Source organism: Zeugodacus cucurbitae, chromosome X (genome assembly GCF_028554725.1).
Source record: "Zeugodacus cucurbitae isolate PBARC_wt_2022May chromosome X, idZeuCucr1.2, whole genome shotgun sequence".
NCBI classification, from domain to species: domain Eukaryota; kingdom Metazoa; phylum Arthropoda; class Insecta; order Diptera; family Tephritidae; genus Zeugodacus; species Zeugodacus cucurbitae.
Genome location: NC_071672.1, coordinates 28,918,175 through 28,990,263, shown reverse-complemented (window position 1 = coordinate 28,990,263; position 72,089 = coordinate 28,918,175). Strand labels below are relative to the sequence as shown.

The following is a 72,089-nucleotide window of genomic DNA, read 5'->3' as shown; positions in this document are numbered from 1 at the left end:
GACCAAAGATGCTTTCCATGAGCGCCTAGAACGTACCTATGAGCGCTGCCCCCGCCACGATGTCAAAATCGTGCTTGGCGATTTCAACGCTAGGGTGGGTAAAGAAGGTATCTTTGGCACAACAGTCGGAAAATTCAGCCTTCATGACGAAACATCACCAAACGGTCTGAGGCTGATCGATTTTGCCGGGGCCCGAAATATGGTCGTCTATAGTAATAGATTCCAGCATAAGAAAATCCATCAAGCTACTTGGCTGTCCCCGGATCGAATCACTCGCAACCAGATCGATCATGTTGTGATAGATGGCCGACATGTCTCCAGTGTTTTTGATGTGCGTACGCTTCGTGGTCCCAACATCGACTCGGATCGAATAGCAATTACCCGCTTGAAGAACAATAAGGCGGCGGGGGCCGATGGATTACCGGCCGAACTATTCAAATACGGCGGCGAAGAGCGGATAAGGTGCATGCATCAGCTTCTTTGCAGAATATGGTCGGAAGAAAGCATGCCTGACCCAATACACAAAAAGGGAGACCCCACAATTTGCGCCAATTACCGTGGTATAAGTCTCCTCAATATCGCATATAAGGTTTTGTCGAGCGTATTGTGTGAAAGACTAAAGCCCACCGTCAACGAACTGATTGGACCTTATCAGTGTGGCTTTAGACCTGGAAAATCGACAATGGACCAGATATTCACCATGCGCCAAATCTTGGAAAAGACCCGAGAGAGAAGAATCGATACTCACCATCTTTTCATCGATTTTAAAGCTGCCTTCGATAGCACGAAAAGGAGCTGCCTTTATGCCTCGATGTCTGAATTTGGTATCCCTGCAAAACTAATACGGCTATGTAAACTGACGTTGAGCAACACCAAAAGCTCCGTCAGGATCGGGAAGGACCTCTCCGAGCCGTTCGATACCAAACGAGGTTTCAGACAAGGTGACTCACTATCGTGCGACTTCTTTAACCTGATGCTGGAAAAAATTATAAGAGCTGCAGAGCTAAACAGAGAAGGTACAATCTTCTATAAGAGTGTACAGCTACTGGCGTACGCCGATGATATCGATATCATTGGAAAGAGCACCGGCGCCGTTAGTTCTGCTTATTCCAGACTGGATAAGGAAGCGAAGCGTATGGGTCTGGTGGTGAACGAGGACAAGACGAAATATCTCCTATCGTCAAACAAACAGTCAGCGCATTCGCGTCTTGGCTCCCACGTCACTGTTGACAGTCATAACTTTGAGGTTGTAGATGGTTTCGTCTACCTGGGAACCAGCATTAACAGTAATAACAATGTCAGCCTGGAAATCCAACGCAGAATCACTTTTGCTAACAGGTGCTAATATGGACTAAGTAGACAATTGAAAAGTAAAGTCCTCTCTCGACGAACAAAAACCAAACTCTACAAGTCTCTCATCATTCCCGTCCTACTTTACGGTGCAGAAGCGTGGACGATGTAAACATCCGATGAGACGGCACTAGGAGTTTTCGAGAGAAAGGTTTTGCGGAGATTTATGGTCTCTTAAACATTAGCAACGTCGAATACCGCTGACGATGGAACGATGAGCTGTATGTGTTATTCGACGACATAGACATAGTCCTGCGAATAAAAAGACAGTGGCTACGCTGGCTAGGTCATGTTGTTGGAATGGATGAAAGTGCTCCAGCTCTGAAAGTATTCAATGCAGTACCCGCTGGTGGAAGCCGAGGAAGAGGGAGACCTCCACTCCGATGGAAGGACCAGGTGGAGAGGGACCTGGTTTCGCTGGGTATAACCAATTGGCGCCAAACTGCCAGAAGGAGGGATACGTGGCGCGCTGTTTTGGACTTGGCTATAACCGCGTAAGCGGTGTCTACGCCAGTCAAGAAGAAGAATAAATATTTTTGACTACTGCGAGTCAGTTGTTCATTTGCTTATATCTCCATTCTCTCAGGAATAGATCAAATTTTATAACAACATAGCATTTTGTTACTGCGACAACAACAACAACAAGCAAAAGCTTTTTCTGTGAAACTTGTAAAAAAACGTCCGATGTGTAAATAATTTTGACTACCTCTGTATATATAAATGAATTGCTGTTTGTTAGTCTTTCTAAACCTTGAGAACGGCTGAACGGATTTTTCTTATCATGTTCTTAAAATGTTCGTGGAAATCTAGGGAAGGTTTAAATGGTAAGAACAATTTGAGAATAGCAGAACCGATTTGTCTAATTTTAGTCTTGAAGTACATGGGGGTTGAAAAAGTAAGTAAATAGGAAAATATTGCTAGAAATATAACACGACTCTACAAAAAAATTTGTTTCTTTGTCCTAAAGTCAAAACGGCGTTTTAACGGTATATTGATTAGTGACCTTAGTATTTAATGTATGCAATGTATAGGATTGTTTGCCCTTGAGACCGCAAATGATCCTAAACGAGTAATAGCTAAAAAACAAATTTGTTTGCCCTTGAAATTTCCAACGTTGCTGGATCGTATTCAAAAAGCGAGTTGGAACAGTTTCAAAGCAGTCGTTTCTGGATTATTAGGAAATAACAAAGCCGAAAACTACGAAGACCTAGTTGAAAACAAGTAAGGAAAGGCTAAGTTCGGGTGCAACCGAACATTTTATACTCTTGCAATTTATTGAAGAAATTTTATTAAGATAACACACAAATTTACCTATAAATTCGGCATAAAGTTTAATAGAATAACGAAAATCGTCCCATATAGTGTATGCGGGCTGTGGTATTTCCTGAACCGATTTCATTCATTTTCACCAGCTAGGTACACCATATCCAAAACTATACACTCACTTTATTGCGCAAAGATAGCTCACATAATAACCAATATATATATGCAGATAAAATCCCAACGAATTTTTGAAAAACCTATAATTAGGTATATGGGAGCTAGGAGATGGTATTATCAGAGTTTAATAAATTTTGGAACAGAGACACACTATTAGAAGAAACTAATTTCCTCTGAATTACATTAAATTATCAGAGAGATTTATTCATATTTTCGGTTAAAATTTACCCTTAGACGCGGAGTTCAACATGTTCGTAACAGGGGCCTTGAAAAGTTATAGTCCATTTTCAACAATTTTTTCTCAAGTCAAGCCAGAGATGATATACACTATTTGTGTAAAGTTTTATTCCGCTATCTTCATTGGTTCCTTATGTATACATTATAAAGTGAAGGAATCAGATGTAATTCAAACTTGAGTTATAAGGAAAGTAGTCGTGGTTGTGAACCGATTTCATTTCTCACATGTGTCATCAGGGTGTCAAGAAGGTATTATGTACCGAATTTCATTGAAATCTGTCGAGTAGTTCCTGAGATGTGGTTTTTGACCCATAAGTGGGCGATGCCACGACCATTTTTCATTTTGTAAAAAAATCTGAATGCTGCTTCCTTCTGCTATTTCTTATGTAAAATTTAGTGTTTCTGAGGTTTTTTCGTTAGCGAGTTAACCCACTTTTAGTAATTTTCAACCTAACCTTTGTATGGGAGGTGGGCGTGGTTATTATCCGATTTATCATTTTTGGACTGTATAAGGAAACGACTGCAGAAAGTTTGGTTTATATAGCTTTATTGGTTTGCGAGTTATATATAAAAAACCTATTTGAGGGCGGGGTCACGGCCACTTTTCCAAAAAAATTACATCCAAATGTGCCCCTCCTTAATACGATCCTATGTTCCAAATTTTATTTTTATAACGTTATTTATGGCTTAGTTATGACACATTATAGGTTTTTGGTTTTCGCCATTTTGTGAACGTGGCAATGGTCCGATTTTGCCATTTTCGAAAGCAACCTCCTCAGGGTGCCAAGGAATACGTGTTCCAAGTTTCGTTAAGATATCTCAATTTTTACTCAAGTTATCCGTTGCACGGACAGACGGACGGACGGACGGACAGACATTCGGATTTTGACTCGTCTCGTCACCCTGATCATTTTGATATATATAACCCTATATCTAACTCGTTTAGTTTTATGACATACAAACAACCGTTATGTGAACAAAACTTTAATAATCTCTTAGCAACTTTTGTTGCGAGAGTATAAAAATTAAAAGAATGTCATTAAAAGTACATATGCTGCATGCTCATTTAGATAAATTCAAAAACAACATGGGGCGTATTCAGAAGAGCAAGGAGAACGTTTTCACCAGGACATTATGAGCTTCGAACAACGTTATCAAGGCCAATACAATGAAAACATTATGGGAGACTATATTTGGGGTTTATTAAGAGACTAGCTGACTCCGCAATCGTTGCACTGCGTGAAATTATTTGTTTTGAAAACAAAGTCGAATTTGTATAGTGTTGGAAAACATTTATTTGCAATTTTTCTAAATTTTTTTCAATGTAACGCAGCTTAATAAACAACATTTTTTGTTTTCTGTTCCGGTGCGTAAATGTACAGAGAAGATGATTTTTCAACTCGTGAATGAAATTTATGCCACACACCTCCAGCGACTGTCTTTGAGACCTGTTGATTGTCATCTCAAATGCAAGTCTCATTGGAAACTGAATACGTTTGAACTGAAATGGCAAATCGTTGGAACTCAAAGAAATTCGTGGAATCAAGCATTCGATAGCTGCTTGAAGATTGCGAAGCATAATAAATGACAAAGCATTATAATGACAAAGAATTTAGAAATTTCACTGGATAATTCACAGCTTCGTCTTCATTTTCAACATGATCGATCGATGTGTATGAACACAAATATCCCGGAAGTTGACTTTAAGTCGTATAGATTAAGTCATCGACATCGGTATTTTTGACAGTTAAAAATCTGGGTGCACTCAACCAATCGTAGTTACCATAAATTTGGCTAATGTTCGGATTGATATCAAACCATTAGAAGTATTAACCGGAATTTGCCCAGTTCTTTGCAGATCTTCTGCGGTGCTATCCTGTTGCAGGAACACACGCATATTCATGGTCAATCATATGGTTTTCGCGTGCCGCCACAAGTACGATGGCTTGAGACATGCGTTCAATTCCTTCGCCGCTGTTGATTTCGAAATAATAGAATGTGTTTGTCAATAACAGTATCATTACGCCACCAAAGCGATGATTATTATTCCACAGATCTTTCATTGTTCTGTCAAGTATGTATGTGATTGGCGTTGCAACCGTTTAGCCGGTTATAGCCGAATCGACGATAGTGCGCCACCTCTCTCTCTCCTTCGCAGTTCGGCGCCAGTTGGAGATCCCAAGTGTAACCAGGTCGCTCTCCACCTGGTCCCTCCAACGGAGTGGAGGCTTTCCCCTTCCTCGGCTTCCTCCGGCGGGTACTACATCGAACACTTTCAGGGCTATAGTGTTTTCGTCCATTCAAACAACATGACCTAGCCAGCGTAGCCGCTGTCTTTTTATTCTCTGAACTATGTCAATGTCGTCGTATAACTCGTACAGCTCATCGTTCCATCATCTGCGGTATTCGCCGTTGCCAATGTTCTGAGGACCATAAATCTTACGCAAAATTTTCCTCTCGAAAACTCCTAGAGTAGAGTATTTCGTGGCTGTCTGTTGCGATTGCAGCTTTTCGACGTCGAACCTTCCTTGTGTTTGTTGACGGGCATTCTTTGCTGCACAGAGGCGGGTGCGTATCTTCGCTGCGACCAGATAATGGTCCGAGTCTATATTTGGTCCTCGGAGCGTACGCACGTCTAAAACACAGGCGACATGCCTTCCGTCTATCACAACGTGATCGATTTGGTTCCGCGTGTTTCGATCAGGAGACAGCCAAGTAGCTTGATGTATTTTCTTATGCTGGAATCTGGTACTACAGACGACCATATTTCGGGCCTCAGCGAAGTCGATCAGCCTCAGGCCATTTGGCGATGTTTCGTCATGGAGGCTGAATTTTCCGACTGTTGTGCCAAAGACACCTTCTTTACCCACCCTGGCGTTAAAATCGCCAAGCACGACTTTTACATCGTGGCGGGGGCAGCGCTCATAGGTGCGTTCTAGGCGCTCATAGAAAGCATTTTTGGTCACATCGTCCTTCTCTTCCGTTGGGGCGTGGGCGCAAATCAGCGATATGTTCAAGAACCTCGCTTTGATGCGGATTGTGGCTAGACGTTCATCCACCGGGGTGAATGCCAGGACTCTGCGACGGAGTCTCTCTCCCACTACAAATCCAACACCAAATTTGCGCTCCTTTATATGGCCGCTGTAGTAGATGTCACAAGGACCCACCTTCTTCCGTCATTGTCCCGTCCATCGCACTTCTTGGATGGCGGTGATGTCAGCCTTGAGTCGTATGAGGACATCAACCAGCTGGGCAGAGGCACCTTCCCAATTAAGGGTCCGGACATTCCAGGTGCATGCGCTTATATCATTATCCTTAAAACGTTTGCAGGGGTCGTCATCAAAAGGGGGGTGTCTCATCCGAGGCTTTCGTAGATTTTTCATTGGGGGGTGTTTTTATGTGGTGGGTCCCAAGCCCTACGCACAACCGCATAAGCGGGCTTCGCCTTCTCACTTTAGCTCGCCTTCAAACGGATGTCTGTTGGCTACCCAGAGGATACTTGGTCTAAAACCGGAAGTCGTGAGCTGCTTGAACCATGTGGAGAAGAATCGTTTCTGGCCACTCCCAAGTAAATGACAATCAAAAACTTTCCTCACTTGCGTGAACTTCTACACATGATCCCATCCTGTCAAGTGCTTCTAGAAAATTGCGCTCATTTCATATATGTTTCATAGATTTGCATGTTTAACTGAAGCTACAGTGTGGTATGTACCCTTCTTCCAACTTCAAGTAGCGTTGCTGCAATTCCAGTAGATGCGAGAGCCAACGTAATGCCATCGAATAGTTGCCAAAATCCCGTTTTTTACACATTTACCACTGTTTCTTCGCTCTTATTGGTCGTGATGCTATATAGCCTATAGCCTTCCTCGATAAATGGACTATCCTACACAAAAAGAATTATTCAATTCGAAGCAGTAGCTATGAACATAAAAAAAGTAAAAGTGTGCACTTTTAAGTTACTTTTTTTTTTTTGTAAGCTATTTTGATGGTAAAACTTAACTAAAAAGTTTCTTTAAGTGATTTCATTTTCAATTAAAAATTTAAACCACTTATTTTAAAATATATCGTTAAAACGGTGTCCTAAATAAAAAAGCAAACTTTTTCATGGCATATATTTTTTTCGTCTAATTAAGACCTAAAAGAGGGAAATTTACTGCTTTAAAGTTATGGTCAAATTTTGTGTTGACCCGTGTAGTATTAAGTGGATTTTATTTGAGCTGACAACATAATTAAAAAAATAAATCATAGTAAAAATAAGTGTTTTAATTCTTAATGTAAAAACCTGCAATTTTGAACAGGACAAATATATATATATAAATGAGCGTTTGTTTGTTAGTGACGCTAAGGCTCGAGAACGGCTGGACCATTCTTGATGAAATTTTCAGAGGTTGTTCATTGTGGAGCTGGGAAGGTTTTTTCCAAAAGAGTGCATATGAGGAATTGATGAAGGATGTCGATGATGGAAACAGTGGCCTGTGTTTTGTTGATGCGTCCGGGAAACGTTGGTGGAACTTTGGAAACGTTACTGATATCATTGATTTCGGCAACAATACGATCTCAAAATGGAATTGTGCACCGCAGAAGAACTGCTAAGACTTGGAAATTCCGGTTGATACTTCCAATGGTTTGATATCAATTCCACCTGCCATTTGCCAATTCACTTCAACGAAAGATGAACTCTTCACGAATGTTTATTCGAACATTGGCCAAAATTATCGTAACTACGGTAGGTTGAGCACGCGCAATTTTAGCTGCCAAAAATACCAATGTTGATGACTTAAACTATACGATTCAAGTCAAATTCCGAGAGAACAGAAAACAAAAATTTCTGTTTATCAACCTGCGTTACATTGAAAAATATTTAGAACAATCGCAAATAAATATTTTCAACACAATGTAAATTTCATTTGGTTCTCTTTTCAAAACAAATAATTTCGCGCAGCGCAACGTCTGCGGGGTCAACAAGTAGTTATATAAATTATAAAGACCATAATTGGTCTATACCTACCAGACCAACCTAACCTATATAAATTATAAAGTCAAAGAATCTGAATAAAATGAAAAGTGCGTTATATGGCTAGTAGACGTGGTTGTTTCCCGATATCCAAAATTTACAAAACGATACACCAATGTAGTTTGAAGCCCGAGATAAACTGTCCAACTGTTTTTTTATACTCTCGCAACAAAGTTGCTAAATAGAGTATTATAGTTTTGTTCACATAAAGGTTGGTTGTAAGTCCTAAAACTAAACGAGTTAGATATAGGGTGTTTGTGTATATCGAAATGATCAGGGTGACGAGTACAATTCAAACAACACACCGGATATCTTGATGAAACTTGGAAGACGAATTTCTTGGCACCATAAGAAGGTTAAGCTCAAAAGGGATGGGCGTAATCGGACCATTGTCACGCCCACAAAGTGGCGAAAACCGAAAACATATAAAGAGCTATAACGAGGCCATGAATTACGCTATTGAAGTAAAATTTGGTATGAAGGATCGCACTATGAGTATGGAATTTTTTTGGGTGGGCGTAGTCACGCCCCCTCCTAAGTTTTTTTTACATATCTCGTAAACTACTAAACTACTCGACCAATTTCAATGAAATTCGGTTCATAATATCTTCCTAGCTTCCCAATGATATGTTGTGAAAATAGTCCATATCAGTTCACAACCACTTCTACTTCCCATGTACCATGACTTTGAAGTCGGTCTGAATTTTAACTTTACAATATATAAATTTAGTACTAGTGAAGATATTGGAACAGAACTTTGGAAAAATACTGTATTTAAAGGGTGGCATCGCTCTTCTAAAAATCATAGAAATCGGTCCATAAGTTTTCAAGACCCTATATATCGAATATGAGGACCTCAGTACTTCTAACAAATTTTTTACCGAAATTATAGTTACGTCTCTCAGATATTTTGAAGAAATTTTGAGGGAATATTTTTCTTTTAATAATATGTCTCCGTGCCAACAATGAGTGAAATCGGGTCATAACTTCATCTATCTCCCATTTACTTAATATTAGGATTTTCAAACTTTCAATGGACTTTATACCATATACCATACGAGTATATGCCGAATATGTGAGTCCAATTGTTTGTTATATTAATAAATTAAAATAAATAAATTGCGAGAGTAGAAATGTTCGGTGACACCCGAACTTAGCCCTTCCTTGTTATATATATACCTGGATGAATGAAGAAACTATCTACTAAATAGTCCGAACAAAGCTTAAACATTTGTTTTGGATCGGTGAGCCCGTTCTTTAGTTATAAAATTACAACGAAAAATGCCTTTGCTTGTGAAACCTGGTTTATTTTTATTTTAAGTGGACGCGGGGTTAGGTTTATTTAAAAAAAATGAAAATGGTGAAAATCATGCAAATATTCCAACAAAAATCAATAAAAGCAAGTAAGGACGGGCCAAGCTAAGGGATGCCACGCTATAAATGCAGTATTTATACAAAGTTCTGTTCCGATATCTTCACTAGTGCTTACTTTATATACTGTACAGTAAACGATTCAGGTCGACTTCAAAGTTCTGGTATATAGGAAGTAGCGTGGTCGTAGCCGATTTGGCCTAGGTTAGGTTTGTAGACAGATCACTGCAAAAACAGAAGATATCACTTAGACAGCCTGGCGCTGTCCATTGTGGTACCAATAAAACTCCCAGTGGATCAAAGACCTTTAAGATTCATCATCCGTTACAAATTTATAAGACTGCTAATATCGATTCTAGCCAATTCGCTAGGATCTCCGAAAAAAGGCCTTCCGAAGTGTTTCAACCTCAGTCTGGCAAAAGCTGGACAATGAAGAAGGAAATGCTTAGATGATTCCACCGCGCGTTCCTCCTACAGCTTTGGCAACTTGCATCTGCCACGATCCCAAGTCTCACCGCATGGGTACCCATTGCACAATTTCCAGTAAGTACACCAATGATCGCGCTGAGATGGACCTTGCCCAGAGAAAGCAGTTGAAATAACCGCTTACGCTCCACAGCGGGCCAAAAAGACCTCGCCACTGCACAAGTACTGGTAGTTGACCAGCGTTTTACGAGCTCATGCGTAGTCTCCATGTCTTGCACAGGTTTACCATGGGCTACCAAAGCGCTCCCATTCCGACGTCAATGTAGCTAGGGTGCCCTCCCTTGCAAGCTTGTCCGCTATACAGTTACCAATGACCCCGATTTGGCTTATTTTCACAACATATCATTGGGATACAAGGAAAATATTACAAACTGAATTTCACTGAAATTGTTAAGTAGTTTCGGAGACATGGATTTTGACCCATAAGTGGGCGGAGCCACACCTATTTAAAATTTTGTATACCATTTTTTTTGTTCTGTACCTTCTTTATGATGAAATTTAAAGTTTCTGGTGTTTTCCTTGCTGAATTATAGAATTCTAAGTGGTTTTAAACATAACTTTTGTATGGGAGGTGAGCGTGGTTATAATCCGATTTACTCCATTTTTGGACTATATAAGGTAGTACCTAAAAGAAACGACTGTAGAGAGTTTGGTTGATATAGCTTTAGTGGTTTACATGATATGAACAAAAAACTATTTGGAGGCGGGGCAACGCCCAATTCCCCAAGAAATTACATCCGGATTCATCCAGCCCCTTCCTAGTGCGATCCTTTGTACGAAATTTTACTTTTATAGCTTTATTTATGACTTAGTTATGGCACTTTATATATTTTCGAATTTCGCCCTTTTTCAATACCAACCTCCTCAGACTGCTAAGGAATATGTGTACCAAATCTCATTAGGATATCTAAATTTTTACTAAAGTTATCGCTTGCACGGACAGACGGACGGACAGACATCCAGATTTCAACTCCACTCATCATGCTGATCGTTTATATATATATAACCCCATATCTATGTAACTCTTTTAGTTCTAGGTAACACAAACAACCATTATGTGAACAAAACTATAATATTCTCTTAGCAACTTTTGTTACGAAAGTATAATTAAACGTACTTTATTTCTATAGTAGAGTATAGTAGTAGTGTCCCAGTTACTGTTTGCTGTCATTTGTCCGTAGCTTTAATTTTAACACAGTTATGGGCAATAAAACAGAGATATTGAAATTCTTTAAATTCGATACTACTGAACTTTCGAATATTCTCATGATAGGGTATAAATGCTTCCATTTTATGTTTTAAAAATTAGATGTGATAAGCTCTATAACACTAAAAATGTCATAACGATATTCGAAAAGTTGTTCGTTTTATTATAATTTGATTGAAAGTTTTTGGTCAGGCTGAATTTTGAAAATTCGAATTTCATAAAAATTTTGATTTCAAATAAATCTATGTGAAAGCAGGCAAGTGTTGTGCGTGGAACAGGGTTTTTTCGTTTAGTTATAGCAAGTTATTTTTTTACTTATTACAATTTTGAGGGCGTTGCAATGGTCCCTCCCATTGCGTCAGGTAATACCCGTACGATCAACACATCTCATAATGTACCCAATTAATCGCTTGCATGGACAGACAGACATCTGAATTTCAACTCGTCACGTCATACTGATCATTTCAATATATGCATACATACTATATATGACTCTAGTCATTTCGTTTTATGTGTTACAAACAACCGTTAGATGAACAAAATTATTATATTATTAGGTTGATTTAACAATAATTATATTACTACTATTGTTTTCGAGCTAATTTTTTTGGGAGTTTTTTGGTTAAAATTCTGTAAAAAAAAACAAATTTTAATATTTTATCTTTCCCTAACTTCTTAACTAGTTTTATCCATTTACTAACGAAATATTTTTGGTTTATTGATTTTTGTTCAACCAATAATGAGTTATGGTGTCCGCGGTAAGTTCATTTTTTTAGACGTCAAGAGAGTTGCGGAATAAACGCCTGAGTTTTCGGAAATTTTATATAAAAATTTCGGAAAATACTCTTTAAATACATATCTTTGATATGCTGAATTGTTTAAAAGAGATGTATATTATTGAATATATTAAAAAATATGTAAAATAGCCTTCTTTTCAGTCACTGTAACCCACCTAATCGCTTAAAATATTTATTGATATACATACATATAATAAAATTTATTGATTTTCGTCTTCCTGATTTACATATGGTATACATACTTCGGTCTTCGGTGATACCTATGCACATATATATTTTAGTCTTCGAAAATATTATAAAATTATAAACTAAACTTTTGTTGTAAAATAACCCCTTAATGTGGGTTTCAGAGGTTGAAAACTAGGGATTTAGTTTTTTATTTTTGTTTTTAAATATGTATAAACAATTTAAACAGTATTTTGTGAAAACAAAATAAAATAACATTTTTAGTAAAATTTTCGCCATATATGTATTATAAAATTATAAGTGAATGCTCTCCAACAAAATTAATTTTTTTCTTCATATATGTATCTATTACATGAAATTGGTCAAGATGGCACCTGCACCACAAATTAAATATAAATTATCAATTTATTGTCGACATTTTTTGTATAAAGTTTTGCAAAGTTATGCAAATATTTCACAATCCCTTAATAATTATCTTACTCTTAGTATGCTCGCCGCTTCCAAGATTAACAAATATTTTCGGAATATATTAAAGATTGGACATATTTTTAAATTTTAAATAAAATTTCAATGAAGTACATATATATGAATGTATGTATGTGAATAAGTTATGAAAGATGATGTAAATATATACAAGCATTCCCCTTAGTGTAAATGAAACACGAACAACAATGCCTTAGATATTGCCAGCCAATCAGCAGCGCGTACCATATTTTGCCTAAGGGTGTTCTGTACACTACTTTCTTTTGATTGGTCGACAATTCGGCATTTCGTTGTTGCTTTAAAGTTTAAACGCGTTAAGTAATTATAGGGGTTGTTCCGCATATTGATTGGTTACTTGCTTGCCACAATGTTTTTACTTTCTATAGGCGCCACTAAATTGTTAGTGGAATTGTTTGCTTTCCATATTACCTGTTGTATACACCAAACGCGGTTCTTTATTTTGATTAGTTATAGCAACACTAACACCACTCTTTGCCAGCTTATACATATACTGTTATTAAAAGTTATTTTATACCTTCGTCACATTATTTGTAAGGTATGAGCAAAAAATAACATTATGCTGTTATATTTACTTGTATCATTGTATATTTATATAGTCTCTGTATTTGTGTTTGGCATATGCTTAATGCGAACATATACATATAGATATCTATATGTAGATATTGAGGCATGTGAAATATTTTCGAGCACGTAAGCAATAGATCACTTCAGAGGGCGCAAATCGCCTGCTACACCGTATTGTTAAACGCGGAATAACGCGTTATGTAATTGTTTGATACATTGTGGGTTTAAAATATTTTAAACGGCTTTGTATCATGAATACGAAAAATAATTGTAAAAAAATTGATAATAAATATTGAAACAAATTTAATAATAAATTAAATATGTCAAACAGAGAAACATATAAAATGTAAGCAAACTCAATAATTGCTTGATACATATGTATATATAAAAGTTCTACAGTGTTTTGTGCAGTTCTGTTGAATTAAAAATAAAGTTTTTCCGGTGACGTTCAATATATTTAATTATCAAGCGGTGTTCTGCAAGTACTACTAACATATTGTAATCAAGTAATAAAAAAACAATATCAACATGTATAGATAATTTAAATAAAGTGATGGGTGAAAAATCTAAGGAAACGCTAAATTTGGGCGAAACTATATACAACACATTTTCAAAAATTGCAGGTATATAATGGTTATTAAAAGTGTATAAAATTAATTAAATACAAATTAATATTAGTATTTCTTTATTTAATCAGCTAGTTATGGTCCTGGAGAGGCCTATTGCATGAAGCTTACATTTTTAATAGTGTGTGAAATGAATTGATTTGGAAGTGTGAAATTTTCAAAAAATTTCTTGTAACATGTGTGTTTTATGGCATTTAAAGTCCTTTAAAACATTAGCAATCTATAATATAAAAATGAATCGCAAAATGTGTTGCTAAGCGCATAACTCGGGAACCGCTGAACTGATTTCGTAAATTCTTTGTTTAGAATGTTTTTTAGAGGTACCGGGATGGTTCTTACGGAGCGAAATATTAGAAAAATTTCCTGAAAAAGTCTTAAATCCACAATTTTCTAATCACCCATACAAACAATTTGTGTCTTAGTCTCGAAAAAGGTCGAGAAGGGCCAAACCGATCTGGCTAATTTTAGTTTTGAAATATTTATGGAAGGCCAGGGAAGGATTAGAAAGCAAGTATATATCGAATAATTGTGAGGAAGATAACAAGAAGATGATTTTATTTGAATTGACAACAAAAAAATAATAACATTTTGAAAGTTGTCATTGTCGCTTTGTCAATGCCCAAAACAATTTGTAACAAGTAGGGAAAGGCAACCGAACATTTTATACTCTCGCAATTTATTGATGTAATTTTATTACACACAATTTGAAATAAAGTCCAATAGAATAACGAAAATCAGAATATATAGTACATGAGGGTTGAGGTAATTCCTGAACCGATTTCACTCATTTCCAACGCCCAGTTGTAATGGGAATAGGGGCAACTTGGCATCTGTTAGTAGGCAGACAAACGGCAATTCGGCCTTGAAATTACTCCTAAATTGCAAATCAACGAAACACCAGTCGGCAAAATCGCCAAAAATAGCGCTATAACGAAAATTTTCCAAATATTCAAGTCGCTGGAGGTACTCCACAGGACTTTAAAAGATTTACGCGGCAACGAAAATATTTTTGGTGAAGCCATGATTCTGTTGGCAGCTGATTTTCGCCAGACTATTCCTGGATCAACTGTTGCTGACGAACTAATCACATTCCTAAAATCATCTAATTTGTGGCGACACATAAAGAATCGCCAATTAACAAATAATATACGAATGTTTTTCCAACAATATCATACTGCGATTGTAGAAATTGTTAAAAATGGTAGCGACGCAATAGACACCTCGATGGATTAATAACATTTTTAACGGGTTTCTGTCACTTCATGGCCTCGAAAGAGGATCTTATTCATCGTGGTTTTCCTGACATGAAACCATAATATAATAAGCATAAATGTCTGATTGAATGACCTATATTGGTGGTAAAAAAACAAGGACCTCTTTGATCTTAATGCGACAATTTAGAATTTCGTTAAAGGAGAGTTGACACAGCTACAAACCAGGATGACGTATTCAATTATGTATGTATGTGATTGGCGTTGCAACCGTTTAGCCGGTTATAGCCGAATCGACGATAGTGCGCCACCTCTCTCTCTCCTTCGCAGTTCGGCGCCAGTTGGAGATCCCAAGTGTAACCAGGTCGCTCTCCACCTGGTCCCTCCAACGGAGTGGAGGCCTTCCCCTTCCTCGGCTTCCTCCGGCGGGTACTGCATCGAACACTTTCAGGGCTGGAGTGTTTTCGTCCATTCGGACAACATGACCTTGCCAGCGTAGCCGCTGTCTTTTTATTCGCTGAACTATGTCAATGTCGTCGTATAACTCGTACAGCTCATCGTTCCATCGTCTGCGGTATTCGCCGTTGCCAATGTTCTGAGGACCATAAATCTTACGCAAAATTTTCCTCTCGAAAACTCCTAGTGTCGTCTCATCTGATGATGACATCGTCCAAGCTTCTGCACCGTAAAGCAGGACGGGAATGATAAGCGACTTGTAGAGCTTGATTTTGGTTCGTCGAGAGAGGACTTTACTGTTCAATTGCCTACTCAGTCCAAAGTAGCACCTGTTGGCAAGAGTTATTCTGCGCTGGATTTCGAGGCTGACATTGTTCGTGTTGTTGATGCTGGTTCCCAGGTATACGAAATTATCTACGACCTAATTCAATTATCCCACTGATTATTTTAAATTGCTGGACTATCCCCACTCACTTGCAATTAAAAGTAGTGTGAGTTGCAACTTTGCAAAAGAACAAGACTAGCTGTGAAGAAGGTAATCAATATCGTCACCAAAGATAAGATAAAGCCAAGTATTAAATTTGGTCATTTGTTACTTTCTTCAATATACGATTAAAAAAATTAAAGTTTTACAAATTACACTTAACACAGATCTACAATAATATCAATCAATCATTTCAAAATTTATCGGCTATAACGGTTTCGTCTTTATGCGTAAGAATTTTTTCTCTGCATTGAAAGATTTACTAATTTATGTATACCTTAATAAACGTGTGGCCGGGTCTGCTAGTATACAATAAAATGATAACTAGAAGTAACCAAAGTATATGACGGACCGGTAAAAAAGGTAAAAAATGGTTGCTAAAAATCAAAAGAATGTGCAAATTTAGATAATGAGTAGATACGAGAAAAATATTTATTTTGATAGAAAATCTTAAAATTTTTGAACAATTGGAAATTGCTTGTAAAAAAAGTTGTATAATACCTAAAATTGTATTTACAATTTATTGGGAAATTAATATGAAAATTGCAAGTGGATAGGTGCGATAGTGCGGAGAACGCGTTTTACTTGCCACTGTAATCGCTTGCGGTCCTGATCGCTTAGTTCCGCTGTTGGAAATAAGAACTCAATTTATTACCAGTTGTATAATATTCCTAAGCACACAAAAATGAGTTTAAGCCATGAAATTGATTTGAAAATCATATACAGCCGTCAAAAATTACTTAATACCGATGTTGAGTTCTTGCCACTAGATATTATTTTTAATAAAAATCGCCTAAATGCCTAAAATTAAAAGCTTTTTTTCATAAACTGAAGAAATATAATACTAAATTTTTCTTATAAAAACGTAAACTGTTCATCTACATGGAATAGTAAGCATATATGAACACATCGTTCTTAAGTATTCTTCAACATATTCATATATTTTCAAATATTTTGTTGAACTCAAAAGTGTGGTGGTTGATGAAGATTTTAAAACTGTTGGTATTGACAAATGAAGCAATGGCGGAAACTTTCTAAGAATCACAGAATTTTTAATACATCAATATATAAAGAGATATAGCTCAAGCAACAAGACAGACAGCGAAGTACAATATATCACAAAAAGGGTGTACATTTAGTGACTGTCAACAAATAAATTATAATAAAATGTAATGAGCTTGATGTCTTGAATCGATTATACTCAATGCAGATATGTGTCATATAACTTTTGTTGTAGAATTACCCTTAATGTGGGTTTCAGAGGTTGAAAACTAGGGTTTTAGTTTTTTTATTTTAATTATGTATATACAATTTTAACCTATTTTGTGCAAACAAAAAAAATCACTTTTTTGGTAAAATTTTCGCCATATATTGGCACGAAAAAAAAGTTGTAATGAAAATATATAAAAATCCTTCGTTCATTAACGTAGCGTAAAATATTTTAAAATATTTGCTTCAGAGAGAGTATTTGTGTATCTACACTAGCGCTGCACGGTCAGATATGGAATGCCTTCTGTTTAAAAGGACTGGAGATAGAGTGGATTGAAGGATGCTTGAAAAGGATGGATGAACCTCCATCTGAATTCATTAATTTTTCATGGGGTTTTCCCAAAATTTTAATTATATAGCTTTATTAAGATTAGTTTTAACATTTATTTATATGTATACATGTATATGTATATCGAATTTCGCATAGGATTTGAACTTGGTTAAACTATTTGGAATTGGATTTGTTAGATGAAAACGGGAGGTAATGTGAAGTCATGTTCAAGACATCTGTACATACTTATATACGCTTTTTTTTTAAAATCTAATATTGCGTATTACAGCAAACAGTGCGAAAATTATGTGTTTTGAAAAGAAAAGAAAGTTAAATTTATTTTGTGTTGAAATCATTTATTTGCGATTATTTAACATTATTATCAATATAACAACTGTCCTTGTGATTATCATCGCAAATGCAAGTTTCTCTGGAAACTAAACATGTTTGAACTGAAATGGACGCAAATGATGCGGCGGCATACCAGGCAAATTGAAAGAATGTAGAAATTTCACTGAATAATTCACGGCTTCGTCTTCATTTCCAACACGATCGATCGATTTGTATGAACACAAATCTCTCGGAATTTGACATAGAATCGTAGTTTTAGTCATCAACATCGGTATTTTTGGCAGCTAAAATTGCGCGTGCACTCAACCAATAGTTGCGATAATTTTGGCCAATGTCCGGATAAACATTCGTGATGAGTTCATCTTTCGTTGAAGCGAACTGACAAATAGCAGGTTGAATTGATATCAAACCATTGCAAGTATCAACCGGAAATAGCCCATTTCCAATTCTTAGCAGTTCTTCTGCGGTGCTATACTGTTGCAGGAACACTCGCATATTCATAGACAATCGAATGGTTTTCACGTACCGCCACAAATACGATGACTTGAGAAATCCACCGCTGTTGATTTCGAAATAACTGGAAGTGTTAGTCAAAAATCGCTTGAGAACAAGAGCATTACGCCACCAAAGCGACGAATATTATTCCACAGAACTTCCATTGTTCTGTCAAGGGCTTCTAGAGAATTGAACTCATCTCATATTATCAGTTTACAATTCTTCAACACTTTTGCCATGGCTGATTGCGTTGCAAACAGGTGTTTCATTGAGTTGCATGTTTAACGGAAGCTCCAGTACCTAATGTGCCGTTCTTCCAACTTCTAGTAGCGTTGCAGCAATCCCGGTAGATGCGAGAGACATTTTGAGATCATATTGTTGACAAAATCAATGATATCAGTAACGTTTTCCCAATTCCGCCGGGCGCATCAAGAAAAAATAGTCCACTCTTTCCAGCCTTCATCAATTCAAATCATAGGCACTATTTTGCTACTCCTTCAATAATGGAGCATTTCTTGTAACTTGTAGTTCCAAAGTCTGTTGTGTCTTAAGCGTGCTCACATTCGGTCAATAGTTTTCCATTCATAATCGAACACAAATCTTCAATCAACTACAATGTTTCATTGTAGATGCATCGTTCATTTGCACTTCTGAATTCTCTGTTGCCACGTGCCACTTTCCGACTTTTACGAATTATTTTTGTTTTTATACATAGATTAGAAAAAAATAAAAAAAAAATTTATGGAAAAAAGTCACTTTTTGGATTTTTTATATATATATATACCTAAATAAATGAAGAACCTCTCCACCGATTTTGTTCAAACCTCACATAAACCATCTACTTAATAGTTAGAACAAAGACTAAACATCTAGTTTGAATCCTCTACATTGCATACAAGGTGAAAGAACACTGTCAACGAACTGATTGGACCTTATCAGTGCGGCTTTAGACCTGGAAAATCCACCATGGACCAGATATTCACCATGCGTCAAATCTTTGAAAAGGCCCGAGAGAGAAGAATTGCCACTTACCACCTTTTCATCGATTTTAAAGCAGCCTTCGACAGCACGAAAAGGAGCTGCCTCTATGCGGCGATGCCTGAATTTGGTATCCCCTCAAAACTAATACGACTATGTAAACTGACGTTGAGTAACACTAAAAGCTACGTCAGGATCTGGAAGGAACTCTCCGAGCCGTTCGATACCAAACGAGGTTTCAGACAAGGTGACTCATTATCCCTCGTCACTGTTGACAGTCATTACTTTGAAGTTGTAGGTAATTTCGTTTATCTGGGAACCAGCATTAACAACACCAACAATGTCAGCCTCGAAATCCAACGCAGAACCACACTTGCCAACAGGTGCTAATTTGGACTGAGTGGGCAATATAAAAGAAAAACCCTCTCTCGACGAACCAAAATCAAACTCTACAAGTCGCCCATTATTCCCGTCCTGATGTATGGCGCTGAAGCGTGGACGATGATAACATCCGATGGGTCGACTCTTGGGGTTGGCGGTTCCTACGCCAAATATATATATATCTATCCGAAGGCATTTTGTGTACCAAATATTTTAACCATTCACCAATAATTCACCTCAAAATTAGTGTTTTTTTAACAATGTGATTTCTTACCAGATCGGACGATTTACTCATTTTTGGACATTTAAATTAAAACATTAAATATTATTATGTACCATTTTAAATCTCTGTTAACGATATTATGGTTTATTAAAGCCACCAGTTTTCGAACTTTCAGTTATAAAGTGAATTAATACGTTTCAACATCCATTTTTTTTATTATTTGTCCATGAAAAATTAATTTCCCAGTGCTGCAGTACACAAAACATATCTTCAAATACTTTTAAATTGTGTCTTGTCTTGTCCGCGTTTCCATTTCCGTTTCCGTTTATATTTATTGTTTCATTTTTTATTACTATCCTTGCACGATGGTTACAAATATCTCGGTTATAATATTTTTTGGCAGCATTTCAATATGGTCGTTCCAATGCAGAATTCGAAGAAATTGTACTAGCTTATAGATTCCTTGTACCGGACTTTGTTGACAGTTTTTATTTTAGGTTTTGACTACCTCTACCATGCACTCAACGCTTTTTTGCTAAGGCATCAAAATGCATGACTCACATCTTCCAAACCATACTTGTACATATTAACTAATTCTATACTAACTAACTATTGTTTTGCTATTTGCCATGTTCCATATAACTGTGAATACATTGGTGGTATATTTCAGCTCTTAAAGTAAAAAAGGTAAAAAAGGTAAAAAATGGTTGCTAAAAATCAAAAGAATGTGCAAATTTAGATAATGAGTAGATACGAGAAAAATATTTATTTTGATAGAAAATCTTAAAATTTTTGAACAATTGGAAATTGCTTGTAAAAAAAGTTGTATAATACCTAAAATTGTATTTACAATTTATTGGGAAATTAATATGAAAATTGCAAGTGGATAGGTGCGATAGTGCGGAGAACGCGTTTTACTTGCCACTGTAATCGCTTGCGGTCCTGATCGCTTAGTTCCGCTGTTGGAAATAAGAACTCAATTTATTACCAGTTGTATAATATTCCTAAGCACACAAAAATGAGTTTAAGCCATGAAATTGATTTGAAAATCATATACAGCCGTCAAAAATTACTTAATACCGATGTTGAGTTCTTGCCACTAGATATTATTTTTAATAAAAATCGCCTAAATGCCTAAAATTAAAAGCTTTTTTTCATAAACTGAAGAAATATAATACTAAATTTTTCTTATAAAAACGTAAACTGTTCATCTACATGGAATAGTAAGCATATATGAACACATCGTTCTTAAGTATTCTTCAACATATTCATATATTTTCAAATATTTTGTTGAACTCAAAAGTGTGGTGGTTGATGAAGATTTTAAAACTGTTGGTATTGACAAATGAAGCAATGGCGGAAACTTTCTAAGAATCACAGAATTTTTAATACATCAATATATAAAGAGATATAGCTCAAGCAACAAGACAGACAGCGAAGTACAATATATCACAAAAAGGGTGTACATTTAGTGACTGTCAACAAATAAATTATAATAAAATGTAATGAGCTTGATGTCTTGAATCGATTATACTCAATGCAGATATGTGTCATATAACTTTTGTTGTAGAATTACCCTTAATGTGGGTTTCAGAGGTTGAAAACTAGGGTTTTAGTTTTTTTATTTTAATTATGTATATACAATTTTAACCTATTTTGTGCAAACAAAAAAAAATCACTTTTTTGGTAAAATTTTCGCCATATATTGGCACGAAAAAAAAGTTGTAATGAAAATATATAAAAATCCTTCGTTCATTAACGTAGCGTAAAATATTTTAAAATATTTGCTTCAGAGAGAGTATTTGTGTATCTACACTAGCGCTGCACGGTCAGATATGGAATGCCTTCTGTTTAAAAGGACTGGAGATAGAGTGGATTGAAGGATGCTTGAAAAGGATGGATGAACCTCCATCTGAATTCATTAATTTTTCATGGGGTTTTCCCAAAATTTTAATTATATAGCTTTATTAAGATTAGTTTTAACATTTATTTATATGTATACATGTATATGTATATCGAATTTCGCATAGGATTTGAACTTGGTTAAACTATTTGGAATTGGATTTGTTAGATGAAAACGGGAGGTAATGTGAAGTCATGTTCAAGACATCTGTACATACTTATATACGCTTTTTTTTTAAAATCTAATATTGCGTATTACAGCAAACAGTGCGAAAATTATGTGTTTTGAAAAGAAAAGAAAGTTAAATTTATTTTGTGTTGAAATCATTTATTTGCGATTATTTAACATTATTATCAATATAACAACTGTCCTTGTGATTATCATCGCAAATGCAAGTTTCTCTGGAAACTAAACATGTTTGAACTGAAATGGACGCAAATGATGCGGCGGCATACCAGGCAAATTGAAGGAATGTAGAAATTTCACTGAATAATTCACGGCTTCGTCTTCATTTCCAACACGATCGATCGATTTGTATGAACACAAATCTCTCGGAATTTGACATAGAAGTAGTTTTAGTCATCAACATCGGTATTTTTGGCAGCTAAAATTGCGCGTGCACTCAACCAATAGTTGCGATAATTTTGGCCAATGTCCGGATAAACATTCGTGATGAGTTCATCTTTCGTTGAAGCGAACTGACAAATAGCAGGTTGAATTGATATCAAACCATTGCAAGTATCAACCGGAAATAGCCCATTTCCAATTCTTAGCAGTTCTTCTGCGGTGCTATACTGTTGCAGGAACACTCGCATATTCATAGACAATCGAATGGTTTTCACGTACCGCCACAAATACGATGACTTGAGAAATCCACCGCTGTTGATTTCGAAATAACTGGAAGTGTTAGTCAAAAATCGCTTGAGAACAAGAGCATTACGCCACCAAAGCGACGAATATTATTCCACAGAACTTCCATTGTTCTGTCAAGGGCTTCTAGAGAATTGAACTCATCTCATATTATCAGTTTACAATTCTTCAACACTTTTGCCATGGCTGATTGCGTTGCAAACAGGTGTTTCATTGAGTTGCATGTTTAACGGAAGCTCCAGTACCTAATGTGCCGTTCTTCCAACTTCTAGTAGCGTTGCAGCAATCCCGGTAGATGCGAGAGACATTTTGAGATCATATTGTTGACAAAATCAATGATATCAGTAACGTTTTCCCAATTCCGCCGGGCGCATCAAGAAAAAATAGTCCACTCTTTCCAGCCTTCATCAATTCATCATAGGCACTATTTTGCTACTCCTTCAATAATGGAGCATTTCTTGTAACTTGTAGTTCCAAAGTCTGTTGTGTCTTAAGCGTGCTCACATTCGGTCAATAGTTTTCCATTCATAATCGAACACAAATCTTCAATCAACTACAATGTTTCATTGTAGATGCATCGTTCATTTGCACTTCTGAATTCTCTGTTGCCACGTGCCACTTTCCGACTTTTACGAATTATTTTTGTTTTTATACATAGATTAGAAAAAAATAAAAAAAAAATTTATGGAAAAAAGTCACTTTTTGGATTTTTTATATATATATATACCTAAATAAATGAAGAACCTCTCCACCGATTTTGTTCAAACCTCACATAAACCATCTACTTAATAGTTAGAACAAAGACTAAACATCTAGTTTGAATCCTCTACATTGCATACAAGGTGAAAGAACACTGTCAACGAACTGATTGGACCTTATCAGTGCGGCTTTAGACCTGGAAAATCCACCATGGACCAGATATTCACCATGCGTCAAATCTTTGAAAAGGCCCGAGAGAGAAGAATTGCCACTTACCACCTTTTCATCGATTTTAAAGCAGCCTTCGACAGCACGAAAAGGAGCTGCCTCTATGCGGCGATGCCTGAATTTGGTATCCCCTCAAAACTAATACGACTATGTAAACTGACGTTGAGTAACACTAAAAGCTACGTCAGGATCTGGAAGGAACTCTCCGAGCCGTTCGATACCAAACGAGGTTTCAGACAAGGTGACTCATTATCCCTCGTCACTGTTGACAGTCATTACTTTGAAGTTGTAGGTAATTTCGTTTATCTGGGAACCAGCATTAACAACACCAACAATGTCAGCCTCGAAATCCAACGCAGAACCACACTTGCCAACAGGTGCTAATTTGGACTGAGTGGGCAATATAAAAGAAAAACCCTCTCTCGACGAACCAAAATCAAACTCTACAAGTCGCCCATTATTCCCGTCCTGATGTATGGCGCTGAAGCGTGGACGATGATAACATCCGATGGGTCGACTCTTGGGGTTGGCGGTTCCTACGCCAAATATATATATATCTATCCGAAGGCATTTTGTGTACCAAATATTTTAACCATTCACCAATAATTCACCTCAAAATTAGTGTTTTTTTAACAATGTGATTTCTTACCAGATCGGACGATTTACTCATTTTTGGACATTTAAATTAAAACATTAAATATTATTATGTACCATTTTAAATCTCTGTTAACGATATTATGGTTTATTAAAGCCACCAGTTTTCGAACTTTCAGTTATAAAGTGAATTAATACGTTTCAACATCCATTTTTTTTATTATTTGTCCATGAAAAATTAATTTCCCAGTGCTGCAGTACACAAAACATATCTTCAAATACTTTTAAATTGTGTCTTGTCTTGTCCGCGTTTCCATTTCCGTTTCCGTTTATATTTATTGTTTCATTTTTTATTACTATCCTTGCACGATGGTTACAAATATCTCGGTTATAATATTTTTTGGCAGCATTTCAATATGGTCGTTCCAATGCAGAATTCGAAGAAATTGTACTAGCTTATAGATTCCTTGTACCGGACTTTGTTGACAGTTTTTATTTTAGGTTTTGACTACCTCTACCATGCACTCAACGCTTTTTTGCTAAGGCATCAAAATGCATGACTCACATCTTCCAAACCATACTTGTACATATTAACTAATTCTATACTAACTAACTATTGTTTTGCTATTTGCCATGTTCCATATAACTGTGAATACATTGGTGGTATATTTCAGCTCTTAAAGTAATAATAAATGAATAATTTTTTCAAAAAAATGTTATTAGGCTTTTTACTACTATTCAAAATATATTAAACTATAGCTACAGTGGCTCACAGCCAAAATGATACAGCAACGCAATGAAAAATCGCTTAGTAAAAAATCATTTTTATAATTCGAAATTAAAAACTTTTACTAATTTATTGATTAGGTATGTGTAATCTTTTAAATAACAAAATCGCAAAAATTATTTATTTTTTGCAAGCGTTAAATATAAGAAATCGGCTGATGAAAACATTTAACGGAAGTGACTCCCGTTGGATTGCACGGAAAATACGATAAAGTCCCCATTTATGTGCTCCGGAAATGGAAAAATCCTTGGGAGGAACAGTCATCCCAAAACCACAAGAAGAATGCTCAGAGAAGCTGATTTAAATGGACGCACAACCCAAAATAAACGATTGATGTAAGCTATAACTCAAAGTGCAAGGATGAAGGTTGCAAAAGAACAGTTATATAAGCCTGCAAGCTTCTGGAATACCGTAATTTTTGCAGATGAGAGTAATTTCAACCTCTTTAAATCGGATAGAAATAGATACAGTGCCGGACAAAAAAATAAGAACAGTTTCTGTTAAGAAAAAAAAATCTTAAACAAAATTCTATTGTAACCAATGAAAATTTCAAACACTGTGTGTTAATAGAGGTCCAATCAGTAAGTTTAAGTTTGACTAAAAATAAAATCAAAAACATTTCGTTTTAAAAAAATTTACTATTAAATGACATGTTGAATCATATTGGGAGAGGACAAAAAATAAGAATACTTCATATAAATAAATATTATTATATATATTGATAAATATTAATAAAACGGAAGGTAAAATGGCATACATACGCAATATTTTTTTGAATATATATTGATTATCAGCACCACTTGGCCTATTTTTAGCAATGGATCCACTGGGGCTCACAAGTAGCCAGGTATATATATGGAAAACCGTGATTCTAGGATGTTTCTTCCCAAATCTTCCTTGTTTCTTTGACTTGACACTTCCTATCTTTTTTTAACAATTCTCCACAAGTTCCCTATTGGTATTAGGTGCGGAGATTGGGAAGACCAACTTAAATATCTATTTTATTATGAAGAATTTCATTTCATACAAGTGCCGACGTATGGTTAGGGTCTTTGTCCTTTGGAAACTTCCACTTTAGAGGCAACTTTCATGGTGCAAAATGGCGCATAACTTCCTAACTTGAATATGCGAACGTAAATAAATTGGTCCACCTTTTATTTTAACTACTACAGAGGATCCACATAGTAGCAGAGGAATCATTAATATTCCATGATGCTTTCACTACCGTGGATAGTTCTTGCAGTATATTTAAATTTAAAAGCTGGACTTTTTAACACTTTACCAATGTTTAGCATCGCGTACAACCAAATTTACCTTAATTTCGTTTGTCCATAGTGTGTTATAATTCTTTTTTTCCATTTATTGAGTCATTCTATTTTACATGTATTTTAGCGAACTCGATGGGACAGCTTCGTTACCTCTGTATCAACAGCAGCGCTTTACCAGCTGTTCTTCCATAACGGTTATTTATAAACATATATCTCACAACTGTTCAAACACAAATTTGAACTCCTATCTCCCCCATTATTGCAACAGGTGACTTAAATAGACCCCGCAACCCTACAATTCTGATGAAATTATGGTCTTCGCTTGTAGTTTTGCGAGGACTACTCCTTTTGTAATAATTTTTTTTTGGTACATTTGTGGAAGATCTTCCAATAAGTCTTGCAATTTTCCAAATACTTTAACTTTACTACTATTTCCCGCACTTTGTTATTACTTTGTTTTACACGCAATCTTCAGATTTGAATGCAAATGAATGCTGTGAGCCACTGTAAGTATGTACATATATGAAAATGAATTGCTGTTCGTTAGAACAATATAGTGGATAGGCATAGAATGGAACGAGTTCGGGCGCTTCGATCACAACAACAGCAATAGAACAGGAGAGATTTGTCTGAAAATATGGAACTTAAAAACTTACAACCAGCCCTTAGGTCCTCATGTTCAGTTTCTGTGGTCTTTAAAATGTATAGTTCTATTTCGAAAAATTGTTATGGCCATTCTCCGGACCTCCCGTGCAGTAATTATGCGACGTTTTATTAAAACTTTTTAATTGGTGCTAGATTTATTCTATGCGAAGTAAGCGCAGTGGAACGTAAAAGGTCCTTCGAACTGCTTTCTCTCAGCAAGGTCCATTTCAGCGCGATCATTAGTGTGCTTACTGGACATTGTCCGGACACAGGACATTGGCTGTTAACTGATTGATGTATCTGAATGGTTAAGGAATTAACGCACTTTTATTAGTTTTCAACAACACCAAATGGGCAAAATCGGACCACTGCCACGCCCACAAAATGGCGAAAACCAAAAACACAAAAAGGGTCATAACTAAGCCATAAATAAAGTTATAAAAGAAATTTGGAACAGAGGATCGCACTAGGAAGGGGCATATTTGGATGTAATTTTTTTGGGAAAGTGGGCGTGGCCCCGCCCCCAAACCGGTTATTTGTATATTTCTCGCAAACCAATTAAGCTATATAAACCAAACTTTCTGCAGTCGGTTCTCCTACGTACCCCACCATACACCATGAAAATAGGCGAGGCGTCGCCCACTTATGGGTCAAAAACCATATCTCAGGAACTACTCGACCGATTTTAATGAAACTTGGTTTGTAATAGTGTCCTTAAATCCCAAATGAAATGTTGTGAAAATAGGCCAAATGGCTTCACAACCACGCCTACTTCCTAATTACCAGAACTTTGAAGACGATCTGAATCGTTTGTTTTACAATATATAAAGTAAGCACTAGTGAAGATATCGATGCAGAACTTTGCACAAATACTACCTTTATAGTGTGGCAGCACCATTCTAAAAATCGGGTTTAGGGTTTCCAACTTTCAATGGACTATATACAATATATATGACGAATATGTGGGTCAAATTGTATATTATATAATATAAATACAGTTAAATAAATAAATTGCGAGAGTATAAAATGTTCGGTTACACCCAAACTTAGCCCTTCCTTACTTGTTGAATTTATAGCTAAATTTGTGAAGGTTCCATTGGCCTGAGTGCGTTCAACTACAACATCAGCAAAATGAACTCAGCTGGTTTTGCCGAAGATATCGCCTGTACGGACAAATGGGCGGTCATACGCTGTCAACTCGTTTCGTCAGCCTGAGCAATTATCTATATTGATTGGTGGTAGGTGTTATATACACATATATATATATATTTGGCGTAGGAACCGCTTTAAGCGATTATAGCCGAATCCACCAGAGCGCGCCACTCATTCCTCCTTTTTGCTTTTTGGCGCCAACTGGAAACACCAAGTGAAGCCAGGTCACTTTGCACTTGGTCTTTCCACCGGAGTGGAGGTCGTCCTCTTCCGCGGCTTCCTCCAGCGGGTACTGCATCGAATACTTTCAGAGCTGGAGTGTTTTCTTCCATCCGTACAACATGACCTAGCCAGCGTAGCCGCTGTCTTTTTATTCGCTGAACTATGTCAATGTCGTCGTATAAATCGTACAGCTCATCGTTCCATCGTCTGCGGTAATCGCCGTTGCCAATGTTTAGAGGACCATAAATCTTGCGCAAAATCTTTCTCTCGAAAACCCCAAGAGTCGTCTCATCGGATGTTGTCATCGTCCACGCTTCAGCGCCATACATCAGGACGGGAATAATGAGCGACTTATAGAGTTTGATTTTGGTTCGTCGAGAGAGGACTTTACTTTTCAATTGCCTACTCAGTCCAAAGTAGCACCTGTTGGCAAGAGTGATTCTGCGTTGGATTCCAAGGCTGACATTGTTGGTGTTGTTAATGCTGGTTCCCAGATAAACGAAATTATCTACAACTTCAAAGTTATGACTGTCAACAGTGACGTGGGAGCCAAGACGCGAGTGCGCCGACTGTTTGTTTGATGACAGGAGATATTTCGTCTTGTCCTCATTCACCACCAGACCCATACGCTTCGCTTCTTTATCTAGTCTGGAAAAAGCAGAACAAACGGCGCGGTTGTTGCTTCCGATGATATCAATATCATCGGCATACGCCAGGAGCTGTACACTCTTGTAGAAGATTGTACCCTCTCTATTTAGTTCTGCAGCTCGTATTATTTTTTCCAGCAATAGATTGAAGAAGTCGCACGATAGTGAGTCACCCTGTCTGAAGCCTCGTTTGGTATCGAACGGCTCGGAGAGGTCCTTCCCGATCCTGACGGAGCTTTTGGTGTTGCTCAACGTGCTTACATAACCGTATTAGTTTTGCAGGGATACCAAATTCAGACATCGCGGCATAAAGGCAGCTCCTTTTCGTGCTATCGAAGGCAGCTTTAAAATCGATAAAAAGATGGTGAGTATCGATTCTTCTCTCTCGGGTCTTTTCCAAGATTTGGCGCATTGTGAATATCTGGTCAGTTGTCGATTTTCCAGGTCTAAAGCCACACTGATAAGGTCCAATCAGTTCGTTGACGGTGGGCTTTAGTCTTTCACACAATACGCTCGACAAAACCTTATATGCGATATTGAGGAGACTTATACCACGGTAGTTGGCGCAGATTGTGGAGTCTCCTTTCATATGGATTGGGCAGAGCACACTAAGATTCCAATCGTCAGGCATGCTTTCTTCCGACCATATTCTACAAAGAAGCTGATGCATGCACCTTATCAGCTCTTCGCCGCCGTATTTGAATAGCTCGGCCGGTAATCCATCGGCCCCCGCCGCTTTGTTGTTCTTCAAGCGGGTAATTGCTATTCGAATTTCTTCATGGTCGGGTAATGGAACATCTATTCCATCGTCATCGATTGGGGAATCGGGTTCGCCATCTCCTGGTGTTGTACTTTCACTGCCATTGAGCAGGTCGAAGAAGTGTTCCCTCCATAATCCCAGTGTGCTCTGGACATCCGTTACCAGATTACCTTCTCGGTCCCTACATGATAATGCTCCGGTCTTGAAACCTTCTGTTAATCGCCTCATCTTTTCATAAAATTTTCGAGCATTAACCATGTCGGCCAGCTTTTCAAGCTTTTCATACTCACGCATTTCGGCCTCTTTCTTTTTACGTCTGCAAATGCGTCTCGTTTCCCTCTTCAGTTCTCGATATCTATCCCACCCAGAACGTGTTGTGGTCGATCGCAACGTTGCGAGGTAAGCAGTCTGTTTTCTCTCCACTGCGGAACGACAATTCTCATCGTACCAACTGGTTTTTTGGCGTTGCCGGAGACCAATTGTTTCGGCTGCAGCGGTATGCAATGAGTTTGAGATGCCGTTCCACAGCTCCCTCATATCGAGATGCTGATGAGTGCTCTCAGAGAGCAGGAGTGCAAGTCGAGTAGAAAATCGTTCGGCTGTCGGTTGTGATTGCAGCTTTTCGACGTCGAACCTTCCTTGTGTTTGTTGACGGGCGTTCTTTGCTGCACAGAGGCGAGTGCGTATCTTTGCTGCTACTAGATAATGGTCCGAGTCAATGTTTGGTCCTCGGAGCGTACGCTCGTCTAAAACACTGGAGACATGTCTTCCGTCTATCACAACGTGATCGATTTGGTAGCGCGTGTTTCGATCAGGGGACAGCCACGTTGCTTGATGAATTTTTTTATGCTGGAATCTGGTACTACAGACAACCATATTTCGGGCCCCAGCGAAGTCGATCAGCCTCAGGCCGTTTGGCGATGTTTCGTCATGGAGGCTCTATTTTCCGACTGTTGTGCCAAAGACACCTTCTTTACCCACCCTGGCGTTAAAATCGCCAAGCACGATTTTGACATCGTGGCGGGGGCAGCGCTCATAGGTGCGTTCCAGTCGCTCATAGAAAGCGTCTTTGGTCACATCGTCCTTCTCTTCCGTTGGGGCGTGGGCGCAAATCAGCGATATGTTGAAGAACCTCGCTTTTATGCGGATTGTGGCTAGACGTTCATCCACCGGGGTGAATGCCAGGACTCGGCGACGGAGTCTCTCTCCCACCACAAATCCAACACCAAATTTGCGCTTCTTTATATGGCCGCTGTAGTAGATGTCACAAGGACCCACCTTCTTCCGTCCTTGTCCCGTCCATCGCACTTCTTGGACGGCGGTGATGTCAGCCTTTAGTTGTATGAGGACATCAACCAGCTGGGCAGAGGCACCTTCCCAATTAAGAGTCCGGACATTCCAGGTGCATGCCCTCAAATCATGATCCTTAGTACGTTTGCAGGGGTCGTCATCAAAAGGGGGGTTTCTCATCCGAGGCTCGGTGTTTGTTTTCATTGAGGAGATTTTTTTATGTGGTGGGTCCCAAGCCCTACGCACAACCGCACAAGCGGGCTTCGCCTTCTCACTTTAGCTCGCCTCCAAACGGATGTCTGTTAGCTACCCAGGGGATACTTGGTCTAAAACCGGAAGTCGTGAGCTGCTTGAGTCATATGCAAAAGAATCGTTCCTGGCCACTCCCAAGTGAATGGCAATCAGAAACTTTCCTCACTTGCGTGAACTTCTACATATGACCCCATCCCCCACACATACACATACACACACATATATTCCATGCAACATCTTGCGTAAGTATAATGCGGCAAAGACGCTAAGTGTATCCATGGCATATAAGCTAATCATATAACTAATAGCAGTGTAATCCATTCATATATTCGTCGTATAAAAATATCATATGCAATAATTGGTACAGTAGATTATCAGTATGAAATAAAACCAAGGGTGTTCCGGACAAAGGAAAATCCGGATAATCGATTTCAAAAAGTCAATATTGGGAAGTTTAGATATGAACAAGTAAGGAAAGGCTAAGTTACGGTGCAACCCAACATTTTAAACTCTCGTAATTTATTAAAGAAATTTTATTTACATAACACACAAATTTACCCATAAATTCGGCATAAAGTCCAATAGAATAACGAAAATCAGCATATATAGTATATGAGGGCTGAGGTAATTCCTGAACCGATTTGATTAATTTTCACCAGCAAGGTACATTATATTCAATATACGCTCACTTAATTTTGCTAAGATATCTCACCAATACATATATGCAGAATAAAGCTCACCGTATTTTTAAAAAACCTATAATTAAGGATATGGGAGCTAGGAAATGATATTTTTGAAAAACCTATAATTTGGTATATGGGAGCTTCAAGATGTTATGACCTGATTATAATAAATTTTGGAACAGAGACACACTATTAGAAGAAAACAATTTCCTCTGAATTACATTAAATTATCTGAGAGATTTACTCATATTTTCTCTTAAAATTTACCCTTAGGCGCTGAGATCAACATGTTCGACATCTGAGGCCTTGAAAAGTTATAGTCCGTTTTCGACAAATTTTTCACAAGTGAAGCCCGAGATGATATGCACTACTTATGTAAAGTTTTATTCCGGAATTCAAAATTAAGTTATAAGGAAAGTAGTTGTGGTTGTGAACCGATTTCTGTGTTTTATCTGTGTTATCAGGGTGTCAAGAAAATATTATATGCCGAATTTCATTAGAATCTGTCGAGTAGTTCATGAGATATGGTTTTTGACCCATAAGTGGGCGATGCCACTCCCATTTTACATTTTGTAAAAAAATATGAGTGCAGCTTCCTTCTGCTATTTAGTCTTTCTGTGAAATTTAGTGTTTCTGACGTTTTTCTTAGTGAGTTAACGCACTTTTAGTAATTTTCAACCTAACCTTCGTATGGGATGTGGGCGTGGTTATTATCCGATTTCAATTATTTTCATGGGGTGTGGTGGGGTAAGTAAGAGAACCGACTGCAGAAAGTTTGGTTTATATAGCTTCATTGAATTGCGAGATATATACAAATAACCGATTTGGAGGCGGGATCACGCCCACTTCCCCAAAAATATTACATCCAAATATGCACCTTCTTAGTGCGATCCTTTATTCCAAATTTTTTTATAACTTTATTTATGACTTAGTTATGGCATTTTATAGGTTTTTGGTTTTCACCATTTTGTGGGCGTGGCAATGGTCCGATTTTGGCCATTCGAAAGCAACCTCCTCAGGATGCCAAGGAATACGTGTTCCAAGTTTCGTTAAGATATCTAAATTTTTACTCAAGTTATCCGTTGCACGGACAGACGGACGGACGCGCGGACAGACATACATCCGGATTTCAACTCGTCTCGTCATCCTGATCATTTTGATATCTAACTCTTTTGGTTTTATGACTTACAAACAACCGTTATGTGAACAAAACTATAATACTCTCTTAGAAACTTTTGTTGCGAGAGTATAAAACTGAATCACCAACTAATTGACAAATTCATTGTAAATGTGTTTACGAAGAATAGGTAACGGTAAAGTACGCTTAACTGTGTAACAGGTGCTAAACAAGTAAAAAAACGAAGTGTGTAAAGTGTTTCTTGACAATGACAAAATAGCATGATTTTTGTTTTTTGTTGTTCTTTACATACTGTATGTAACCATCCCTGATTAAAAAATGTTGAACTGAAGTAAAAAGTATTATATTTTCCTGCGGAATGTGAAAAAGTGTATTTATTTTCAATGTGTAAACTGTTTCTTGACAAACTGTATGTATATTTAAATCTGTCACGCCTTTTAAGTATAAAAATTAACTACAATAGTGTAATTATACTTATTAATGTCATTTCAGTATGCAGATTATAAACTCAGCGCGCAGTCAAAAGGCAGCTCCTTGTTATACAACTGAACTAGGGAATTCGATGGAAAAATTTAATAAATATTTGGACTCGAACTTATTAAAATGTTTCCCACAAACGTACGATGCTAATGGTGCTACCGTTGCTACAGCAGTCAAAAATGCAGTTTCAATATCAACGGATGCTACCACCCCCTTACGGCAAATTGATGGACAAACTAGTCACGTTGCAACGCCCAGCCCTCTCGAGCAATACCGTTTGCAACTCTATAACTACGCGTTAAATATAGATCGTTTGCGTTGTACCCAACATAATACGACAGCGGCTTATGCGAGTAGCGCTGTGCCCGGTTTGCATTTAGTTATAAATGGTGAAAACAACCGTAACTTTGGCTCCATAGATATGAAGATGGAAAGTAATTATACCTGCCCTAGCATAAGCAGTGTTAGGCCATATGTACCAGTGGCGTTGGCGCATGGCAACCGTTTGGATCTGTCAATGTCACTATTCCCGCAGCGCATGTTTCGTACGGAGGAGCCAAAACCACAGTACAGCTATATAGGGCTCATAGCCATGGCAATACTAAGTTCGGCCGAAACCAAACTCGTTTTGTCCGAAATATATCAACATATACTAGATAACTATCCTTATTTTCGTGCACGCGGTCCAGGTTGGCGCAATTCTATAAGACACAACCTCTCTTTAAATGATTGCTTCATTAAATCGGGACGTAGCGCAAATGGTAAAGGCCATTACTGGGCCATACACCCAGCAAATATCGATGATTTTCGTAGAGGTGATTTCCGGCGGCGTAAGGCACAACGCAAGGTACGCAAACATATGGGTCTATCCATAGATGATGCTAGCACCGACTCGCCCAGTCCGCCGCCACTCGATCTGACGTCCACGCAATTAACGTCAACACGTTTGCTGCGCATAGCACCGCCTGGCAACAGTTTAACGGCAACACAGGATTTTCGCACACCCAATGCGCTTGCCTTTAGTTGTTTGCATCCATTACTGCAAATGCCGTCGTCGTTTTCTTTGCAGCAAGCGCAGCAGCAGATACAAGACAGTTATTTTGGGACGGCTATAATGGAACAGTACACTTGCATGCCATCAGCGCCGGCCTACAACAACGGCTATTCTGCTAGTTTACAACAAGAATATTATAAATTTTGTAACAATGCGCAGGTGGATAATATTCGGCCGAATGATAACATAATGCCGTTATGCGCTGAACAATCGCTGAGTGATAATCACAAAAACTCAAAACATGCTCTATACAATGGCACAGCACTATCGACTGTTGCGCCAAACGCACTTCGAGATACAAAAACTAATTATTATACGCACATGCATAAGCGGCAATTCGATGTGGCGTCGCTCTTGGCGCCCGACAGAAAACTTTTCGCGACTACGCTAAGAGATAAGGAACAGCATATACCGACTTTTGATGCATTGGAGCACACACAAATTTTAAAGAAAAACCTAGAAGAACATGGCAACCATGAGCCACAAGTAACGCATGCCACGCATAAAAGCTTGTACACACTGCCTGTTACGCAAGCACACAAATTAACGCCACTGACGGACGCGTACGAGTGTGAGCCGGAACAGGATGAAATCGACGTGGTGGCCAATGATATTGATGAGCGTAGTAAGGAGTCATTTTCCTGCAACGCAGACAACACAAATGAGGAGGAGCAGCAACAGCAAGTATTTGGCGCGATCGCCAATAATGTAACACAAATTTATGATAATTCCGATAACGAAAATAATACGCCACATAGACGCGGCAATGCAATGCACCATCATCCCAGTGCGGTTATAGAATGGCGCATGGTGCAACAACAACCCTTATCAGTGGAAAAATTAATCAAAAAGTTTGGCGCCGGTAATGCGTGCAATACAACAAGTAATACAATCGGTTTCGAGGATTGCTATGCTACAAAAATTACCGCTACAACCACAGTGAATCCCATGTTAAATTCAAAATCTATGACTTTGGAAGAAGGAAGGGAATTGGGACACAGCAACTGCAAGAAACAAATTGAATTATGTGAGCATGAACCGAACGCAATAACAATAAATGCCGCTGGACATAAGAGTCTACATGTGCGACGCATAATACAGCATTTACAACAGCAGCAACAACAGAATCAAGAAACACTGAAAGAAGCGGCCGACGATAAAGAATCAGCGCTTAGCCGTCATTATAGCACTTACATCACGGCGGCTGCCACACGACATATAGGCCCCATGCAACTGAAACAAATCCAATGTCAACAGCAAAAATGTGACATTATCAGTAAGCGTCGGTAAGGGTTAGCATAAATATGAAATGTATTGTAAATTAGACCATTATTACTAGACTTTATTTTGTTGTTCAAATTGATTTGATTAATGCCGGTTTTCTGCTTGTCTCACGTCGCTAATTGCAATCGTGAATTAGTGACACTGTTAGCCAGATTTTGGTTTGCAGCCAGCTAGAGGCTCAAAAATATTCAACTTCAAATAATAGTGGGGTGAAAAGAAATGAAAGCAATCAGCTGTTTAGTTTAGGCTGATTAACGATGAGTGCAAGTACACAATCGTTATTTGTGTATTGATTGCATGCAATTAGATTTTTTTCAACAAAATTTCAGCAACAGAATTTTTTTGTTAATTGGTTAGTATAATTATTGAAAAATAGTACTGAAATAGTTTATAATAATTGCGTAATCTGTAATAATTATTAAGTAAATATGAAAAATTTTAACAACCCAACAATCGATTGCACACGTGTATGTATGCACATCTTTACATTTGAGCATACTGGCAAACGCAAGTAAGTAATTGTAGACAATACAAATTTCATTATTTAATGATTATAATATATTTTGGATATATACAGGCATGTTCTGCAAATCGTTTTCGGGCAATTTTTTCACATTTTCCGTTCTTAAATCGTTTTGTCGCCTTGTTCTGGAAATCGGAATCGTTACAATTTTCCCGTTTCATATTCGGCAAGTTAAACGATAGCGATTTTAAATTAAAATCAAGGGTTCATTCAAAGAATGTGTTACCAGGATTTGTGGAATTCTCGCGGCCTTTGAGCGCTTTCAAGATTCTCGAAGTTTTGGGGCAGAACGAACGTCCACAGACAAGCAGAGAAATCGTGGTTACGCCAGTACCAGCAATCGCCCTACGTATTTCCGAAACTCAAAAAGAAATTTAGAATTCACTCATATAATCATCACATCACCCTATATTCCAAATTTTTGCACAAAGTGAAGTCCACTTATGACACAAAATATTAATCAATGTAGATAAAAATGTTGATGCTGTGCTTCTACCCAATATCGACATCCTGCCCAACTGAACATTGAAACGAACTTTCAGCAAGAAACCTAAGACTAGTTGCCAATTTTATTAAATTACGTATTGACGTTTCTCTGACTAAATGTATGATTTTGTTTAGTATTTCTTAAAATACATGCTTACTTAAGCTGGAGACAAACCTGAAGCAAAAAGAAACTATCACAAATCGAAAAGTGGAAAGCTTTTAGCAATACTCACGTGGAATCCGATGCAGTCAAGGGAATACAATGGTCGCTCAAATGCCATCTTTCGATTTTACCTCGATAATTAGTACACGTTCGTTCAACACATAATCGGCCATAAAAACATTGTTTTTATGAATAAAAAATACCTAATTAAAAATTTTGAACCAACGAATTATATTTTATTTGTTTTGTTAAACTGTATCAAAGAAATCAGATGTTTCAAATTTAAATTCTAAATCAAACGAAATCGAAGGAATCGCAAAACGCCTATAAAATATCGTACGACTTGTCAATTCGGATCCGAATTGAAATCGCGTGATTTTCAGAACATGCTAGTGTATTTAGATTTTGGAAATCGAAAGAATTTCCTAAATGTAGTTTCTTAATACAAAAATATTAAAAATCCTTATTATATTATATATTAAAAAGATTGCGCCTGCGTGTGTAGCTGGAAGATAAGCATTTTGTTAGACATTCTTGTAAAGTTACAACTATTAATGCATTACTTATCGAAGCGGGATTGTACGCATAGACTTTAGACTATACACATCCCCACAGAAAACAGTCTAACAGTATGATATCACACGATCTGGCTAACTAAACAACCAGCTCAAAACGTGAAATTATCTTCTCGCCGAATTGTTCTCTCAATAAATCTATTGAATGGTGCGATGTGTGGGAACTGGCACCGTCTTGTTGAAACCAAATGTCGTCGAGATCACGACCTTCAATTTCAGCCATCAAATAGTCGGTTATCATGGCGTGATAACGGTCGCCATTGACGGTTACCATACCAAACCTTTTTCTTTGTGGATGAAATGGCAGCTCTTGCATCTCTTCAGTTTGTCCTTCGCGCTAAATGCGGCAATTTCGCTTGTTTACAGACCCATTGAGCCAGAAATGGGCCTAATCGCTGAACAGAATTTGCTTCGAAAACGTTAGATCGTTTTGGAACATTTCAAGACCCCATAGAGCGAAAACCATCGTTTCGTTTCAGTTCTCGCGCAAGCAGTATTTTGTACGCTTTCAATCTAAGATCTCGACGTAAAATGTGTCAAGTCGTTCCATACATCAGCCCGAGTTACTGCGAACGGCGCCGAATCGACGCTTTACGACCTTCTTGTACACTCTCAGCTACGGATGCTATATTTTCTTCACTGCATGCTGAACCATTGAAAAGAGTAGCTCGACTTGGATCACCCGTTATTAATGCATACTTATCTTCCTCATCTCGTTATCAACTGCATACCAAACAGTCTCTAAATTAATAAATTAAAATAATAAAGATTTCACCACAGTTGTGTCGCCATTAGCGATTTGAGACTGTTCGCTGTATAGCGGCAGCGTAGAATTGTGCGCTGTTCAAATCGATGTACACCACATTTACCCATTGTTCTACTCAATCCACAAAATTAAATGTTAATACACTGTTATACTAATCATTTTAGTATATGGTTAAAAATAAATCTTCTAAAATATCAAAATAGTATACATATAAAGTTATCGAACTTGTATTTTGCATAAGTATATTACATAAAAATGTAACTTTTTTTTGTAAAATTAACAAAAATTATGATCTCGCCTAATATTTCAATCAATGGTATAATGGAAAGAAGTTGATGAGTAAAACAATAGTTTTAAAAATATTAACAAAAAAATTTAATTTTTGTTTTTTTAGTAACTGTAATTTTAATAAAAAATATAAATGCATTAGTGTTAATATGCGTAAAAATAATTTAACTATATTTAACGCTGCACGTAAGATTTAACTGTAATAAAAGCTACTGCATTTGCGTACTAATTATGACGAATGGCAGCAACTTACCTTGATGTGACGTTATTATAAATGCTGATAAGTCATAGTAAAATATCTGGAATTTAGTATATAACTTATGTTGGTAACGAAACTGTATTTGTCGCTTGCTGTAATAATGTTAAAATTTACTTTATTGTTAATAATTAACAAGTATTCGAAGTCCACATATTTTTTTAAAGCAAACTAATAAATTTATCAACAATAATCATTTTTATCAGTTTATAATAAAAGCAAAACATTAACACAAAATAATTGCACACAGCATTAAAATAGGTTATGTCAGATCACGGGATAGATCTTCACAACTGCAGCAAGTATCACTTAGACCGCTTCAACTGTGCTTTGTAACAAATACTCCAAACATTGCTGACAGATCGCCAAGACCCTTATGAGTGGACAAAGCGCTTTGTCCTCTATTATAAAGTACTTAAGTCGGCAAATGTCGATTGCAGTCAATTCGTTGAGTTCGCCGAAGTTGTGCCTACCGCGGTGTTTTAACCTTTGGCAGAAAGATCTCGCTACTGCCTCACCCGACCTCACCCCGATGTCAATGTTGCTACTCTGCCGCTGGTCCGCTTGGCAGTTTTCGGAATTGCAAAGTAGTTCCAAGCTACTGATAAAGATGTTGGGCACGCCCTTACTAGCTTAGAGCACTGTAAATATTTTCGCGTAATCTATATCCAAATATTGGAAATCAGGTTACAACTTTTCAAGGGCTCAGATACCGATACCGTAGTTCAACCTTCTACTGAAAATATTGGTGCTAATATTAATGAGATTCCGATAATGTTGTTTCAATCATTAATTTATTCAGGCTATCGTTTTCACAGGGAAAAGGATTAATAATCTTTCGTTATTACAATCATTTTGAGTTACATACATATATAATCATATGACTTTTTCGTTTAGTTTCACTATTTTATATGCCAGCGCTTCTCCCAATGGTCGAAGCATTTCTTAAACTCGATTTTTGGCGTAGCCTTTAACTCTTTCATCTATGATTCATATTTATTCATTTTCACAAAGTGAATATGTGAATTTGCGCCACTCTTCCGTTATTATGGTTTTCTGGGTTCCTTGATATTTAGAACACCGTTTAGATTTTACTTTAAATGTATTCACAAATTTTCGATTCGGTTAGGTTGTGGGTTTTTACCCACATTTATAGAACAGCCACATCTTCACAGTATGAGCCTTATATTGCGGTCCAACCCCCTGCGTTAAATGCAGACTCACACAATGACAGATATTCACCAGACTTAATAGTTGAAGTAATCTTTAGTTTTTCCAACACTTTTAACAGCTTCCGTCATACTCTGTCTATTATACGTTTTCGCATCTCCAGATCAAATATTTTACACGGCCATCCTCTAGGCTTTGATTGTTTGCACGTTTTAAAATTTTACAAATTGTGCGTAGTTAAGCAAACCATGATAACTGTTCGACACTTTCACCGATCTGGTATCTGGTAATTATACACCAACTGTGACACATCAAATGTGGTTCTTTTGTCAGGTATTTCTTTAGTTCGACTTTTTGCACTGTGTAAATGTGCCCATATTCTTCTTATTTCACTGTGAAAGGGTGTTGGGGATATATGTATATACATATGTACATGCAATTGAAATTCATTGATACATATATTTCGCACCCGCAGAAGTCTTTTAATGTAAAATTAACCCCCTTTAATTCAATTATGGCAGGTTGATTATAGGTTAAAAAATTTAGAAACAAATTATTGGGTGACAACGCCGGCACAACTGCTATTTATGGAATCTTAACATATGAAAATTCTTCTGGGATTTGATGGATTGGAAAATGTATTCGATAAGTACAAAAGAAAACGTGTGCTCGTGGGGGTGCGTAAACGGTAGCAATGAGTTAGGCTAGTGAGACGGGGTGGTTTACTCTTTTCGTTTTGTCAGCAAGACCGTAAATATCATGTAACTATATATCTAATAATAATAACAACAAAAGTTTCCCTTGTGAATTATTATTTTAAGAAATCGGATCGCTTGTTTGTGACGCACGAAGGCATCATTTGTACGCTAATTAGAAAATAAGCTATAATTTGTATGGGTTCCTTTGAGGTTTAGCATTAGTAATCCACCAATAATATATGATAAGGTGAAGTTAATTTAAACATTTGTATGGATCACAGAATTCAAAGCTGATTAGATGAAGGCCAAAAAGGAAAAGGAAGCCTTTACGGTATATTAATTACCCTTGTCAATAAAAATATTTAAATATAAGGTATGAAATAATCCGAGTTTTCTGCAATAATTCCCTAAAAAGTACAGTCCTTTGTGATGTCAAAAAAACCCCTCACTTAAATTTAAGAATCGACAAAGCGCCTAGAATCTATCTCAAATCTGCAGACGTTTTTTATTCTAATTCGCGAGTATGCCCAAAAAAATGAGATCCAAGGAACCAAATCTAAATCTCGTAAAGGCGGGGCATTCAACGTATTTTTTAAAGCTATAATATATCCTTATTAAATTTAGCGTATATATTTCCCCAAACTAAAAAGGGGTTTAATGAAAGGAATTATTAATTAAGTAACTATCGAACGGGTAGCTAACAGACATCCGTGTGAAGGCGAGCTAAATTGAGAAGGCGAAGCCCGCTTCTGCGGTTGTGCATAGGGTTTTGAACCCACCACATAAAAAAAACCTCCCAAACGAAAAAACAATCAGAGCCTCGGAAGAGAAATCCCACTTTTGATGACGACCCCTGCAAACGTTTTAAGGATCATGATTTGAGGGCATGCACCTGGAATGTACGGACCCTTAATTGGGAAGGTGCCTCTGCCCAGCTGGTTGATGTCCTCATACAACTGAAGGCTGACATCACCGCCATCCAAGAAGTCCGATGGACCGGACAAGGACGGACGAAGGTGGGTCCTTGTGACATCTACTACAGCGGCCATATAAAGTAGCGCAAATTTGGTGTTGGATTTGTGGTGGGAGAGAGACTCCGTCGCCGAGTCCTGGCATTCACCCTGGTGGATGAACGTCTTGCCACAATCCGCATCAAAGCGAGGTTCTTCAACATATCACTGATTTGCGCCCACGCCCCAACGGAAGAGAAGGACGATGTGAAAAAAGATGCTTTCTATGAGCGCCTAGAACGTACCTATGAGCGCTGCCCCCGCCACGATGTCAAAATCGTGATTGGCGATTTTAGCGCCAGGGTGGGTAAAGAAGGTGTCTTTGGCTCAACAGTCGGAAAATTCAGTCTCCATGACGAAACATCGCCAAACGCCCTGAGGCTGATGGACTTCGCTGGGGCCCGAAATATGGTTGTCTTTAGTACCAGATTCCAGCAAAAGAAAATTCGTCAAGCAACGTGGCTATCCCCTGATCGAAACACGCGCAATCAAATCGATCACGTTGTGATAGACGGAAGACATCTCTCCTCTGTTTTAGACGTGCGTACGCTCCGAGGATCAAATATTGACTCGGACCATTATCTAGTAGCAGCAAAGATACGCACTCGCCTCTGTGCAGCAAAGATCGCCCGGAAGGTTCGATGTCGAAAAGCAGCAATCACAACCGACAGCCGAACGATTTTCTACTCGACTTGCACTCCTGCTCTCTGAGAGCACTCATCAGCATCTCGATATAAGGGAGCTGTGGAACGGCATCTCAAACTCATTGCATACCGCTGCAGCCGAAACAATTGGTCTCCGGCAACGCCAAAAACCAGTTGGTACGATGAGAGTTGTCGTTCCGCAGTGGAGAGAAAACAGACTGCCTACCTCGCAACGTTGCGAAAGACCACAACACGTTCGGGGTGGGATATCGATATCGAACTGAAGAGGGAAACGAGACGCATTTGCAGACGTAAAAAGAAAGAGGCCGAAATGCGTGAGTATGAAAAGCTTGAGAAGCTGGCCGACATGGGTAATGCTCGAAAATTTTATGAAAATATGAGGAAATTTACAGAAGCTTTCAAGACCGGAGCATTATCATGTGGGGACCGAGGAGGTAATCTAGTAACGGATGTCCAGAGCATACTGGGATTATGGAGGGAACACTTCTTCGACCTGCTGAATGGCAGTGAAAGTACAACACCAGGAGATGGCGAGCCCGATTCCCCAATCGATGGCGATGGAAAAGATATTCCATTACCCGACCATGAAGAAATTCGAATAGCAATTACCCGCTTGAAGAACAATAAAGCGGCGGTGGCGGATGGACTACCGGCCGAGCTATTCAAATACGGCGGCGAAGAGCTGATAAGGTGCATGCATCAGCTTCTTTGTAGAATATGGTCGGAAGAAAGCATGCCTGACGATTGGAATCTCAGTGTGCTCTGCCCAATCCATAAAAAGGGAGACCCCACAATCTGCGCCAATTACCGTGGTATAAGTCTCCTCCAATTTTGTCGAGCGTATTGTGTGAAATGCTAAAGCACACCGTCAACGAACTGATTGGACCTTATCAGTGTGGCTTTAGACCTGGAAAATCGACGATGGACCAGATATTCACCATGCGCCAAATCTTGGAAAAGACCCGAGAGAAATGAATAGATACTCACCATCTTTTTATCGATTCTAAAGCTGCCTTCGATAGCACGAAAAGGAGCTGCCTTTATGCCGCGATGTCTGAATTTGATATCTGTGCAAAACTAATATGGCTATGTAAACTGACGGTACAATCTTCTACAAGAGTGTACAGCTGCTGGCGTAAGCCGATGATATTGATATCGCCGTTTGTTCTGCTTTTTCCAGACAGGATAAAGAAGCGATGCGTATGGGTCTGGTGGTGAATGAGGTCAAGACGAAATATCTCCTGTCATCAAACAAACAGTCAGTGCACTCGCGTCTTGGCTCCCACGTCACTGTTGACAGTCATACCTTTGAAGTAGTAGATATTTTCGACTACTTGGGAACCAGCGTTAACAACACCAACAATGTCAGCCTCGAATTCCAACGCAGAATCAGTCTTGCCAACAGGTGTTACTTTGGACTGAGTAGGCAATTGCAAATTAAAGTCCTCTCTCGACGAATAAAAATCAAACTCTACAAGTCGCTCATTACTCCCGTCCTGAGTTATGGCGCCGAAGCGTGGACGATGACAACATCCGATGAGACGACTCTTGGGGTTTTCGAGAGAAAGGTTTTGCGTAAGATTTATGGTCCTATGAACATTGGCAACTGGTTTCACTTGGTGCTTCCAGTGGAGTGGCGCGAGTGGCGCGCTCTGGTGGATTCGGCTATAATCGCTTAAAGCGGTTTCTACGACGAATATATATATATATAACTATCGAACCACTGCCACGCCCACAAAATAGTGATAATTCAAAATCTCTAAAGTGCTATAACTCCTTCCTCCCATTTCGCTCTTCTGCAAAACCAAATCTGTAATGGTGACAAGGAATATATGTAATATATGTACAAAGTTTCATTAAGGTTTAAATCAGTAAGTATATTGTGGTGAATGTTTCAAAAGGCAATCTGTGTAGCTACATAAATATGATTTAAATTTGAACACGCTAATACCCCTGACAGACGGCATCGTTAATTCGGGTTAACTGCTTTAATCGAGGTTAATTCGAGAGTTATCTCAGTTAACTCCGTTTTCTAACTCCCATTTAATCCTCAAAATTTTAGACAGTTAGTGGAAGTTCGTGGTATTTTCGTTGGCAACATTGTTAAACATGGCCGCTTTTTATCTATTGTGAATGAAAATGTGCAATTAAATGTAAACAAAAACATACGCTTGCTAATTTTTTCTAAAATGGAAGTTTTAATAATAACGTATTTTTGTATATTTTTTTAATAATTAGTGATTTTGTACTAGTTGTGCGGCTAACAACCGCAATATTCCCTTTCTATCCAATTTTATTTCACCAAAATGGAAATATTATTGCCAATCAGCTGTTATGGGAGTTTATAACTCGCTTTGCTGCTGTCTGTCACCCACAAAATTGGAACTGATTAAAAGCGCAGTTAATCCGAGTTAACTCTGTCGTCTGTCTAGCGTATAAAGGATGTATGATGGCTTCTTTGGTAGTTTGCTGTTCTTTAGAAGATTGGTAGCTCTCTTCTGTTGAAGCCGTTTTGATTACCCGATTGCAACACGACATTAGGCCAAATGGTTGGATTGATCACAGATCTGATTTTCGTTGACTTTTTGTTGAGTTCTGATTTGGAGAAGGAAATGGAACTTTTCTAGATACATAATTTGCAAAACAATTTTTATTTATCATGCCATTTTGAGCTCAATTGCTCAATCAAGTCTCTTATAGGAAATCTTATGTTGGAATCTACTGGTGACTTAACAGATAGTCAGCTGACACAGGGTTAGATTTTATGTTTCCTATTTTTAAATATTTTAAAATTTTCAACTTTAATGTTTTATATATTTTATACTAGCTGACCCAGCGGCGAACTTTCTTTCCGCATTATGGGCAATAAATAGCTGATTTTGGATGTTATTAAGTTAATTTTAGAGGTTATACTTCTTATACGACTTCGGAAAAGGTTGCGATAATTGTTTAACGCTTCAGTGGAGAGGGAATAGCGTTGAACAATTAACGCGAGAGAGAGTGAATGAGAGTAAAGCAGAGAACTTAAAGCACTTGCCATGCTTATGCTTTTTGAATTCTTCAATTCTTGTTTTTGTAGAACATTGGTTAAATTTTTGGTTTGTTTCACATGTGTACGCATATGTATGTTTGTATGCAATATTTGTTTTTCTTTCGTTTATGTTTAATTTCTGCGAATTCTCAACTATTTTGTGCGACTTTTGATTGAAAAACTCTGCGTTGGCCGTTGAAAAGTTAAGACTACACTTCACAGGATCATTTCTGTAGTCAGTCTTCATTTACTTTCTTTGCAAATCGAAAGTATTAGCACCAGCGATGAGGAGTTATATCGTTTTATCTGACAGCGTGAGGTTTATGAACTTCATTTCTAATTTTGTCTTGTGGCATTGATGTTATCAGAAACATTTATGAACGACAACGAGCCTCCTGTATCCGTACCAAATTTTGATTTCGTTGTAAGATTTTAACGAAATGAAACAAGAAATTCAGGCGTTCCTATTTATCACAATGAGTTATAGGGGTGTACACAAGTGTGTAAAATGGGCTAATTAGTGGTGAAATTCTGCAAAACAACGTCGTTCATGGCAAAACGATTTCAAACATTGTTGACGACGCCAACGTCTTCGGTTTTGACAAATAAGGCAGCGTAGAAGGTACGAAATACGCTCTGGATTATGACCGCGATTTTTGTGCTCAAATCCTAATCAGCCTTAATATAAACTTCATGTGAATAAAGCATTCCCATGAATTTTTATTTCCACACGAAAGAAAATTTCGTATCATGAATTTCGTATGAATGAAAACTTATATTCGATATTCTGTCACAATTATTTTTGTTTTTGTTTTTTGATGATTCGTATTGGGGCTAAAAATGAAGACTCCGTTTATAAAGCCTCATCTTCTTCCCACCCACCCAAACTGGCAACCCAGTTCCAATTTTTAATGGCATAATAACTCCTTCAACTAAGAAAAAAAATATTACTGAGGGCAAAGAGCTCCCAAGATGTCGAGAATTCGTAAGATGTCGAGATTATCCTTGGGTCAGAAGATCTTGCTACTGACTAGCGCTTGTGCAGTTCAGCTAAAGCCCAACTGTCCAGAAGAAAATCACAATAGGATAGGTAGTGCTCCTACTTGTTTCTATTCTCCTGTCGATAAGACTGACATGTGTATTCCTACAATTTCCCGAATTGTCATTAATCTGAAGGACGCTACGCTTCGCAGCAGTAGATCAGCTGCTACTTCTTTGGCACTTTAAAAACGCTAAAATAGTTTTGAAGACTGTTGAAGCTCCCTCCGCCACATAAGGAACATACAAAATACTAATTTTAATTCATATTCAGCCTTATGGCAAACTTCATACAAACGATATTTCCGATGAAAAACTAACTCATTTGGGTTTCTCATATCACGAATTTCACATGGGGAAAATCTCACATCTTCGAAAATTTTCCCTTATTGTAAATGTAATTTTGTTCATGTGAAACAGCAAAATGTGTTCACTAAATAAATTGTTGGGAACAAGTATTAATATTAAAAATTTGATTAATTAAAAAAAAAAAATAATATGAACTAAGGCCTACGTATATTAAGTAGCGCTTTGGCTATATGAACCCAAAGTTAAATTAATATTCGGCGGGATCCTTTTGTGGAGGAGGCTTCAAAACACTTTACGACTATTTTAGTGTTTAGTGTGTGGCTGCTAAAAAAGTAGCAGCGGATCTACTGCTTCGAAGCGTACCGTCCTTCGGTGAAGTAACGATTCACTCTGTCTACGCTCACTTTCTGTCGATACCAGTTATATCTACTCGATTAGACTAGTTTGGGAGCCTGGTCACGGAGGAATCCTGGCTAATAAAGTAAGGCTAATGAGCTTCCAACGCTAGGCACGCCAGCCTTAATTACAGTAGAAAGGAACAAGCGGGAGCACTACCTATGCCCTTGTGATCTTCTGGACAGTTGGGCTTCAGCTGAGCTGGGCTAGCGCTGGTCAGCCGTAAGATCCTTCTGACCCATGGAAAATCGTAAGAAGTCTAGGGAGCTCTTCGTCATTAAACATTTTATCGGGTGCTAGCTGCAGAAGTTTTCTAGAGGAAGTCGAGATGAAATCATCTCAACATCAATACTAAAATTTCTGCGATCTCTCTTTTTTTGAACATCCTTGCAAATTAGTGAATTTAGAGGAAAACAACATATGCCGATTTGTAGTAGGTTCATTGCGCTATTAGGATTTTTTCTGATTTCCCAAAGAACTATCCTTGTGTACATATTTCTCCTCATGTGGGGAACAGCCATTAAACCTAACCTAAGGTATATTAACAAAACACAGTTGAAGTTTTTTATGGAAAATCCTGATATAGTAAACAGCTTTTACATAGAAAATATGGAAAAAGTGGATGCATTGTGGAACAGTAATATGATTCCATGGATATCATTGGGCCACCATTGAAATCGATTGCAGAATAGAACAAGATTGTTAAACTGTTATCCAATGTGCGTCCGTTCTAGTTATTTTATTAAAGTATTCTTTCAAATATACTATTACATATTTTTCAGTGGTGGAGAATGCAAGTCGGGCCAGCCCTGAACATTTTTATGTGGATAATTTATGCTTTTATGCTAAAACAGGCTTTATAAAAGGAATCTTCATTTATAGTTCCAATACGAATAATAAAAATATCAAAACAAAAACATGTGTGTTACAATGCCGAAATTTGAATATAAGTTTTCATTCACACGAAATTCATGATACGAAATTTTCTTTCGTGTGGAAATAAAAAATCATTATACAAAAAACCAAAATGTGTAAGTTCTTTCATTCAGAATATCGTTTCACATGAAGTTTACAATAAGATTGAATATATCTGAAAATGACGTGAAACGCACAAGCCACATTTCAAACATAAAAAAGGCATTTATTTCCATATAATTCGGAAAATGTTACACATTTGTAATTGCTTGGCCTATAAAGCTTAAAAAAATTAATTTAAAAATTATTTTACGTGGCTTTACGAAATCGTGCCAACAAGAGCTGTACACAAGCGTGTACAGCAGGCGGTAATGGGTTAATATTAAAACAACATCTTCTCCTTGGCAAAACATCAGCGGGTATTGCAATGTGTCATATGAACGATGGATTTCAGATATTTGTTGCTCTGATCACGACTTTGTAGTCACCAATTGGCATGCGTTCCAAAGCACTCTTAAAAAACCTAACCAATGCTGATGTTCTTGCAGTAGTAGTTGCAGATCTTGAAGTATTGCTCTTCTCATTGCTTCATTGATCTCTTGACGTCGATCAAATTGTTCCTCCATGTTGGTCAATTTTATATTTGTAAAAACTTATGTTCTGCATCTTCGAGAGATTGCAATGCCCGAATTCTATGGTGAATCTGATCCTGTATCTACAAATTCAAAATCGGAAAAAAGTAAAAATACGGGCATAATCTACCTTATACTATGTTGACATCTAACGAGATTGTCTCCATTTACTAGCTTAACTCGATAATCTGTAATTAAGAAACGAGATTTCCCATACAAAATTGTTCTTTGGATAATCCGAGATTATAAAATTATCTTGTTTTATACAACTAGATTTTCGGTGTTATTCCTAGGTTTATCGATAATTTTGCGAATAAGAGGAGAAATGTCAAATGAAAATGTAAACAAAAATGGCCAACAGCGAGAGAAATATGCATGTGGTATACAACAACAAATGCAACACGTTTGACAATTGATAATCTCATTTGGCTATATGTAAACGGTTAGGTTATTGAACGAGCTTAGAACGAGATTATTTTCATATGTAAACATAATATTACTTTCTTATTCAATTGGCATATAAGCAGTCGAGGTTGGATCTTTGAAATAATTAAAAATTTTAAATTTCAAAAAATAATTTTTGAGAAACTAACCTTTTTTACTTATGACTCAATCTCCCATAAAAATTAAGTTTGAGTAAATACCCAGCCGAGTGACGTACGGTGTTATATGAAAAAACTAAAAAACTCAAAATTAAGTTTACAGAATAGAACACCCATATACAGTTGATCTCCTTTTTGCACGGTTAACTGGGACAGTAAATTACTCGTGTAAAAAAAAAAACCGTGCAAAAAATAGAAAACGTGTAAAAAATATCTAATTTTATATGAAATTCTATCTATTCGTTCAGTGAGAATTTTCACTGTTGTTGTTGTTATAGACTTTTCTGGTATTATATGTATGTACATATTACTGTTAGAAGGAACAAACAACAACTATTCTGGGAATGGTAAAAAAATAATACTTTTCAAAGTTCCGTCATTAATCGCTGTGTCTTCTTTTTTCTTACTTTTTCATACAGCTTCATTTATTTGTTTACGTATTGAAATTTTTGCAACCTTTTCACTGGCTTTCGAATCTAAGATTTATATTTTTTAGTTTAAACCTAATTTAGAATTTATTAAATTCTATTAACAGCAAAGGATTTGTGACGTATTGACGGATGGAATTTTGATTTTATTGCAAAAAAGTATACAATTACAATAAAAAATCCGTGTAAAAAAAGTAAAACCGTGTAAAAATGGTAACTGGGAAGTGTTCAAAAACACCGTGTAAAAAAAAACCGTGCAAAAAAAAAACCGTGTAAAAAGGAGATCAACTGTATGTATATTTACTGTCTAAATATATGTTAAATAGGCCCTCACATGGGATGACCCCTTTAGCCCTTTAACGGGCAAGACAATACTTTCAATTAAAACATTAATTTTTCACAAGGTACTGCTTAAATAAGAAAGCAACTTTCTTTTTCTATATATTTTAAAAGTATTTAATTTCATTATTGCAAAAAATATTCGTTTTTATATAAACCTTGCATTGGCCGTAAAGCGAAAAAAAAAATAAAAATTAAAAATCAAACTTGGTATAAATTCACTAAATATGAACTAACGCACTGCTCTAAAAGAAAACCAGACCAAGATAATTGTGATATTTAATCCTTTTTCAATAAGTAAAGTTTACCACTTCGAGCAATAAATTTTGTAATGCAAACTTTTGGATCGAAATAAAAAACGTATACAAACGTATACAAAGGCAAACAGTCAGTGCACTCGCGTCTTGGCTCCCACGTCACTGTTGACAGTCATACCTTTGAAGTAGTAGATATTTTCGACTACTTGGGAACCAGCGTTAACAACACCAAAATGTCAGCCTCGAATTCCAACGCAGAATCAGTCTTGCCAACAGGTGTTACTTTGGACTGAGTAGGCAATTGCAAAGTAAAGTCCTCTCTCGACGAATAAAAATCAAACTCTACAAGTCGCTCATTACTCCCGTCCTGAGTTATGGCGCCGAAGCGTGGACGATGACAACATCCGATGAGACGACTCTTGGGGTTTTCGAGAGAAAGGTTTTGCGTAAGATTACTGGTCCTATGAACATTGGCAACTGGTTTCACTTGGTGCTTCCAGTGAAGTGGCGCGAGTGGCGCGCTCTGGTGGATTCGGCTATAATCGCTTAAAGCGGTTTCTACGACGAATATATATATATAACTATCGAACCACTGCCACGCCCACAAAATAGTGATAATTCAAAATCTCTAAAGTGCTATAACTCCTTCCTCCCATTTCGCTCTTCTGCAAAACCAAATCTGTAATGGTGACAAGGAATATATGTAATATATGTACAAAGTTTCATTAAGGTATAAATCAGTAAGTATATTGTGGTGAATGTTTCAAAAGGCAATCTGTGTAGCTACATAAATATGATTTAAATTTGAACACGCTAATACCCCTGACAGACGGCATCGTTAATTCGGGTTAACTGCTTTAATCGAGGTTAATTCGAGAGTTATCTCAGTTAACTCCGTTTGCTAACTCCCATTTAATCCTCAAAATTTTAGACAGTTAGTGGAAGTTCGTGGTATTTTCGTTGGCAACATTGTTAAACATGGCCGCTTTTTATCTATTGTGAATGAAAATATGCAATTAAATGTAAACAAAAACATACGCTTGCTAATTTTTTCTAAAATGGAAGTTTTAATAATAACGTATTTTTGTATATTTTTTTAATAATTAGTGATTTTGTACTAGTTGTGCGGCTAACAACCGCAATATCCCTTTCTATCCAATTTTATTTCACCAAAATGGAAATATTATTGCCAATCAGCTGTTATGGGAGTTTATAACTCGCTTTGCTGCCGTCTGGCACCCACGAAATTGGAACTAATTAAAAGCGCAGTTAATCCGAGTTAACTCTGTCGTCTGTCTAGCGTATAAAGGATGTATGATGGCTTCTTTGGTAGTTTGCTGTTCTTTAGAAGATTGGTAGCTCTCTTCTGTTGAAGCCGTTTTGATTACCCGATTGCAACACGACATTAGGCCAAATGGTTGGATTGATCACAGATCTGATTTTCGTTGACTTTTTGTTGAGTTCTGATTTGGAGAAGGAAATGGAAATTTTCTAGATACATAATTTGCAAAACAATTTTTATTTATCATGCCATTTTGAGCTCAATTGCTCAATCAAATCTTATGTTGGAATCTACTGGTGACTTAACAGATAGTCAGCTGACACAGGGTTAGATTTTATGTTTCCTATTTTTAAATATTTTAAAATTTTCAACTTTAATGTTTTATATATTTTATACTAGCTGACCCAGCGGCGAACTTTCTTTCCGCATTATGGGCAATAAATGAGCTGATTTTGGATGTTATTAAGTTAATTTTAGAGGTTATACTTCTTATACGACTTCGGAAAAGGTTGCGATAATTGTTTAACGCTTCAGTGGAGAGGGAATAGCGTTGAACAATTAACGCGAGAGAGAGAGAGAGTGAATGAGAGTAAAGCAGAGAACTTAAAGCACTTGCCATGCTTATGCTTTTTGAGCAATTCTTGTTTTTGTAGAATAATGGTTAAATTTTTGGTTGGTGACATATTCACATGTGTACGCATATGTATGTTTGTATGCAATATTTGTTTTTCTTTCGTTTATGTTTAATTTCTGCGAATTCTCAACTATTTTGTGCGACTTTTGGTTGAAAAACTCTGCGTTGGCCGTTGAAAAGTTAAGACTACACTTCACAGGATCATTTCTGTAGTCAGTCTTCATTTACTTTCTTTGCAAATCGAAAGTATTAGCACCAGCGATGAGGAGTTATATCGTTTTATCTGACAGCGTGAGGTTTATGAACTTCATTTCTAATTTTGTCTTGTGGCATTGATGTTATCAGAAACATTTATGAACGACAACGAGCCTCCTGTATCCGTACCAAATTTTGATTTCGTTGTAAGATTTTAACGAAATGAAACAAGAAATTCAGGCGTTCCTATTTATCACAATGAGTTATAGGGATGTACACAAGTGTGTAAAATGGGCTAATTAGTGGTGAAATTCTGCAAAACAACGTCGTTCATGGCAAAACGATTTCAAACATTGTTGACGACGCCAACGTCTTCGGTTTTGACAAATAAGGCAGCGTAGAAGGTACGAAATACGCTCTGGATTATGACCGCGATTTTTGTGCTCAAATCCTAATCAGCCTTAATATAAACTTAATGTGAATAAAGCATTCCCATGAATTTTTATTTTTATTATTTTACTAGCTTTTTACCCGCGGCTTCGCCCGCAGTGGAGGTATTAAATAAGTAAGAGAGATAAAGGGTAAGGGTATAATAATAGAAATGAGTCAATATGATAACTAAATTTGATTGTTTGGCTGAGATCAACAATTTTTAAAAATTACTACAGACAGAAGTTTCAACACTTTAATATATGCTTAGTTTCAATTTAAGTTTATGTGACGGTACACCCGATAGTTCAAGTGAATTTAAAAACTCCACAGGATATGAACTACTTAGTTCCGTATCCATAATTGTATCCATTGACAAATATTCCTTCATTTCTCCCTGAACCTCCTTTAAAATGTCAGTGTTGATCCTATTAACGATTTCATTTCTTGGTGCTAATATTGCTCTTGCACACAACCACTGATCACTATACAATTGTTGTTGCTAAAAGCTTGCATTCTCGCAGCACTCTACCTCGTGAACTATTTTTACTAAAATTACAAATGGGCGAATCTTCCTATGCCAAATTCAATGGTAATTTTAAAACGGAATGTGCCGAACGACCGCCGTTTAATAGCATCACGGCAATACCCGACGAAGCTACGGCAACTGCTTCTTTTTGGTCTTTTCTGACGGACATTAATAATAAGTTAAGTAAAAACGTTTTTCCAGTTACTCCTGGTGCATCGAGAAAGAAGAGTCTACCACTACCGATTGTTCTGGTGTTTCTATCGCTCTTCTAGTTGTCTGCGGTGCAGCTTGTCTTTCTAAACGAATTCGTGCCTGAAGAGGCGTTTCAGCTGCTCTCAAAACTCTTTGTCGCTCTGCTTGTTGTTGTCTTCTCAGCTCTGCGTGAGCCGAAGTTTCTTGATTTGAATGAATTTTTGGATAGACCAGATTTCCGCTTTCGAGGCATTTAAAAAAAAGCAGAGTAAAAATTAACATCAGCGAGTAAGATCTAAAATAATAAAGTAACAGCTAACCACAAAAATTACGGATAACCTCAAAAATTGGAATAGTTTTATACTGCATGTAACGACAGAAGAAAGTCACAATAAATATAGAAATATTATAAACAGTTGAAACTATATTCAATTAAATTAGATATTTTCGTTACCGCCATACAATGGGACGGTATTACAGTATTCAGGGTTGAAACTTCATGACTGTAAAACTTCATTACTGAAGTAGCTACATTTGACCAAAGTGTATTCAACAAAGTGAACTAAGTATTTGACATACCCGCTTTTGACAATAAAATAGTAAACAATACATGTATTTGTTTACATTAACCCGCCTTTTTTAACTTTAACAATATAATATATATTGATAAAATTGTTTTCAATTTGTCAGTTGGAGCACAAAACCTTAGTAAATTGCTTCCATGAGTTGTTTTGCCTAAGCAGAAAGTATTCGGCATTTTCTTTTATTCATTTAAAAAATATTTTTTTTTGGTTTGAAATTTGTTTACTTTTGAATTTCGAAATTTGAATTTTTGAATAAATGTATGGGTTAAATCAATGGCAACAAACATGTCACATTCGGGTAAAAAATTGTGATATGTCATATACCTGATTCACTTTGTTGAATACACTTTGCATTTGACGATTTTTTGAGAAACAATTGTTTTACCTTTCGTAAATTTTTTTTAATATAAAGTACCCTATGTTGCTTCTAGTACCTTCGTATCATGAATTTCGTATGAATGAAAACTTATATTCGATATTCTGTCACAATTATTTTTGTTTTTGTTTTTTGATGATTCGTATTGGGGCTAAAAATGAAGACTCCGTTTATAAAGCCTCATCTTCTTCCCACCCACCCAAACTGGCAACCCAGTTCCAATTTTTAATGGCATAATAACTCCTTCAACTAAGAAAAAAAATATTACTGAGGGCAAAGAGCTCCCAAGATGTCGAGAATTCGTAAGATGTCGAGATTATCCTTGGGTCAGAAGATCTTGCTACTGACTAGCGCTTGTGCAGTTCAGCTAAAGCCCAACTGTCCAGAAGAAAATCACAATAGGATAGGTAGTGCTCCTACTTGTTTCTATTCTCCTGTCGATAAGACTGACATGTGTATTCCTACAATTTCCCGAATTGTCATTAATCTGAAGGACGCTACGCTTCGCAGCAGTAGATCAGCTGCTACTTTTTTAGCACTTTAAAAACGCTAAAATAGTTTTGAAGACTGTTGAAGCTCCCTCCGCCACATAAGGAACATACAAAATACTAATTTTAATTCATATTCAGCCTTATGGTAAACTTCATACAAACGATATTTCCGATGAAAAACTAACTCATTTGGGTTTCTCATATCACGAATTTCACATGGGGAAAATCTCACATCTTCGAAAATTTTCCCTTATTGTAAATGTAATTTTGTTCATGTGAAACAGCAAAATTTGTTCACTAAATAAATTGTTGGGAACAAGTATTAATATTAAAAATTTGATTAATTAAAAAAAAAAATAATATGAACTAAGGCCTACGTATATTAAGTAGCACTTTGGCTATATGAACCCAAAGTTAAATTAATATTCGGCGGGATCCTTTTTGGAGGAGGCTTCAAAACACTTTACGACTATTTTAGTGTTTAGTGTGTGGCTGCTAAAAAAGTAGCAGCGGATCTACTGCTTCGAAGCGTACCGTCCTTCGGTGAAGTAACGATTCACTCTGTCTACGCTCACTTTCTGTCGATACCAGTTATATCTACACGATTAGACTAGTTTGGGAGCCTGGTCACGGAGGAATCCTGGCTAATAAAGTAAGGCTAATGAGCTTCCAACGCTAGGCACGCCAGCCTTAATTACAGTAGAAAGGAACAAGCGGGAGCACTACCTATGCCCTTGTGATCTTCTGGACAGTTGGGCTTCAGCTGAGCTGGGCTAGCGCTGGTCAGCCGTAAGATCCTTCTGACCCATGGAAAATCGTAAGAAGTCTAGGGAGCTCTTCGTCATTAAACATTTTATCGGGTGCTAGCTGCAGAAGTTTTCTAGAGGAAGTCGAGATGAAATCATCTCAACATCAATACTAAAATTTCTGCGATCTCTCTTTTTTTGAACATCCTTGCAAATTAGTGAATTTAGAGGAAAACAACATATGCCGATTTGTAGTAGGTTCATTGCGCTATTAGGATTTTTTCTGATTTCCCAAAGAACTATCCTTGTGTACATATTTCTCCTCATGTGGGGAACAGCCATTAAACCTAACCTAAGGTATATTAACAAAACACAGTTGAAGTTTTTTATGGAAAATCCTGATATAGTAAACAGCTTTTACATAGAAAATATGGAAAAAGTGGATGCATTGTGGAACAGTAATATGATTCCATGGATATCATTGGGCCACCATTGAAATCGATTGCAGAATAGAACAAGATTGTTAAACTGTTATCCAATGTGCGTCCGTTCTAGTTATTTTATTAAAGTATTCTTTCAAATATACTATTACATATTTTTCAGTGGTGGAGAATGCAAGTCGGGCCAGCCCTGAACATTTTTATGTGGATAATTTATGCTTTTATGCTAAAACAGGCTTTATAAAAGGAATCTTCATTTATAGTTCCAATACGAATAATAAAAATATCAAAACAAAAACATGTGTGTCACAATGCCGAAATTTGAATATAAGTTTTCATTCACACGAAATTCATGATACGAAATTTTCTTTCGTGTGGAAATAAAAAATCATCATACAAAAAACCAAAATGTGTAAGTTCTTTCATTCAGAATATCGTTTCACATGAAGTTTACAATAAGATTGAATATATCTGAAAATGACGTGAAACGCACAAGCCACATTTCAAACATAAAAAAGGCATTTATTTCCATATAATTCGGAAAATGTTACACATTTGTAATTGCTGGGCCTATAAAGCTTAAAAAAATTAATTTAAAAATTATTTTACGTGGCTTTACGAAATCGTGCCAACAAGAGCTGTACACAAGCGTGTACAGCAGGCGGTAATGGGTTAATATTAAAACAACATCTTCTCCTTGGCAAAACATCAGCGGGTATTGCAATGTGTCATATGAACGATGGATTTCAGATATTTGTTGCTCTGATCATGACTTTGTAGTCACCAATTGGCATGCGTTCCAAAGCACTCTTAAAAAACCTAACCAATGCTGATGTTCATGCAGTAGTAGTTGCAGATCTTGAAGTATTGCTCTTCTCATTGCTTCATTGATCTCTTGACGTCGATCAAATTGTTCCTCCATGTTGGTCAATTTTATATTTGTAAAAACTTATGTTCTGCATCTTCGAGAGATTGCAATGCCCGAATTCTATGGTGAATCTGATCCTGTATCTACAAATTCAAAATCGGAAAAAAGTAAAAATACGGGCATAATCTACCTTATACTATGTTGACATCTAACGAGATTGTCTCCATTTACTAGCTTAACTCGATAATCTGTAATTAAGAAACGAGATTTCCCATACAAAATTGCTCTTTGGATAATCCGAGATTATAAAATTATCTTGTTTTATACAACTAGATTTTCGGTGTTATTCCTAGGTTTATCGATAATTTTGCGAATAAGAGGAGAAATGTCAAATGAAAATGTAAACAAAAATGGCCAACAGCGAGAGAAATATGCATGTGGTATACAACAACAAATGCAACACGTTTGACAATTGATAATCTCATTTGGCTATATGTAAACGGTTAGGTTATTGAACGAGCTTAGAACGAGATTATTTTCATATGTAAACATAATATTACTTTCTTATTCAATTGGCATATAAGCAGTCGAGGTTGGATCTTTGAAATAATTAAAAATTTTAAATTTCAAAAAATAATTTTTGAGAAGCTAACCTTTTTTACTTATGACTCAATCTCCCATAAAAATTAAGTTTGAGTAAATACCCAGCCGAGTGACGTACGGTGTTATATGAAAAAACTAAAAAACTCAAAATTAAGTTTACAGAATAGAACACCCATATACAGTTGATCTCCTTTTTGCACGGTTAACTGGGACAGTAAATTACTCGTGTAAAAAAAAAACCGTGCAAAAAATAGAAAACGTGTAAAAAATATCTAATTTTATATGAAATTCTATCTATTCGTTCAGTGAGAATTTTCACTGTTGTTGTTGTTATAGACTTTTCTGGTATTATATGTATGTACATATTACTGTTAGAAGGAACAAACAACAACTATTCTGGGAATGGTAAAAAAATAATACTTTTCAAAGTTCCGTCATTAATCGCTGTGTCTTCTTTTTTCTTACTTTTTCATACAGCTTCATTTATTTGTTTACGTATTGAAATTTTTGCAACCTTTTCACTGGCTTTCGAATCTAAGATTTATATTTTTTAGTTTAAACCTAATTTAGAATTTATTAAATTCTATTAACAGCAAAGGATTTGTGACGTATTGACGGATGGAATTTTGATTTTATTGCAAAAAAGTATACAATTAAAATAAAAAATCCGTGTAAAAATGGTAACTGGGAAGTGTTCAAAAACACCGTGTAAAAAAAAACCGTGCAAAAAAAAAACCGTGTAAAAAGGAGATCAACTGTATGTATATTTACTGTCTAAATATATGTTAAATAGGCCCTCACATGGGATGACCCCTTTAGCCCTTTAACGGGCAAGACAATACTTTCAATTAAAACATTAATTTTTCACAAGGTACTGCTTAAATAAGAAAGCAACTTTCTTTTTCTATATATTTTAAAAGTATTTAATTTCATTATTGCAAAAAATATTCGTTTTTATATAAACCTTGCATTGGCCGTAAAGCGAAAAAAAAAATAAAAATTAAAAATCAAACTTGGTATAAATTCACTAAATATGAACTAACGCACTGCTCTAAAAGAAAACCAGACCAAGATAATTGTGATATTTAATCCTTTTTCAATAAGTAAAGTTTACCACTTCGAGCAATAAATTTTGTAATGCAAACTTTTGGATCGAAATAAAAAACGTATACAAACGTATACAAAGGCAAACAGTCAGTGCACTCGCGTCTTGGCTCCCACGTCACTGTTGACAGTCATACCTTTGAAGTAGTAGATATTTTCGACTACTTGGGAACCAGCGTTAACAACACCAAAATGTCAGCCTCGAATTCCAACGCAGAATCAGTCTTGCCAACAGGTGTTACTTTGGACTGAGTAGGCAATTGCAAAGTAAAGTCCTCTCTCGACGAATAAAAATCAAACTCTACAAGTCGCTCATTACTCCCGTCCTGAGTTATGGCGCCGAAGCGTGGACGATGACAACATCCGATGAGACGACTCTTGGGGTTTTCGAGAGAAAGGTTTTGCGTAAGATTACTGGTCCTATGAACATTGGCAACTGGTTTCACTTGGTGCTTCCAGTGAAGTGGCGCGAGTGGCGCGCTCTGGTGGATTCGGCTATAATCGCTTAAAGCGGTTTCTACGACGAATATATATATATAACTATCGAACCACTGCCACGCCCACAAAATAGTGATAATTCAAAATCTCTAAAGTGCTATAACTCCTTCCTCCCATTTCGCTCTTCTGCAAAACCAAATCTGTAATGGTGACAAGGAATATATGTAATATATGTACAAAGTTTCATTAAGGTATAAATCAGTAAGTATATTGTGGTGAATGTTTCAAAAGGCAATCTGTGTAGCTACATAAATATGATTTAAATTTGAACACGCTAATACCCCTGACAGACGGCATCGTTAATTCGGGTTAACTGCTTTAATCGAGGTTAATTCGAGAGTTATCTCAGTTAACTCCGTTTGCTAACTCCCATTTAATCCTCAAAATTTTAGACAGTTAGTGGAAGTTCGTGGTATTTTCGTTGGCAACATTGTTAAACATGGCCGCTTTTTATCTATTGTGAATGAAAATATGCAATTAAATGTAAACAAAAACATACGCTTGCTAATTTTTTCTAAAATGGAAGTTTTAATAATAACGTATTTTTGTATATTTTTTTAATAATTAGTGATTTTGTACTAGTTGTGCGGCTAACAACCGCAATATCCCTTTCTATCCAATTTTATTTCACCAAAATGGAAATATTATTGCCAATCAGCTGTTATGGGAGTTTATAACTCGCTTTGCTGCCGTCTGGCACCCACGAAATTGGAACTAATTAAAAGCGCAGTTAATCCGAGTTAACTCTGTCGTCTGTCTAGCGTATAAAGGATGTATGATGGCTTCTTTGGTAGTTTGCTGTTCTTTAGAAGATTGGTAGCTCTCTTCTGTTGAAGCCGTTTTGATTACCCGATTGCAACACGACATTAGGCCAAATGGTTGGATTGATCACAGATCTGATTTTCGTTGACTTTTTGTTGAGTTCTGATTTGGAGAAGGAAATGGAAATTTTCTAGATACATAATTTGCAAAACAATTTTTATTTATCATGCCATTTTGAGCTCAATTGCTCAATCAAGTCTCTTATAGGAAATCTTATGTTGGAATCTACTGGTGACTTAACAGATAGTCAGCTGACACAGGGTTAGATTTTATGTTTCCTATTTTTAAATATTTTAAAATTTTCAACTTTAATGTTTTATATATTTTATACTAGCTGACCCAGCGGCGAACTTTCTTTCCGCATTATGGGCAATAAATGAGCTGATTTTGGATGTTATTAAGTTAATTTTAGAGGTTATACTTCTTATACGACTTCGGAAAAGGTTGCGATAATTGTTTAACGCTTCAGTGGAGAGGGAATAGCGTTGAACAATTAACGCGAGAGAGAGAGAGTGAATGAGAGTAAAGCAGAGAACTTAAAGCACTTGCCATGCTTATGCTTTTTGAGCAATTCTTGTTTTTGTAGAATAATGGTTAAATTTTTGGTTGGTGACATATTCACATGTGTACGCATATGTATGTTTGTATGCAATATTTGTTTTTCTTTCGTTTATGTTTAATTTCTGCGAATTCTCAACTATTTTGTGCGACTTTTGGTTGAAAAACTCTGCGTTGGCCGTTGAAAAGTTAAGACTACACTTCACAGGATCATTTCTGTAGTCAGTCTTCATTTACTTTCTTTGCAAATCGAAAGTATTAGCACCAGCGATGAGGAGTTATATCGTTTTATCTGACAGCGTGAGGTTTATGAACTTCATTTCTAATTTTGTCTTGTGGCATTGATGTTATCAGAAACATTTATGAACGACAACGAGCCTCCTGTATCCGTACCAAATTTTGATTTCGTTGTAAGATTTTAACGAAATGAAACAAGAAATTCAGGCGTTCCTATTTATCACAATGAGTTATAGGGATGTACACAAGTGTGTAAAATGGGCTAATTAGTGGTGAAATTCTGCAAAACAACGTCGTTCATGGCAAAACGATTTCAAACATTGTTGACGACGCCAACGTCTTCGGTTTTGACAAATAAGGCAGCGTAGAAGGTACGAAATACGCTCTGGATTATGACCGCGATTTTTGTGCTCAAATCCTAATCAGCCTTAATATAAACTTAATGTGAATAAAGCATTCCCATGAATTTTTATTTTTATTATTTTACTAGCTTTTTACCCGCGGCTTCGCCCGCAGTGGAGGTATTAAATAAGTAAGAGAGATAAAGGGTAAGGGTATAATAATAGAAATGAGTCAATATGATAACTAAATTTGATTGTTTGGCTGAGATCAACAATTTTTAAAAATTACTACAGACAGAAGTTTCAACACTTTAATATATGCTTAGTTTCAATTTAAGTTTATGTGACGGTACACCCGATAGTTCAAGTGAATTTAAAAACTCCACAGGATATGAACTACTTAGTTCCGTATCCATAATTGTATCCATTGACAAATATTCCTTCATTTCTCCCTGAACCTCCTTTAAAATGTCAGTGTTGATCCTATTAACGATTTCATTTCTTGGTGCTAATATTGCTCTTGCACACAACCACTGATCACTATACAATTGTTGTTGCTAAAAGCTTGCATTCTCGCAGCACTCTACCTCGTGAACTATTTTTACTAAAATTACAAATGGGCGAATCTTCCTATGCCAAATTCAATGGTAATTTTAAAACGGAATGTGCCGAACGACCGCCGTTTAATAGCATCACGGCAATACCCGACGAAGCTACGGCAACTGCTTCTTTTTGGTCTTTTCTGACGGACATTAATAATAAGTTAAGTAAAAACGTTTTTCCAGTTACTCCTGGTGCATCGAGAAAGAAGAGTCTACCACTACCGATTGTTCTGGTGTTTCTATCGCTCTTCTAGTTGTCTGCAGTGCAGCTTGTCTTTCTAAACGAATTCGTGCCTGAAGAGGCGTTTCAGCTGCTCTCAAAACTCTTTGTCGCTCTGCTTGTTGTTGTCTTCTCAGCTCTGCGTGAGCCGAAGTTTCTTGATTTGAATGAATTTTTGGATAGACCAGATTTCCGCTTTCGAGGCATTTAAAAAAAAGCAGAGTAAAAATTAACATCAGCGAGTAAGATCTAAAATAATAAAGTAACAGCTAACCACAAAAATTACGGATAACCTCAAAAATTGGAATAGTTTTATACTGCATGTAACGACAGAAGAAAGTCACAATAAATATAGAAATATTATAAACAGTTGAAACTATATTCAATTAAATTAGATATTTTCGTTACCGCCATACAATGGGACGGTATTACAGTATTCAGGGTTGAAACTTCATGACTGTAAAACTTCATTACTGAAGTAGCTACATTTGACCAAAGTGTATTCAACAAAGTGAACTAAGTATTTGACATACCCGCTTTTGACAATAAAATAGTAAACAATACATGTATTTGTTTACATTAACCCGCCTTTTTTAACTTTAACAATATAATATATATTGATAAAATAAAAAAAAAATATTACTGAGGGCAAAGAGCTCCCAAGATGTCGAGATTATCCTTGGGTCAGAAGATCTTGCTACTGACTAGCGCTTGTGCAGTTCAGCTAAAGCCCAACTGTCCAGAAGAAAATCACAATAGGATAGGTAGTGCTCCTACTTGTTTCTATTCTCCTGTCGATAAGACTGACATGTGTATTCCTACAATTTCCCGAATTGTCATTAATCTGAAGGACGCTACGCTTCGCAGCAGTAGATCAGCTGCTACTTCTTTAGCACTTTAAAAACGCTAAAATAGTTTTGAAGACTGTTGAAGCTCCCTCCGCCACATAAGGAACATACAAAATACTAATTTTAATTCATATTCAGCCTTATGGCAAACTTCATACAAACGATATTTCCGATGAAAAACTAACTCATTTGGGTTTCTCATATCACGAATTTCACATGGGGAAAATCTCACATCTTCGAAAATTTTCCCTTATTGTAAATGTAATTTTGTTCATGTGAAACAGCAAAATGTGTTCACTAAATAAATTGTTGGGAACAAGTATTAATATTAAAAATTTGATTAATTAAAAAAAAAAATAATATGAACTAAGGCCTACGTATATTAAGTAGCGCTTTGGCTATATGAACCCAAAGTTAAATTAATATTCGGCGGGATCCTTTTGTGGAGGAGGCTTCAAAACACTTTACGACTATTTTAGTGTTTAGTGTGTGGCTGCTAAAAAAGTAGCAGCGGATCTACTGCTTCGAAGCGTACCGTCCTTCGGTGAAGTAACGATTCACTCTGTCTACGCTCACTTTCTGTCGATACCAGTTATATCTACTCGATTAGACTAGTTTGGGAGCCTGGTCACGGAGGAATCCTGGCTAATAAAGTAAGGCTAATGAGCTTCCAACGCTAGGCACGCCAGCCTTAATTACAGTAGAAAGGAACAAGCGGGAGCACTACCTATGCCCTTGTGATCTTCTGGACAGTTGGGCTTCAGCTGAGCTGGGCTAGCGCTGGTCAGCCGTAAGATCCTTCTGACCCATGGAAAATCGTAAGAAGTCTAGGGAGCTCTTCGTCATTAAACATTTTATCGGGTGCTAGCTGCAGAAGTTTTCTAGAGGAAGTCGAGATGAAATCATCTCAACATCAATACTAAAATTTCTGCGATCTCTCTTTTTTTGAACATCCTTGCAAATTAGTGAATTTAGAGGAAAACAACATATGCCGATTTGTAGTAGGTTCATTGCGCTATTAGGATTTTTTCTGATTTCCCAAAGAACTATCCTTGTGTACATATTTCTCCTCATGTGGGGAACAGCCATTAAACCTAACCTAAGGTATATTAACAAAACACAGTTGAAGTTTTTTATGGAAAATCCTGATATAGTAAACAGCTTTTACATAGAAAATATGGAAAAAGTGGATGCATTGTGGAACAGTAATATGATTCCATGGATATCATTGGGCCACCATTGAAATCGATTGCAGAATAGAACAAGATTGTTAAACTGTTATCCAATGTGCGTCCGTTCTAGTTATTTTATTAAAGTATTCTTTCAAATATACTATTACATATTTTTCAGTGGTGGAGAATGCAAGTCGGGCCAGCCCTGAACATTTTTATGTGGATAATTTATGCTTTTATGCTAAAACAGGCTTTATAAAAGGAATCTTCATTTATAGTTCCAATACGAATAATAAAAATATCAAAACAAAAACATGTGTGTCACAATGCCGAAATTTGAATATAAGTTTTCATTCACACGAAATTCATGATACGAAATTTTCTTTCGTGTGGAAATAAAAAATCATCATACAAAAAACCAAAATGTGTAAGTTCTTTCATTCAGAATATCGTTTCACATGAAGTTTACAATAAGATTGAATATATCTGAAAATGACGTGAAACGCACAAGCCACATTTCAAACATAAAAAAGGCATTTATTTCCATATAATTCGGAAAATGTTACACATTTGTAATTGCTGGGCCTATAAAGCTTAAAAAAATTAATTTAAAAATTATTTTACGTGGCTTTACGAAATCGTGCCAACAAGAGCTGTACACAAGCGTGTACAGCAGGCGGTAATGGGTTAATATTAAAACAACATCTTCTCCTTGGCAAAACATCAGCGGGTATTGCAATGTGTCATATGAACGATGGATTTCAGATATTTGTTGCTCTGATCATGACTTTGTAGTCACCAATTGGCATGCGTTCCAAAGCACTCTTAAAAAACCTAACCAATGCTGATGTTCATGCAGTAGTAGTTGCAGATCTTGAAGTATTGCTCTTCTCATTGCTTCATTGATCTCTTGACGTCGATCAAATTGTTCCTCCATGTTGGTCAATTTTATATTTGTAAAAACTTATGTTCTGCATCTTCGAGAGATTGCAATGCCCGAATTCTATGGTGAATCTGATCCTGTATCTACAAATTCAAAATCGGAAAAAAGTAAAAATACGGGCATAATCTACCTTATACTATGTTGACATCTAACGATAATCTGTAATTAAGAAACGAGATTTCCCATACAAAATTGCTCTTTGGATAATCCGAGATTATAAAATTATCTTGCTTTATACAACTAGATTTTCGGTGTTATTCCTAGGTTTATCGATAATTTTGCGAATAAGAGGAGAAATGTCAAATGAAAATGTAAACAAAAATGGCCAACAGCGAGAGAAATATGCATGTGGTATACAACAACAAATGCAACACGTTTGACAATTGATAATCTCATTTGGCTATATGTAAACGGTTAGGTTATTGAACGAGCTTAGAACGAGATTATTTTCATATGTAAACATAATATTACTTTCTTATTCAATTGGCATATAAGCAGTCGAGGTTGGATCTTTGAAATAATTAAAAATTTTAAATTTCAAAAAATAATTTTTGAGAAGCTAACCTTTTTTACTTATGACTCAATCTCCCATAAAAATTAAGTTTGAGTAAATACCCAGCCGAGTGACGTACGGTGTTATATGAAAAAACTAAAAAACTCAAAATTAAGTTTACAGAATAGAACACCCATATACAGTTGATCTCCTTTTTGCACGGTTAACTGGGACAGTAAATTACTCGTGTAAAAAAAAAACCGTGCAAAAAATAGAAAACGTGTAAAAAATATCTAATTTTATATGAAATTCTATCTATTCGTTCAGTGAGAATTTTCACTGTTGTTGTTGTTATAGACTTTTCTGGTATTATATGTATGTACATATTACTGTTAGAAGGAACAAACAACAACTATTCTGGGAATGGTAAAAAAATAATACTTTTCAAAGTTCCGTCATTAATCGCTGTGTCTTCTTTTTTCTTACTTTTTCATACAGCTTCATTTATTTGTTTACGTATTGAAATTTTTGCAACCTTTTCACTGGCTTTCGAATCTAAGATTTATATTTTTTAGTTTAAACCTAATTTAGAATTTATTAAATTCTATTAACAGCAAAGGATTTGTGACGTATTGACGGATGGAATTTTGATTTTATTGCAAAAAAGTATACAATTAAAATAAAAAATCCGTGTAAAAATGGTAACTGGGAAGTGTTCAAAAACACCGTGTAAAAAAAAACCGTGCAAAAAAAACCGTGTAAAAAGGAGATCAACTGTATGTATATTTACTGTCTAAATATATGTTAAATAGACCCTCACATGGGATGACCCCTTTAGCCCTTTAACGGGCAAGACAATACTTTCAATTAAAACATTAATTTTTCACAAGGTACTGCTTAAATAAGAAAGCAACTTTCTTTTTCTATATATTTTAAACGTATTTAATTTCATTATTGCAAAAAATATTCGTTTTTATATAAACCTTGCATTGGCCGTAAAGCGAAAAAAAAAATAAAAATTAAAAATCAAACTTGGTATAAATTCACTAAATATGAACTAACGCACTGCTCTAAAAGAAAACCAGACCAAGATAATTGTGATATTTAATCCTTTTTCAATAAGTAAAGTTTACCACTTCGAGCAATAAATTTTGTAATGCAAACTTTTGGATCGAAATAAAAAACGTATACAAACGTATACAAAGGCAAACAGTCAGTGCACTCGCGTCTTGGCTCCCACGTCACTGTTGACAGTCATACCTTTGAAGTAGTAGATATTTTCGACTACTTGGGAACCAGCGTTAACAACACCAACAATGTCAGCCTCGAATTCCAACGCAGAATCAGTCTTGCCAACAGGTGTTACTTTGGACTGAGTAGGCAATTGCAAAGTAAAGTCCTCTCTCGACGAATAAAAATCAAACTCTACAAGTCGCTCATTACTCCCGTCCTGAGTTATGGCGCCGAAGCGTGGACGATGACAACATCCGATGAGACGACTCTTGGGGTTTTCGAGAGAAAGGTTTTGCGTAAGATTACTGGTCCTATGAACATTGGCAACTGGTTTCACTTGGTGCTTCCAGTGAAGTGGCGCGAGTGGCGCGCTCTGGTGGATTCGGCTATAATCGCTTAAAGCGGTTTCTACGACGAATATATATATATAACTATCGAACCACTGCCACGCCCACAAAATAGTGATAATTCAAAATCTCTAAAGTGCTATAACTCCTTCCTCCCATTTCGCTCTTCTGCAAAACCAAATCTGTAATGGTGACAAGGAATATATGTAATATATGTACAAAGTTTCATTAAGGTATAAATCAGTATATTGTGGTGAATGTTTCAAAAGGCAATCTGTGTAGCTACATAAATATGATTTAAATTTGAACACGCTAATACCCCTGACAGACGGCATCGTTAATTCGGGTTAACTGCTTTAATCGAGGTTAATTCGAGAGTTATCTCAGTTAACTCCGTTTGCTAACTCCCATTTAATCCTCAAAATTTTAGACAGTTAGTGGAAGTTCGTGGTATTTTCGTTGGCAACATTGTTAAACATGGCCGCTTTTTATCTATTGTGAATGAAAATATGCAATTAAATGTAAACAAAAACATACGCTTGCTAATTTTTTCTAAAATGGAAGTTTTAATAATAACGTATTTTTGTATATTTTTTTAATAATTAGTGATTTTGTACTAGTTGTGCGGCTAACAACCGCAATATCCCTTTCTATCCAATTTTATTTCACCAAAATGGAAATATTATTGCCAATCAGCTGTTATGGGAGTTTATAACTCGCTTTGCTGCCGTCTGTCACCCACGAAATTGGAACTAATTAAAAGCGCAGTTAATCCGAGTTAACTCTGTCGTCTGTCTAGCGTATAAAGGATGTATGATGGCTTCTTTGGTAGTTTGCTGTTCTTTAGAAGATTGGTAGCTCTCTTCTGTTGAAGCCGTTTTGATTACCCGATTGCAACACGACATTAGGCCAAATGGTTGGATTGATCACAGATCTGATTTTCGTTGACTTTTTGTTGAGTTCTGATTTGGAGAAGGAAATGGAAATTTTCTAGATACATAATTTGCAAAACAATTTTTATTTATCATGCCATTTTGAGCTCAATTGCTCAATCAAATCTTATGTTGGAATCTACTGGTGACTTAACAGATAGTCAGCTGACACAGGGTTAGATTTTATGTTTCCTATTTTTAAATATTTTAAAATTTTCAACTTTAATGTTTTATATATTTTATACTAGCTGACCCAGCGGCGAACTTTCTTTCCGCATTATGGGCAATAAATGAGCTGATTTTGGATGTTATTAAGTTAATTTTAGAGGTTATACTTCTTATACGACTTCGGAAAAGGTTGCGATAATTGTTTAACGCTTCAGTGGAGAGGGAATAGCGTTGAACAATTAACGCGAGAGAGAGAGAGTGAATGAGAGTAAAGCAGAGAACTTAAAGCACTTGCCATGCTTATGCTTTTTGAGCAATTCTTGTTTTTGTAGAATAATGGTTAAATTTTTGGTTGGTGACATATTCACATGTGTACGCATATGTATGTTTGTATGCAATATTTGTTTTTCTTTCGTTTATGTTTAATTTCTGCGAATTCTCAACTATTTTGTGCGACTTTTGGTTGAAAAACTCTGCGTTGGCCGTTGAAAAGTTAAGACTACACTTCACAGGATCATTTCTGTAGTCAGTCTTCATTTACTTTCTTTGCAAATCGAAAGTATTAGCACCAGCGATGAGGAGTTATATCGTTTTATCTGACAGCGTGAGGTTTATGAACTTCATTTCTAATTTTGTCTTGTGGCATTGATGTTATCAGAAACATTTATGAACGACAACGAGCCTCCTGTATCCGTACCAAATTTTGATTTCGTTGTAAGATTTTAACGAAATGAAACAAGAAATTCAGGCGTTCCTATTTATCACAATGAGTTATAGGGATGTACACAAGTGTGTAAAATGGGCTAATTAGTGGTGAAATTCTGCAAAACAACGTCGTTCATGGCAAAACGATTTCAAACATTGTTGACGACGCCAACGTCTTCGGTTTTGACAAATAAGGCAGCGTAGAAGGTACGAAATACGCTCTGGATTATGACCGCGATTTTTGTGCTCAAATCCTAATCAGCCTTAATATAAACTTAATGTGAATAAAGCATTCCCATGAATTTTTATTTTTATTATTTTACTAGCTTTTTACCCGCGGCTTCGCCCGCAGTGGAGGTATTAAATAAGTAAGAGAGATAAAGGGTAAGGGTATAATAATAGAAATGAGTCAATATGATAACTAAATTTGATTGTTTGGCTGAGATCAACAATTTTTAAAAATTACTACAGACAGAAGTTTCAACACTTTAATATATGCTTAGTTTCAATTTAAGTTTATGTGACGGTACACCCGATAGTTCAAGTGAATTTAAAAACTCCACAGGATATGAACTACTTAGTTCCGTATCCATAATTGTATCCATTGACAAATATTCCTTCATTTCTCCCTGAACCTCCTTTAAAATGTCAGTGTTGATCCTATTAACGATTTCATTTCTTGGTGCTAATATTGCTCTTGCACACAACCACTGATCACTATACAATTGTTGTTGCTAAAAGCTTGCATTCTCGCAGCACTCTACCTCGTGAACTATTTTTACTAAAATTACAAATGGGCGAATCTTCCTATGCCAAATTCAATGGTAATTTTAAAACGGAATGTGCCGAACGACCGCCGTTTAATAGCATCACGGCAATACCCGACGAAGCTACGGCAACTGCTTCTTTTTGGTCTTTTCTGACGGACATTAATAATAAGTTAAGTAAAAACGTTTTTCCAGTTACTCCTGGTGCATCGAGAAAGAAGAGTCTACCACTACCGATTGTTCTGGTGTTTCTATCGCTCTTCTAGTTGTCTGCAGTGCAGCTTGTCTTTCTAAACGAATTCGTGCCTGAAGAGGCGTTTCAGCTGCTCTCAAAACTCTTTGTCGCTCTGCTTGTTGTTGTCTTCTCAGCTCTGCGTGAGCCGAAGTTTCTTGATTTGAATGCATTTTTGGATAGACCAGATTTCCGCTTTCGAGGCATTTAAAAAAAAGCAGAGTAAAAATTAACATCAGCGAGTAAGATCTAAAATAATAAAGTAACAGCTAACCACAAAAATTACGGATAACCTCAAAAATTGGAATAGTTTTATACTGCATGTAACGACAGAAGAAAGTCACAATAAATATAGAAATATTATAAACAGTTGAAACTATATTCAATTAAATTAGATATTTTCGTTACCGCCATACAATGGGACGGTATTACAGTATTCAGGGTTGAAACTTCATGACTGTAAAACTTCATTACTGAAGTAGCTACATTTGACCAAAGTGTATTCAACAAAGTGAACTAAGTATTTGACATACCCGCTTTTGACAATAAAATAGTAAACAATACATGTATTTGTTTACATTAACCCGCCTTTTTTAACTTTAACAATATAATATGTATTGATAAAATTGTTTTCAATTTGTCAGTTGGAGCACAAAACCTTAGTAAATTGCTTCCATGAGTTGTTTTGCCTAAGCAGAAAGTATTCGGCATTTTCTTTTATTCATTTAAAAAATATTTTTTTTTGGTTTGAAATTTGTTTACTTTTGAATTTCGAAATTTGAATTTTTGAATAAATGTATGGGTTAAATCAATGGCAACAAACATGTCACATTCGGGTAAAAAATTGTGATATGTCATATACCTGATTCACTTTGTTGAATACACTTTGCATTTGACGATTTTTTGAGAAACAATTGTTTTACCTTTCGTAAATTTTTTTTAATATAAAGTACCCTATGTTGCTTCTAGTACCTTCGTATCATGAATTTCGTATGAATGAAAACTTATATTCGATATTCTGTCACAATTATTTTTGTTTTTGTTTTTTGATGATTCGTATTGGGGCTAAAAATGAAGACTCCGTTTATAAAGCCTCATCTTCTTCCCACCCACCCAAACTGGCAACCCAGTTCCAATTTTTAATGGCATAATAACTCCTTCAACTAAGAAAAAAAATATTACTGAGGGCAAAGAGCTCCCAAGATGTCGAGAATTCGTAAGATGTCGAGATTATCCTTGGGTCAGAAGATCTTGCTACTGACTAGCGCTTGTGCAGTTCAGCTAAAGCCCAACTGTCCAGAAGAAAATCACAATAGGATAGGTAGTGCTCCTACTTGTTTCTATTCTCCTGTCGATAAGACTGACATGTGTATTCCTACAATTTCCCGAATTGTCATTAATCTGAAGGACGCTACGCTTCGCAGCAGTAGATCAGCTGCTACTTTTTTAGCACTTTAAAAACGCTAAAATAGTTTTGAAGACTGTTGAAGCTCCCTCCGCCACATAAGGAACATACAAAATACTAATTTTAATTCATATTCAGCCTTATGGTAAACTTCATACAAACGATATTTCCGATGAAAAACTAACTCATTTGGGTTTCTCATATCACGAATTTCACATGGGGAAAATCTCACATCTTCGAAAATTTTCCCTTATTGTAAATGTAATTTTGTTCATGTGAAACAGCAAAATTTGTTCACTAAATAAATTGTTGGGAACAAGTATTAATATTAAAAATTTGATTAATTAAAAAAAAAAATAATATGAACTAAGGCCTACGTATATTAAGTAGCACTTTGGCTATATGAACCCAAAGTTAAATTAATATTCGGCGGGATCCTTTTTGGAGGAGGCTTCAAAACACTTTACGACTATTTTAGTGTTTAGTGTGTGGCTGCTAAAAAAGTAGCAGCGGATCTACTGCTTCGAAGCGTACCGTCCTTCGGTGAAGTAACGATTCACTCTGTCTACGCTCACTTTCTGTCGATACCAGTTATATCTACACGATTAGACTAGTTTGGGAGCCTGGTCACGGAGGAATCCTGGCTAATAAAGTAAGGCTAATGAGCTTCCAACGCTAGGCACGCCAGC

General features: G+C 36.6%; 1 protein-coding gene, 1 long non-coding RNA gene and 4 pseudogenes across 2 annotated transcripts; all 6 read left to right on the top strand.

The window, feature by feature from the left end:
* Positions 1-33,526: 33,526 nt before the first annotated feature.
* LOC128923031 (uncharacterized) lies at positions 33,527-36,241 on the top strand. The gene has a single exon (XM_054235408.1). It carries the CDS (start codon positions 33,533-33,535, stop codon positions 35,861-35,863), a length of 2,331 nt encoding a protein of 776 aa, XP_054091383.1. The 5' UTR covers positions 33,527-33,532; the 3' UTR covers positions 35,864-36,241.
* A 41-nt stretch (positions 36,242-36,282) lies between these two features.
* LOC128922935 (uncharacterized) lies at positions 36,283-41,028 on the top strand. Its single transcript, XR_008472111.1, has 2 exons — positions 36,283-36,368; positions 36,435-41,028. It is a non-coding gene; the product is annotated as an uncharacterized LOC128922935 (long non-coding RNA).
* A 4,665-nt stretch (positions 41,029-45,693) lies between these two features.
* Positions 45,694-45,880, top strand: LOC128923261 (small nucleolar RNA U3; annotated as a pseudogene).
* Positions 45,881-52,502: 6,622 nt separating this feature from the next.
* LOC128923260 (small nucleolar RNA U3) lies at positions 52,503-52,689 on the top strand (annotated as a pseudogene).
* An 8,257-nt stretch (positions 52,690-60,946) lies between these two features.
* Positions 60,947-61,133, top strand: LOC128923259 (small nucleolar RNA U3; annotated as a pseudogene).
* A 7,653-nt stretch (positions 61,134-68,786) lies between these two features.
* Positions 68,787-68,973, top strand: LOC128923258 (small nucleolar RNA U3; annotated as a pseudogene).
* Positions 68,974-72,089: the final 3,116 nt, after the last annotated feature.

Excerpts from the sequence above, each read along its gene's own strand:
- LOC128923031 (XM_054235408.1), top strand. The coding sequence starts at position 33,533 with ATGCAGATTATAAACTCAGCGCGCAGTCAAAAGGCAGCTCCTTGTTAT.